Source organism: Pristis pectinata, chromosome 22 (assembly GCF_009764475.1).
Source record: "Pristis pectinata isolate sPriPec2 chromosome 22, sPriPec2.1.pri, whole genome shotgun sequence".
NCBI classification, from domain to species: Eukaryota; Metazoa; Chordata; class Chondrichthyes; order Rhinopristiformes; family Pristidae; genus Pristis; species Pristis pectinata.
Window position 1 is genome coordinate 6,457,865 of NC_067426.1, and position 72,089 is coordinate 6,529,953.

Consider the following 72,089-nt stretch of genomic DNA (forward strand, 5'->3'; position numbering starts at 1 on the left):
TAAAGTTATGTTTTAGTGTTACATAAACAAAAATATAAACAAAACTAGCAGGTTAGGCAGCATCTGTGGAGAGAGAAATGAAATTATCAGGTCACTGGCCTGAAGCATTAGCGCTGCGTCTCTCTCCACAGATGCTGCCTGACCTGCTGAGTATTTCCAGCATTTTCTATTTTTATCTCAGATTTCCAGCATCTGCAGTATTTTATTGCCTGGGTAATAAACATTCCCAGGAAATGGTGCCATCGGATCTTTTCCTCTCAGCTGAGAGGGGAAAGGTTGTCTTGCCTCAACGCTTCATCTGAAAGGTATCACTGCCAACTGTTCAGCATGCCCTTAGCTCTGCACTAGAAGATAAGCCCAGGTCTTGTGCTCAAGTGTCTGAAATGGGGCTTGATCTCACAGCCCATTGACTATTGTGAATGTGCCGCTGATAGCTACATCTCAATAAAGCAACTCCACCGTGTGTATGAACAATGCAAACTTACACTTCCAGTGTAACATCTTTGTCCCTTGACACAAGCATCAAGAGACTTCACATCCATACCCAAAACTGCAAGACAGCAGCCTGGAACAAAGGAAGTCTTATCAAGGAAGGAGCAGCCATCTCTGAGGAAAACCATCTTGCCCTGGTCACAGTTAAACTCCAGAAAGCAAAGGACAAACAACTATTCATAACAACCATCGTCAATCCTGCTTTCCAACACCATTTGTAACATCTGCCTGCATCCCTGCAGTACAATCACCGCCTCAGTCAACAAAGAACATTAAAAGATAAAAAAACATCCTCGATCCCAAGGGATCACCAACGACAAATGCAACACTGAATATTCCCATGTATGACTGGAGCTAAGTGAATGCCCAAACTGAGAACCTTGCAGTTTAGATAAGATAAGATTTCTTTATTAGTCACATGTACATCGAAACACACAGTGAAATGCATCTTTTGCGTAGTGATTTTGGGGGGCAGCCCGCAAGTGTCGCCACGCTTCCGGCGCCAACATAGCATGCCCACAACTTCCTAACTCGTACGTCTTTGGAATGTGGGAGGAAACCGGAGCACCCGAAGGAAACCCACGCAGACACACGGGGAGAACGTACAAACTCCTTACAGACAGTGGCCGGATTTGAACCCGGGTCTCTGGCGCTATAAAGCATTATGCTAACCACTATGCTACCGTGCCTGCCAGAGCCACATAGATTGACCAGCTCCTGCTCCTGAACTCAATCTAAAACCAGGCATAATCACTCAGTTGCTGTAGTATTCAAAAGATTAGCTTGGGTAATCAGCAACCTCCAAGATGATTGCCATGACACTGCAGACAAGATAACATAGCGGTATTGGAGATCAGCCCATAGGAGCTTAGAATTGGCTGGATTAGAATGGAACTACAAGACTGAACAGGACAAGATTAAATACCAGTTTGTTATTTAGGTCCGTGTCAGATGAGGCTTGACTGGAACAGATCAGGTCAAACTGTGAGAAGCAGAACTAAGTTTGGACAGACATGGTTGTGGTTTTTCAACGTGTAATGGAAAATGTGACCTTGAAGCTTTGCTGAGAATCACATATCTCCCTGCACTTAAAGGCAAGTACACGCTGGCATCACTGGGCTTGAAGCAGCGCCGCTCTTGTACTGCAGCACTGGATCTGATTTTTGAATGCATTAAATTTGGACTGGAATTAATTTTGTCCCTTCATACACAGAAGCAGCTGTCGAGCTGTATTCCTGCTCCGCTTCACATTCAGTTCTTAGTTTGTAGGAGCATGGTAGCAGAAATTTGCCTGTGGTAATGAGCACTAAACTGGAACTGTAATGTTGTCCGCCAATTGTAATCACGTCCCAATATTCACCGCTAATTATTGAGAGAGAAATTCAACAGGTGGCCAGTACTCTTAAAAGCTATCAACCCAATTTCCCACAGCAGACTGAGGCCATTTGTCTCATTGTGTTGGTTCTTTGAAGGAGCTTTCCAGTTCGTCCCCTCCTTTGCTCTTTCCACAGAGCTCTGCAACGTGTCCCCCAACCTCCAACCTCCAACCTCCAACCACTTCAACTTTTACTTGAATTGCGAGAAAATGGTAAAGTGGACACAGCCCAGCACATCAAGGAGACCAGCCTCCCCTCCATGAACTCTGTCTACACTGGTGAGAAGGCACACCTGCAGAAGTGGAGGCTGCTGCCCTCACTGAAACAATATCCTCCCCCAAAATCCTCAGGAACGCAGCCAACGTAAACAAGGACTTCTCCCACCCTGGACATTCTCTCTTCTCCCCCCTCCCATCAGGCAGAAGATACAAAAGCATGAAAGCACGTACCACCAGACTCAAAGACAGCTTCTATCCCCCTGTTATAAGACTATTGAATGATCCCTTACTACAGTAAGATGGACTCTTGACCTCACAATCTACCTTGTTGTGAACTTGCACCTTATTGTCTGCCTGCACTGCACTTTCTCTGTAACTGTAACACTTTATTCTGCATTCTGTTATTGTTTTCCCTTGTACTACCTCAATGTACTGATGTAATGAAATGATCTGTATGGACGGCATGCAAAACAAAGTTTTTCACTGGACCTCAGTACATGTGACAATGATAAACCAATTCACCAATCAAACTTATTGTTGAACCTGTTCCCACCACCCTTTTGGGCAATGCATTGGGTCATCATATCTTAGAGTCATAAAGTCATACAGCCCGGAAACAGGCCATTCGGCCCAACTCATCCATGCTAACCAATGATCGGCCATCCGTATTAATCCCATTTTCCAGCACTTGGCCCACAGCCTTCTCGGTGATTCAAGTCCAGACACTTCCTAAATACTGTCAACGACTCTGCCTCCACCACTCTCTCATGCAGTGCGTTCCAGTTACTCACTGCTCTCTGGGTGAAGAAGGTCCCCCTCAAATCCCCTCTAAATCTCTTACTTTAAATCTATGACCTCTAGTTTTATTCACCTTTGATAAGATAAGATATCTTTATTAGTCACATGTACATCGAAACACACAGTGAAATGCATCTTTTGCGTAGTGTTCTGGGGGCAGCCCGCAAGTGATAAGGGGAAGTTTCCTGCAGCCTACTCCATCTACACCCCTCATAACTTTATATACCTCAATCATGTCCGGTGTTAACCTCCTCTGGTCCAGGGAAGACAGACCCAGCCTCTCCATTCTCTCCTCATAACTGAAACCCTCCATCTCAGGCAACATCCCGGTGAATCTCCTCTGCACCCTCTCCAGCACTGTCACATCTCGCTGCATTGAGAAAAATCTCATCTACCTCTGACTTGTTTAGTCACTTAATTTGTGTCCTCTAGTCACCACCACCACCCCCCCCCCAAATCAGTAGAACAATCTGTCCTGATCCACTGTACAACCCATCATGATTGAGAACATCTCCATCAAATCTGCTCTAAGGAGAACAGCCCCAGTGTTAAACCATAAAACCGGAAACTTTTAACTTTATCCCCATTCTAGTGAGTTTCTTCATGTTTCCCCAAGGTGCAGGTAACCTTCCTAAAGTTTGAAAACAACATTAGGTTGGATAGCTGTCAGAATTTCTCATGACTACCTCAACGGAATAGGAAATGGAAACAAGGAGTTGCAAGGTTGCAAGCTTGAAGATCGTGAGTTTTACTCCCAGATCTAAACTGGTAGATCATCCAATAGTGACACAACTGGTAGACCTGCTGCTTCACAACTCCAGTGACCTCAGTTCGATCCCGACCTCGGGCACCATCTGCATGGAGTTTGCACATTCTCCCTGTTACCCCGCTCGAGATTCCCACTGGTGCTCCACTTTCGTCCCACAGCTCAAAAGCTGTGTGGGATGGTAGGTTAATGAACACTGTAAATTGCTCCTAGTGTGTTGATAAGTGGTAGAATCTGGTGGGGAGGTTTTATGGGAACATGGGGAGAATAGGCTACAGAGAAAATTAGCTCTGTGAACCAAATTAGACTCCATGGGCCTATGTGGACTCCTCCTAAGCTGTGAGGAAATGTGACTATTGAGTCACAATATTGCAGAGCATATGGAAACTAGCTGAGGTTCCTGCATTTCATGGTGACCTGGTCACTCATAGAGTCATAGAGTAATACAGCTCCAAAGCAGGCCCTTTGGCCCAACTCGTGCCCACCTATGCTATCCCATTTACCTGCATTTGGCCCAGATCCCTCAAATCCCTCCTATCCATGTACTTATCCAAATGCCATTTAAAAGTTGTTGTTGTACCTGCCTCAACCACTTCCTCTGGCAGCTCGTTCCATTTACACACCACCCTCTGCATGAAGAAGTTGCCCCTCGGGTCCCTTTTAAATCTTTCACCATTCACATTAAACCTATGCCCTCTAGTTTTTAGTTCCCTTTCCCAGGGAAAAAGACTGTGTGCATTCACTCTATCTACACTCTGCTGGATTGATTTCTCACACACCTAAAATAACTATTGAGTCTGTTCCTACACGTGTCAGCTGATACACTCCAGGTTGTCATCACAATCTACAAAAAAAAACTCTCATCTCATCCCTATCTTTTTTACCTTCCTCAACCACCTTAAATCTCAATCCTCTGATTACTAACCCTACAACTACTGGTAAATCTTTCTCCTTACTTAATCAATCAAAGCCCGTCCTGGTTTAGAAAATTCTTTTGATTTTCCTCTCTGCTCTGAGGAGAAACATCCCAATTTGAACCATCTCTCCACCAAGAAGCAGACAGGAGAGTCACCAGGGCACGCCACCATAGGTAGGCCTTCCTATGAATCTTTAACAAACTGTCTGCACATCATACATAGCATGTCACTCACTGATCAATTAAATTGTGTTTAGGTTTAACCTCTGAGCTCTGCATTTGGAATGTCTTCTGCTTGTCGGTGAGAACATCGTATTCGAGTGCGCAGTTGGAATATTTTCATGGCTGTTGACATTTTCAAATCAGCCTCACGAAACAGTGAGCCTGCTCGGTGGGTCGAGATTGTTATCTATGGACTCTACCGCTAAGCTGCAAACCCTCCAGGAGACTGACTATCTTCATTTTCACTAAAGGTCAGGGAGTGCTGGCTGCTCATATTTTCACCCCTAACGAGCACTTACTGTTGCTTCTACCACCAGGCAGGATGGCAGAATCTCTCTCTAGCTCAAAATTATAGCTCTGGTCGCTGGCGTGAGACAGTTTGTAACATACCACTACAAAAATAGCAAATGGATTTGCATGGATCAGACAAGAAGATGGAGGTCATATGTTTGCAAAAGCATTTTAGCGCAAAAAGCATTGAGACGTACAAAGGAATTTTGCAGATTCAGAAAGATATTCCTTTTAATCATTTGTTTAAAACAGCAAGACCTAACCCATCTTTCAAATGAGGCTCAATATGTTTCTACGTTGTATTTGGTTTCTCACTTCAAGAACAGCTATTTTCTGCCTTCAGACTTACCGTTTGGAAAATAATTCTATCCTTCCAACACCACCACATCCTGACTTGAAACTGCTTTTCTCTCCCTCAATTTTAACTGAGGTTGCAACCACAACTTGTATTTCTAAAGCATTAAATACTGCAAAATAGCCTGCAGAACTTCACGGGAATATTATTAAACAAAGATAGCCAATGACTAAATACTTGGTTAAAGAAGTAGCTTCAGAGGTACCTTAAAGTGGAGAGGTTTAGGGAGGGAATTCCAGAGCTCTCAGAGCCCTGGCAGCTGGATGCATGATCTTCAGTGGTGTAGAGATTCTCAGGCTTGGTCCAGACACCAGAATTGGAGGATACAGATCTCCTGGTGTTGTAGGACTAGAGGAGATTACAGAGATAGAGAGGGACCAGACCATGAAGGGACATGGAAACAAGGATGATAATTTTATCGTTATAGTGCTGGTTAATTAGAAGCTAATGCAGACAGGCTGATTGGTGTCTGGTGCAAGTTAGGGCATGGACGACAGGTTTGGATGAGTTCATATAGAGTGGTACATGGGAGCAAAATCACACGCAAGCACACAAACTCTCACACTCCTGTTCACACACCCATTGACTATTACACACATACACACACGTGTATACACCTACACTCACATAGAGATGGTTGCACCATCCCCCTCTCTCTCACACACACACACACCCACACACACACATCCACCCACACATACACACACCCCCACTCACACACACACATTCACACACACACACACACACACATCCACCCACACCCCCACCCCCATCCACACACCCCCACCCACACACATACATCCACCCACACACACACACACCTACACACACACACCCCCACTCACACACACACATTCACACACACACACACACTCATACACACACATTCACACACACACCTACACACACACACACACTCACACACACTCATACACACACATTCACACACACACACCTACACACACACACCCCCACTCACACACACACACTCATACACACACACTCATACACAAATAAACACAGAGCTGCCTTCATATAACAATCAAGATATAAGGAGAAAGAGAAGAAATGCTTCCAATTTTTCAAAGCAAAGAAAATTAGTAACAAAAAGATGAGACAAAATAAGAGTCACTTCCCAAGCAGCAGCTTTTTGGGGGATATGTAGAGTTTTCGACATCACAGACGACAGTGGGGCAATAAAGGCTGTGGGTGATCAAAAAACTTTCATTACCTACGCTTCCCGTGGTCAGGATCCATGCGATGGCCACACTAAAGTGAGAAACTTATACAATCAAGAACCAGGTTTAAGTTGTGGTCCAGCGACTGCTAGGGACCATTTAGCAGGCTTCTTGTGTTGCACATTTGTATCATCTCATCACAAAGAAAACCCACGGGGCAGCTCCTACTGTATTCCTCTCAGACATAACATTTCAAAGTTTGTGAGTTTCACATAGTTTGAGTGTTCTGGTTAAAAGCAGCCTGAAGACTGTGTCTGATTCTGGGTCAGCACATAACAGGAAAGGAATAATTGTTCTTGGAGAGATGTTGCCGTGACTGGAAAACTGGAGCTGCGATAAAGGATTGGTTGAGCTAGGGTTGTTTTCTTTAGAACAGAGGAAACTAAGTGATTTAATTAAGTTATCTAGAATTCTGAGGACCCACAGAGAGGAATTTCTTCCCTCAACCGACAGATCAATAACCAGGGGTCATAAATTCAAAGCAGTTGGTAAAACTGTCAGAGGGGAGATGACGAAAACTTTATTTCATCCATGTGGTGGTGGGGATCTGAAGTGGTGGAGGCAGAAGCCCTCATCGCGCATAAACTGTACTTGGAGGTGTACCTGAAGAGCTACAGACCCAGCGTTGGAAAGACTAGACTGAGTTGCTCTTTCTCGACCAGCACAGCCACAATGGGCCAAATGGCCCCCACCTTTACGGTAAATTTTCTGTGATTCTAAGATTCAATGAAAAGCGTGTGAGCAGAGGTGAAGGTAGGCCAGAGCACCAACACAAAAAAATCTGATGCAATCAATATAAATGGGTATTGGTATTGGTATTGGTTTATTATTGTCACTTGTACCAAGGCACAGTGAAACACTTGTCTTGCATACCAATCATACAGGTCAATTCATTACACAGTGCAGTTACATTGGGTTAGTACAGAGTGCATTGATGTAGTACAAGTTTAAAAGAACATTATTAGTAATAGTTAGTGACATAGACTTTAAATTTAAAAGTGTAGAACGATTATAGTAAGGGTAATGAGTAGATCTGTAGAGAGCAGCTTGCAGCGAGTCACCACGCTCCGGCACCACCTTGGACTAAATTGTTAATGTGACTATATACCAGTGGGACATCTATGTTAGTTTCACTCCTGCAAGGAAGTGAATCCCTGCTGGACTCAACACTGGCACACACAACATATTTACCTGGAAATTTTGGGATACTTGATGGTTGGCATTTCTACTTTTGGTGTAAGTGCCAGTGTCTACTTTGAATGTCCTTACTTGTACACACCTTCACAATGTGTGAAATACAGAGTCATACAGCACAGAAACAGGCCCTTCAGCCCATCGAGTCTGCACCAACCATCAAGCACCCACTTATACTCACCCTATTTTACTCTCCCCACACTCCCATCAACTCCACACAGATTCCACCTCTCACCAACGTGAGGGGCAATTCACAGTGGCCAATTAACCCACCAACCCACAAGTCTGTGGGATTTGGGAAGAAACAGGAGCACCCGGGGGTAACCTACACAGTCACAAGGAGAGTGTACAACCTCCACACAGACAGCACTGGAGGTTAACGTTGAACCATACTACCTGCTACTACTAGTAGTAGTAGTGGTAACTTTGAACCCTACTACTAGCTGTGCCCTTGTGCTGTCCTAGACGGGAGATAGAGTGTATAGTCAAAGGATAAATTTCAAAGTTACACACATCTTGAATTTAGAAGTTTAAGGGGTGATTCGAGTGAAGATTTAATGACGGTAGGGGGAACTTATAAGGTGGAGAGAACAAAACTATTCTCACTGGTTCCTTCCTGTGCTGATATCCCTGGAAACCAGGGAAGTCTTCAAATTGGAGCCAGGCTTTTCAAGAGCAACGCCAGGAAACAGTGGGCAGGAGAGATTTGGAACTCTCTTCTGCAAATTGATGCTGGGCTTTTTGTTCCTTTTAAATCCGAGAGTGGTAGGTGTTTGCTAACCAAAGGAAATTAGTGTTATGGGGGAAAGGGAGGAGGGGTTTGAGCACACATCTATCATGAACTCGTTGACTGGCGGAACGGTCACAAAGAATTGGCTGGCCTCCTCCTGTTCCAATAATTCTACTTTCTGCCAATCTCACTGTTTCTAATCTATTCCACAAGTTTCTGTAATTCCATGTCTACATTGCAGCAGACATAACAAGGGAACAGAAACAGAATCCCAAATGTCCATTGCGGTTGAAAATTAAAATACTACAAACGCTGGAAATCTAAAAGAGAAAGAGAAAATGCTGCAAACATTCAGCAGGTCAAGCAACATCTGTGGAGGAAGGAACAAAGTTAACATCTCAGGTCATTAGAGCTGGGAAGTTGGAGGAAACAAGTTAGTTTTAAGTTGCAGAGAAGATGGGGGAGGGAGGGATAGGACAAAGAGAATATCTCTGATGTGAGGCCAGGGTTGCCAAGGTGATTCAGATTTTACACATATTCACCCCAATGCCTGGAGAGAGCCTATTCAGCCCATCTAGGCTATGCTGGCTCTCAGATCAATCCCATTCACAATTTCCCATTACCTATCCTTTCTCAAATATCCACCTATGCTGGGGGTAATTTTCAGTAACTAGTTAACCGACCAGCAGGCACACAGAGTCATTGAGTAACACAGCATGGAAACAGGCCCTTTGGCCCAACTCGTCCATGCCGACCATGGTGCCCACCAAGCCAGTCCCATTTGCCCACGTTTGGCCCATATCCCTCTGAACCCCTCCTATCCATGTACTTATCCAAATGTCTTTTAAATGATGTTATTGTACTGGCCTCAACCACTTCCTCTGGCTGCTCATTCCACATACGGACCACCCTCTGGGTGAAGAAGTTGCCCCTCAGGTCCCTTTTAAATCTTTCACCTCTCACCTTAAACCTATGTCGCTTGTTTTTAGTTCTCCTTCCCTGGGAAAAGACTGTATGTGTTCACCCTATCTGTATCCCTCATGATTTTATACACCTCTGTAAGGTTACACCTCAATCTCCAAGGAGTAAGATAAGATAAGATATCTTTATTAGTCACATGTATATCAAAACACACAGTGAAATGCATCTTTTGAGTAGAGCGTCCTGGGGGCAGCCCTCAAGTGTCGCCACGCTTCCGGCGCCAACATAGCACGCCCACAACTTCCTAACCTGTACATCTTTGGAATGTGGGAGGAAACCAGAGCACCCGGAGGAAACCCACACAGACACAGGGAGAACATACAAACTCCTTACAGACAGCGGCCGGAATTGAACCCGGGTCGCTGGCACTGTCATAGCGTTACACTAACCGCTACACTACCGTGCCTGCCCAACGTCTCCCTATAAATCGGACCCTCAAGTTCTGGCAGCATCCTTGAAAATCTTCTTGCACTCTTTCCAGTTTAATGATGTCTTTCCTATAACAGGGTGACCAAAACTGTACACAGTACTCCAAGTGTGGTCGAACCAATGTCTCGTAGAACTGCAACATAACATCCCAACTCCTATACTCAGTGCCATGACTGATGAAGGCCAGCGTGCCACGACTGATGAAGGCCAGCGTACCACCCAGTCTAACTGTGATGCCACTTTCAGCAAACTATGTACTTGTACTCCTCAGTCCCTCTGTTCCACAACACTCCCCAGGGTCTGACCATTCACTGTATAAGCCCTACCCTAGTTTGACTTACAAAAATGCAACACTTCGCACTTATCTGGATTGAAAGCCATTTGCCAATTCTTGGCCCACTTACCAGCTGTTAAGATCCCCCTGTAATTTTTGATAACCTTCTCCATGCCCCCCATTTTAGTATCATCCACAAACTTAATAACCACGCATTGTACATTCACATCCAAATCGTTCATACAAAAAACAAACAACAAAGGCCCCAACACCGACCCCAGTGGCACACCACTAGGCACAGTCCTCCAGTACGAGAAACAACCTTCCACCATTGCTCTCTGCTTCCTGCATCTGTTGAATTCCAAAGCTTATTATCCAAGTTTGATATTAAGTGTTGTTAGAGAGAGAGAAAAACAAAGGGACACTTAAAGCTGTGAAATGCACGTCAGGGTTGTTTTCAAACCTGTAAACAAAAGGAGGAAGCTGGAAATATCCAGCACATTGTGTCCATTTTTGACTGCATGATTAATTCCAGAACTGTCAAAGCTTGATTCTGCATGCTACGTACTTGATGAAGCACAGTTTTTATGGGTTTTCTTCCAATGTTTATTTATTCTTGACCACCCTTTTAATCAGGAAGGACCAACGTTCATACAATACCTTCCACAGCCCTCTCGCCACGTCCTGAACCACTTCTGAAGCGTGATGTAAATTTTCACAAAATAAACACATGGGAAATAACAGTTTAGCAACTATAAATGTTCAAAAGAGAAAATATGTTGAAAAAGATAATTAACAGATCCTACAATTGGCACAAAACACAATGGTTTTGAACTCACCTTTCAACCACTCCCAAAATTAACATGTCATTTCGGGGAAGCTACTTGAAGTCACTCTTAACACTTCCATAGTGAGTGGCCACTGTATAAAAACCAGCTGAATGCAGGAACATCACAATTAGACACAACTATTATTATTTCCTTTGAACTATTTTCAGAGAAGGGGAACTCTAGAAGGAAGCTAAAAAAGGGACATGCAGTTATTAATGACTTAATTCACACATAATCTTCCTGTTCCTTTCACAATGTTTATGAGCAGTTACACTGATGTGATTATGCATCACCAGAGTAAATCTGGACCATCTACAGGTGTATGGTTTTGACCAAGCACATAGCATGCCACCACTGAAATATAGGAACAGGGGCAGTCTATTCACCCCCTCTGTTCTCTGAACCTGAAGACTGCTTTCCCAACAGAGATATATCAATTTCAGTGTTCAAAGTTTTAATTGAATCTCAGTCTCCATCGCAACTTAGGGGAAGGTTCCAGGTGTCCATGACCCTTGACATGGTCCTTCCTGACATCTGCAAAGAACAACTGGGTTCTGCTCTAATTCCAATGCCCGTCTTCCTCCACCTGGATTCCCACACCAGTGAAAACACTTCCTGTCCACATCAAATCCTTTCATTGTCTTAAACCCCTTGATTAGCTCGTCCCCTAATCTTCTCTTGGTGCATGAGGAGCCCAGTCCACCTGCTCATAATTTAGCCCCTTTTGCAATGATGTGCTGGATCTACATTAAAGATCTTCTAAAATTCCTCAAACCTGCTAATGAGCTACCAGAAAGGAAAGGTTGACGATCTCAGATATGGAGAATGAGCAGAGAAAAAAATAACTTAGAGCCTGCAGAGAAAAAGGTCCTTTTATACGTAATTGGCTTCTGTAAGTTGTGATAAATTCCATCTTGTTATCTCATGAAAGATTCTGTGGTGCCAGAAGATAGTCCAGTAGATGCAAAGGAGGAAGAGACAAGAAAGGAAGCATGTGACATGCATAAAGGAAACAGATGTGTTATTCATCACACAAATGTATAACTATTATCCCACATGACCAAGCACTGAGCTATCCACACTCGTAAGCTTGAGGGCCCCCACAAAGGTTCCTTCAACAGTCTTATAGCCACTTGGCTGGGCCACCACAGAGATCCGTTTATTTGAGTCCTTTTTAAATGACATCTCCCAAAGAAATAATACATTATATTCTCATTACCCTTGCTGAAAATAATTTCTTTAAATGCAAAATTATTCCAGCGTGTGCAAAATAACAATCTGAGTTGTTGGGAAGTGCGGTGATGCGAGGATCATGAATAGAGAATGATCACAATCTGATGTATGAGGCTGTGAGTTATGCTTGGTTAACTATTTCAGCCATTCTACCACTCTAATAGGGAAGGCTGCGTAAAGGTTAACTGGTTTATTGGATGAAACTGAGTGGTTGGTCCTGACTTTCATCTTCAGTTTCTCACGTAAGACACAACACAAGTTCTCCTTTTTGAATGCTTAATTCTAAAGTACATGCTTCTCTGAGGACTAAAGAGGCACAGAACATTGGAACTGTTCCAGGTTCCAGACAGCTCACAGGGAAGCAATTTTCTTAAGTGCAAGACTTGAATCCCAGTCCTTCAAAAGGGTTACCTCATGTAACTATGAGCAATTTCAGGAATCAATCAAGCAATTTGAACTTACATGCACAATCTACTGCTATTATTGGAAATTGTTGTAATGTGAATGGTTGCTTTAAGTAATGGGCCTGAATTGGAATGCCCAAACCAGGAGTGACGGGTCAGAGATGGGAGGGGACTCTTCTATTGGCACCGTGGTAGCAGAGTGAACAACCTGAGGAACGCAAACAGCACAGCACAGGAACAGGCCCTTCAGCCCACAATGTCTGTGCCAAACACGATGCCAAATTAAACTAAATCTCTTCTGCCTGCCCATAATCCATATCCCTCCATTCCCTGCATATTCATGAGACTCTCTAAAAGCCTCTTAAACACCTCTATCATATCTGCTTCCAGCACCACCCCGGCAGCCTGTTCCATGCACCCACCACTCTCTGTGTTAAAAAAAAACTTGCCCTGCACATCTCCTTTGAACTTTCCCCCTCTCATCTTAAATGCAGGTCCTCCAGCATTTGACATTTCTACCCTGGGATAAAGAGTCTGACTATATACCCTCTCTATCCTTCTCATAATTTTATAAACTTCTATCAGGTCTCCCCTCAGCCTCTGATGTTCCAGAGAAAACAACCCAAGTTTGTCCAACCTCTCCTTATAGCTCATACCCTGTAATCCAGGCAGCATCCTGGTGAACTTCTTCTGTACCCTCTCCAAAGCCTCCACATCCTTCCTGTAATGGGGCGACCAGAACTCCAGACAACACTCCAAGTACAGTCTAACAAAACTTTTATATGGCTGCAACATGAGTACTGCTCTGGAGAGTTCTTCCTCAACTCACCCCTACACCATTATCAAGGGGGGGAATGAGGCTGTACCTTAAAGTGACACCCAGCCCACTGGTGAAGAATTCATGTTTGGCTTCAATGACAGGCCGCACGGGAGCAACTCAAATGAGGATGGACCCCTTAAGTTACATTCAAGTAGGACCTTCACCCTCCCCTTAAGATGCACTTTTGGATTCAAGACCCACATGGTCCTTCCACTGCATTTGGATGCACCAGCTTCACACCAGAGATGACACCCATGCATCACACACTGAGTGATCTCACTGTTGTGCTCTGTGCATCCCCAGAGACCAAGTTCACAACTAAAGTGCCAATCACATTTCACAATCAATTTGACATCTTCACGTTCTTGCACTGTGGAATTTCATTTCGGGGCTATTCAGCGTGTAAATGTAAGCTAGTGGTGTGAATCCTATTGGGTACATATTAAGGCAAGAGAAATGTATATATTTTATTAATCCATCGATGATCTTCCCTGGACCAACGCAGCAGCTGCTAATGTCACTTGAAATGGAGCCTCATCCATGCCTCCAATGGCTTCTGTGTACAGCAGCCCTGTAGACTGCCTCCTCATACAGACCCCGTCTCTACTTTCTTGCCAACTACCTTTGAATATTTATTTAATGGAGCTACTGAAACTTTTGCGCGGCATACTGTTTGCTTGAAGGTTCTTTAAGAATATCCCCAAAATCTGTGGTAGAAGAGCTTACAGGCATATCAAAGATGCTCCAGTCTTGAAGCTCAGACTTGTTCAATATATATTTTGTTCAGCCTTTGGCCAAGAACCACGGTTGCATTGTTGCTGTTCTCTCTTCATCTTCCACTCTATTATACTTCAATGCATCCTACAGCCTGTCCTTTGATCATTACATTTTGATGCAGTAACTTTACAGTAAATCTGGGACCTGATCCATATGATTACTTGCAAAAGCAAGAAAATTAGAGTCATCCAGGGGACCCAAACAGTCCTTTTAGGTGAGACAGAGTTTCACCTGCACCTCCCTTAATATCATCTACTGCATTCAGTGCTCCATGTGTGGCCTCCTCTACAGTGGTGAGACCAAACACAGACGAGGTGACCGTTTCGCAGAGCACCTGCGCTCTGTCCGTAACCGCGATCTGCATCTCCCCGTTGCCAGTCACTTCAACTCCCCCTCCCACTCTATCACTGATATGTCAGTCCTCGGCCTCCTCCACTGCCAGGAGAATTCCAAGCGCAAACTGGAGGAACAGCACCTCATTTTCCGTCTTGGAACCTTGCAGCCTGACAGCATGAACATTGCATTCTCCCACTTTAGGTAATCCCCACACCTTCCCCCCCCCCCCCCCCACACCATGCATCGTCTCTTCTTCCTTTTCCTAGCCCTTTTTTCCCTCTCTCTCCTTACCTTTGACCCGTTCCCCAGTGGATCTGCTCTCCCCTCCTCCCCCGCACCTGCCCATCACTATCTCTTACCTGCATCTACCTATCACCACCCTGTGCCCACCCCACCTCCCCTCTCTTGTCCACCTATCACTGCTCTGCTTTTCCCTCCTATATATCGGGCTTCCCCTTTTCCTCTCTTCAGTCCTGAGGACGGGTCCTGACCCGAAACGTTGACCGCCTGCTTTTCTCCACGGATGCTGCCTGGCCCGCTGAGTTCCTCCAGCAGTGTTTTTCAATTAGGTTTTGTATTTATTGCAATGTGACAGCATTATCACCCTTCACATGGCTCTCTTAAGCCTCCAAATGTCCACCTCACACAAGTAAAACAGAAAATACTAGAAATACTCAGCAGATCAAGCAGCATTAGTGCGGAGAGAAGTAGCTAATGTTTTGAGTTGATAATCTCTCATCAGAACTGGGAAAATTTAGAAATGAAACGGGTGTTGAGGAAAAGGCAGAAGGGGCAGGGAGGGCGGAAGGAAAGGTTTCTGATTGGGCTAAGAGAAGTTGAGGGAGCCAGGTGAAGAGGGTAGTAGAGACATTGGTGGAGGGTGTGTTCTGAGAAAGCATAAGATCTCTCATGGAACTTTTTAAGAAACATGTGAACAATCTTAGTTTGCACTGCTCAACACATTAATCCTCTCAGCTGTCAAAGTTTATAACATTGATTTTCATCTATCTGGTTTTTTGTTTTCTTCCTCAATGAGTCCTTGCCTGCTATTCTAATACTTCATTTCTTTAAGCAAAGCATTGGTGGCTAATCTAGACTTCGTCTTTACCTTACCACTCGTGGGATGATCTCGTCATGATTTACTTTTTGATTTTTATATCATAGAACGATGTCAAGTGTCACAGGAAAAAAAAATCATTGATGGATCACTCTGCACACCCAGGGACTCCACAGTCTTATAAATAAGAACATTATGATTTGAGAGTATTAGGCTATTTGTAAAACTGAAAGGCAGTGTTTTTTGATGTAAACTAACAGAATAATAACTTAAAAAGAATAGACATTTTTATTGTGCAAATTGACTTCACAATTGAAATTTCACAGATCATAGAATGTTTTGTTTTCCTTTGGATGTGACAATGATACTCAAGAAAATGTTTAAGCCACACAGGATAACATCTTTGGTGACTTGGGGATTATTACTCTGGAGACTCTCATTGTGTCTTTCCCTTAGTTGGCTGCATAGTTATATGAAACCACTGCAAATTATGTCATCAGCATGCAGAGGGATTAGTAATTTTGTCTTCAGTTTGCATCAACAATGTCTCGTACAGACACATCACACATGTTATCTGCTAAACTCCATCAGAAGTTTGGTAAGAGCTGTGAAGGATGAAGGAACATTGTACATCATCACCGTAAGTATCCAGATAGCAGTGGGTCAGGTGATGCATCTCAATAAAATTTCATTAGCTCATCACAGAACCTAACTGAGGTCCAGAGGGATCTTGGGGTCCAAGTCCATAGTTCACTGAAAGTGGCTAAGCAAGTGGATAAGGTGGTAAAGAAGGTGTATAGAATGCTTGCCTTCATTGGTAGGAGTGTTGAGTATAAGAGTAAGGAAGGCATGCTGCAGCTGTATAAAACTTTAGTCAGACCGCACTTGGAGTATTGTGTGCAGTTCTGATCACCCCACCATAGGAAGGATGTGGATACTGTGGTAAGGGTGCAGAAGAGGTTCACCAAGATGGATTAGAGGGTATGAACTATAAGGAAAGGTTGGACAAACTTGGGTTGTTCTCCTGAGAGCGTTGGAGGCTGAGGGGAGACCTGATAGAAGTTTATAAAATTATTAGAGGCATAGATAGGGTAGACAGTCTTTTCCCCAGAGTAGAAATGTCAAACACCAGAGGACATGCTTTTAAGGTTAGAGGAGGGAAGTTTAAAGGCTACGTAAGAGGCAAGTTTTTTATACAGAGATTGGTAGGTGCCTGGTATGGCTTACCAGGGGTAGTAGTGGAAGCAGGCAGTTTGGTGGAGTTTAAGAGGCTTTTAGGTAGACACATGAATATGAAAGGAATGGAGCGATGTGGATAATACAGGACATTTAATATAAATTGGCATCAAGATCAGCACAACATCATGGGCTGAATGGCCTGTCCAGTGCTGTACTGTTCCATGTTATGTGTTCTAACTGCAATTAAACAATGGCCCTCAAAAATATAACAAATTATTGGGGAACTATTGACAACTTTAGCAAAATGATTCTCAAGTTTTTAACCAGCCTTTGCATGTTTACCATGAGCTGTTAAGCCACTAACTGGTGAGCAAGTGAAAGAGTGTAGGTTGTTTACTCTGGTATATTTACTGTACCAGTGGATGTGGATTTCCAACTGTGTTTACTCTGGCCTCAGTTTGGCAGTAAACAGTGAATGAGAGTTCTCACTGACGGAGCAGGCTGCTGTAAACTGAACAGCATTTACACTGTTGTCCTCAGTCGGTTAATTTGTCGGTGTTCACAACCGCATCAGTTCTATGTGCATGCTGCTGAAAATAACAAGTGATTTATGGTGGACCTGGCTATATCAGAAACTACAAACTGATTCATTCATCACTGGCCTTAAAAAAATTATTTCACAAGGTGAGCCCAGTCTAATTTCACAGCAGATCAACTGCCACCATTTACAGTGGTTGATTCTTTGGAGATACCACCTGAAAATTCTATCCACTGCAAATTAGCGGCCTGGGTCTGTGTAACTAATGCTGGATTCTTCTGAGAAATGTTACAAAGAATATAGCTGTGCATGTGTGTGGGTGTGTGTGTGTGGGGGGGTGTGGTGGGCTGCTGGGGGGGTCTAAGTTTCTCAATGCTTTGCTCCATAGCTCAGGAGTTTCTGACTGGAGGTCAGTGACCAGCGGTGTGCTGCAGGGATCAGTGCTGGGACCTCTGGTGTTTGTCATATATATCAATAATTTGGATGAAAATATCTTTATTAGTCACATGTACATTGAAACACACAGTGAAATGCATCTTTTGCGTCAAATGTCCTGGGGGGCAGCCCGCAAGTGTCGCCACGCTTCCGGAGCCAACATTGCATGCCCACAACTTCCTAACCCGTACGTCTTTGGAATGTGGGAGGAAACCGGAGCACCTGGAGGAAACCCACGCAGACGCGGGGAGAACGTACAAACTCCTTACAGACAGCAGCCGGAATTGAACCCTGGTCGCTGGCACCATAATAGCGTTGTGCTAAACACCATGGTCTGTTTAGTAAGTTTGTAGATGACATGAAAATTGGTGGAATTGTGGATAGTGAGGAATGTTGTCAAAGGATACGGCAGCATATAAATCAGTTGGAAATTTGGGTGAAGTAATGGCAGATGGTGTTTAATCCAGATAGGTGTGAGGTGTTGCACTTTGGCAGGTCAAATGCAAAAGGAAAGTATAGAGTAAATGGCAGGACCCTGAGGAGCACTGATATACAGAGGGATCTTGAGGTGCAAGTCCATAGCTCCCTGAAAATGCCGACATGAGTGGATAGGGTGATAAAGAAAACATATGGCATGTTTGCCTTCATTGGTTTGGGCATTGAGTATAAAAGTTGGCAAATCATGTTGCAGTTGTATAAAACTTTGGTTCAAACATATCTGGAGTACTGTGTGCAGTTCTGGTCGTCACATTATAGGAAGGATGTGGAGGCTTTGGAGAGGAGGCAGAAGAGATTCACCAGGATACTGCCTGGATTAGAGAGTATGAGCTATAAGGAGAGTTTGGACCAACTTGGGTTGTTTTCTCTGGAGCGTCAGAGGCTGAGGGGAGACCTAATAGAAGCTTATAAAATGATGAGAGACATCGAGAGAGTAGACAGTCAGGTTCTTTTTCCCAGGTTGGAAATGTCAAGTACTAGAGGACATAGTTTAAAGGGAATGTGCAAGGCAGGTTTTTTTTACATAACGAGCGGTAGCTGCCTGGGTCGCCCTGCCAGGGGAAATGGTACAATAGTGACATTTAAGGGACCTTTAGACAGACACATGAACAGGCTGGGAATGGAGGGAAACAGACCATGCGCGGAGATGGAAGTAGTTAGATTGGCATCATGGTCAGCACAGACTTGGAGGCTAAAGGGTCTGTTCCTTTGTACTGTTCTATGATCTATATTCCAACCCTCCCAGCCACCTCCTTCCAGGCTTTGTCAGCTCTCCTGCCCACTCCCCCACCCTCCTCCCAGTACACAGGACATCCCTCCTGTCCTCATTTCCTACTTCAGGAATTCTGTGTCCCATTGAATCTGGCAGCTGTCTCCCTTGCAGCCTCTCTCTCCTCCATGAGCATCACTAGTGTACAGCACAGTGTTTCCAGCTGCATTAAACTAAGCTTGGTCCCATTGCAAACCACACTGTTCCCATTCCAGTACATCCTTTTGGCCAACATCATGACTAAGCATTATCACTACACACGGTACATAATCAATGTGCGACAAGAGAGTGAAATCCGATTTCCAATGTCAGTTTTCTCACTTGGGCAATGTCTCCACAGGGTGTATCTGGGTGCAGACAGCATTTACTTTCCAGGGCACAGTTGAAAACTGTGAAATACATTTGGAATGTTGTTTAACTTTCAGCATGGGTTCCTGTCCAGTATAGTCAAGTTGTGACAAAGAGAAGTATTTCAAAATATTCACAAGCAGTCCCAGCCAGATTTTGTGGATCAAGTCTTTGATCTTTCCCTTAAAAGCTTTTGAGATTACAGTTTTTGAAAGTTTAAAAGTTGCCTTTTTTCTTAATACCCTCTTTTTATATGCATAGTACTAATTAAAGAGGGGTAAAAGATAAACAAAACATTGGAGAGCACAGCATAAGTGCAATCAACTATCAGAATTCTCTTTTGATGTATGTTATTGAGAGGTCGTTTCATAAGATTTTTTTTGTTGATCCTCAAAAATGTTATCGTTATTTATTCCAATATATGAAGTATACTTCCCACCAATCAAGGGAGTTAGATTAATGAGGGAGCAAATACAAATTTATTGCTTCAGAGATCAGGTCACAATGTACAAGGTTAAAGGGAGAGTAGTGTGTTTTTGCAATACTTTAGGAATACTTTATATCATGAGCCAGACAGCGGTTAGTGTAACGCTATTACAGCGCCAGCGACCTGGGTTCAACTCTGGCTGCTGTCTGTAAGGAGTTTGTACGTTCTCCCCGTGTCTGTGTGGGTTTCCTCTGGGTGTTCCGGTTTCCTCCCACATTGCAAGGACGTAAGGGGTAGGGAGTTGTGGGCAGGCTATGTTGGTGCCGGGAGCATGGCGATGCTTGTGGGCTGCCCTCCAGAACACTCTATGCAAAAGATGTATTTCACTGTGTGTTTCGATGTTCATGTGACTAATAAAGTTATCTTACCTTAATTACATAAAAATAAAACTTATTTAAAAAGACATCTTGTATATACAATAGAGGAAAATATTATACCTTAGGACCATAGACCATAAGACATAGAAGCAGAATTAGGCCATTCAGCCCATCAGGCCTGCTCCGCCATTCGATCATGGCTGATTTACTTTTCCCTCTCAACCCCATTCTCCTCCCTTCTCCCTGTAACCTTTGACACCCTTACTAATCAAGAACCTATCAACCTCCGCTTTAAATATACCCAATGACTTGGCCTCCACAGCCGTCTGTTGCAATGAATTCCATAGTTTCACCACCCTCTGGCTGAAGAAATTCCTCCTCATCTCTGTTCTAAAGAGACATCCTTCTATTACACTGTAATAATACAAAGTACCATTAACTGAGCTTATGTATTGAACCATCATCTTCAGCCAGCGATCTAGGAATTCTCCTCGGTCTGATTGGACTCAGCAGCAATGGTCCCAAATGCAACACTTATCTCAGTGTGTCACAGCGTTACTTTCTGAAGTTATATTGCTGAATCTCCAAAACCTTAGTGATCAGAAGGGTAGACCAGCCAAAGTCTAAGTTCACCAGTGTAATATTGAGGGAATGTTATGCTGCTGGATGTCCTGTCCTTCAGATTAAAAGTTAAACCAATGTCTCCCACCACAGGTGGATGTATATGATCTTATGGCCCTACTTTAAAAAGGAGCAGGCTAGTCACTCCCAATGTTCTGGCCAATCTGTCAGTCAACATCACCACCTAATCGTCAAGTCAAGTTGAGCTGATCGTCTTTGCACAAGTACAGTGAGGCACGAAGGTTCAGATAACATACAGAACATAAATTGTACATTAACACATAGTTGTCTGTGAGATCTTGCTGCACTCAAACTGGCTGCCTTTCCTGCATTTGCATTAACTTTGCTTCATTCCACCAATGGCACTCCATAAACGCGGTGTGCACTGAAGTTAAAGTCAAGTTCATTGTCATGTGTGCAAGCACATGTATGCAATGCACAGTGCAATGAAAAACTTACTTGTAGCAGCATGACGGGCACATGGCATCAGATACACAACATTCACAAGCAAAACACAAAAAAATTATACAAGAAAGAACACAATCAGAACAAAAAAAAGTCCATTGTCGTGCAAAGTGGTCACAGTGATGATAATATTGCCAACTACAGAAGACACTACAGGTAGCCACTTAGACTACCGCTGACTGGCCCTTCCAAACCCATGACCTGCACCACCTGGAACTGAAGATCAGAACACCACCACCTTCAGGTTCCCCCTCCATTCACACACCATCCTGACTTGGAAGTAGATCGGCGTTCACTCACGCTGGCTGGGTCCGTCTCCTGGAGTTCCCTGCTCAACAGCACAACGGGAGCACCTTCACCAGAGGAATTGCCGTGGTTCACCTCCATCTTCTCGAGGCCAGTCAGGGGAGGGCAATGAAGGCTGGTTTTGCCAGCGACGGCCACACCCAGTAAATGGATAGTTTTTAAAAATATCTATTGAATCAATGAAACATTGGATTACACAAAGCTTTTCATTTTGGTTGCAGATTGCATTACTATACTTTGCACCATTCTATTGTTTTGTGCTTGTGGCTGTATTTATTGTATTTATTATTACCGTGTATACTGTTCACTCTGTGAGCTTCACGCAAGCAAGGAATTTCATTGCACCCTGGTGTATTTGACAATAAACTAATCTGAATCTCAATCTGAATCTCTGTCTGTAAAAAAAAGAAAGCAATATCCAAGACACTGATGTGTAACCCATTAAAGTTCCAAGCTGTTGGGTGGTTATTTTTCGGACTGTATTACAAGACCAAGTATTTATTCAGAAACCGCAATACTTATACTTACAGACGTTTCTAGGGGCTGTGTGCACTGACTGTTCACCTTCACAGTGCATCAGGCTACAATTGTGACTGAAAACAGCATGTAACCCACAACAGCACAATAATAACTAGAGGCATAGATCGAGTGGACAGTCAGAGACTTTTTCCCAGGGTGACAATGGCTAACACGAGGGCGCATAATTTTAAGGTGACTGGAAGAATGTATAAAGGGGATGTCAGGGGTAAGTTTTTTTACACAGAGAGTGGTGGGTGTGTGGAACGCACTGCCTGCAGAGGTTGTGGGGGCAGATACATTAGGGGCATTTAAGAGACTCTTAGATAGACACATGAATGATAGAAAAATAGGGGGCTATGTGGGAGGGAACGGTTAGATAGATCTTAGGGCAGGATAAAATGTCAGCCTGTACTCTGCTGTAGTGTTCTATGTTCTAATAAAACCCAGCTGTGTAGTTTTATGACACATGAATCCATTACTGATAGAAGTTCCCAGAGATTAAATGGCCAGAATGAATTTTTATCATAAACAAAAAAGACTTAAAGATCGAAGTTAGTTCCTGTCCCTTTCTGCCAGATTTATTTTGGTATCTGAATAAATTTGACTATAAATTTCTGCTTTAACCATCCCCACATTTACAGCCAATTCCACTTACTACTGTAAGCTGTACATCAGCACTAAACACCCTCAACCTTTTAAAATGTGGCTTTCTGAGATGCCAGAACATTCACTTAAACATCTCTATTGCTGATTACACCAGGAAAAAGCTACTTTCAAGCACAAGCTTTACTTAACTGTGTGTAAAGATATGGTTTCTATTACACTGGGTTAGAAACATTAGAAAAATAATTGATTAGCTATTGACAGTTGCTAAGGGACGGGTTGAAGTCCATCCTTAACTGTTCCAGTATGTTAACAGTGAAAAATTAGATGAAGCATGTATTTTTCAACATGACATTAACCTTCAAGCTGCTAACACTCTTGTTTTCTCCAGAGGATGAGGCTTAGATTATCTTGATGGCTTGTGCATTTTAACTCCCCTTGTTGGAAGAGTAAAAGACATCACGCCATTTGCTTTATGCATCCAGAAGTAGGAGCTTCTCTCTGATAAACACTGCCACATATATCTTCTCGTTGTTTGTTTCTTTGCTCTGTCCCCTTACGGTAAAGATGGAAGCAGCTTGATCTCACCTACATTGGTCTCATAGTCACTTTTATTACTCAATTCAGATGCTTTACAAATCTAATTGAAACTGAACCAGTTCAAAATGAAGCCTATTGTAAAGTAAGTCGCAACTTTTAAGCTACCTATTTTTAATTTTATTCAACACATTAGTCAATAGTTAGCATGCCTACTGTGTGAAATTAAGATTATTTATGTCTATCTTCCTGTTCCCAAAAGACAGACAAACATAAGGTTCAAGGAAGGTTCATTGGCTGAAGTCTTAGCATTTTTGGTGATTTGTTTTTAGATCTTTTAAAAATGGCCCCAGTGAAAATTTAAGGCAGAGGATAAAAATGAAAGGACCTTTTTTAATTACCATATTTAAGAGGCATTTAGATAGACACAGAAGGGCACAGTCCTAATGCAGGCAAATGGGATTAGTGTAGATGCTCAAAAAGGACAGCGTTGACATTATGGGCTGTAGGCCCCATTTCTGTGCTGTACAACTCCATGACTTTGGTCTGTTAACGAAAGGGGAAAGGCAATGTTATACAAACTGCTTGCACTTTTAGAGCTTCCAGTGAATTATTTCAAAAGTAGTGTTGTTCCAAATGATCCCAATTCCTTCTAAGTCGCCTTCTCTCTTTGTTATTGCTTTTATTCATTGTCTGTGCATGAATGCAGATGTTCTGAACTCCAGCACAGCTGATCTCCACTTGATGACGGTGCAAATTCTCCAGTTACACAAAGCGACCTGCCTCCTGAACATCCATTCATTTCAATGGAGAGGAACAGCTGCAAGGGAGAGAGGGTAATTAACATTTTTTTAAAAAATTGATTTAAAAATATTAACTTCAAAGCATTTAATCTTTGGTTATTTGCACATGGGATGCAGATGTTACCGCTAAGGCTGGACTTAATTGTCCATCACTGACTGCCCCTGAACTGAAGAGACAATTAAGGTTCAACCATGTTGGTGAGTCACATTGAGGCCATAAATGGGTAAGGATGGCAGATTTCCTTCCCTGAAGAATATTGGTTAATTGGTTGATTTTTATGACAATTGGTAATCATATGGTTACTCTTACTGAAACCAGCTTTTTTTAAAATTACAGATTTATTTATTTAAGCAAATTTTAAATTCCATAGTTGTTACAATGGGATTTGAACTCCTCCCTCTGGATCAATGGTCTGGAATACTGACTTGGTCCAGGAATACAACTACAAAGCTACCATGGAGACACAAGAGAATGCAGATGCTGAAATCTGGACCAACACACAAGATGCTGGAGGAAATCAATGGTTCCAGCAGCAGTTGTGAAGGAAAAGGATGGTTCACATTTCCATTCAGTCCAGAGGAAGGACTTGACCTGAAACGTCAACTGTCCACTTCCCTCCATGGATGCTACCTGACCCATTGAGCTCCTCCATTATCTTACTTGTTGCTACTAAACTACCATAATTGGTTTAAAATATTTTCTAGCGGTATAAGAATTTTGTTTATGTAAAATCAGCAACAAATTATGTTTAAAATAACACCATTAGTAAGAAATTGAGCATCATTAAACCGATAAAACAACACGAACAGCACGGGGCATTTTGTGGAGTGTTTGACACCAGTCACTGGATTGGTGAAGAAACACAGTTAACGTGGAACAGACCACAACATCAATCAACGTGCAACACAGATTTGGTGCCAGAACTGCTATTTCAAAGCTCAATGCTCTGGCTAATCGCCTCTCTTAGTGCACACCAAGCTTCAGGAAGAACACCCACCCCCACCCAATTCTTCTTCACACAGTCCCACCATCACTATTTAAAGGCACCATCCACTACTTACAGGCCAGTTGGTGATTGATTTCCTCTGGCCGTTACTACACCTACAAGTGTTCAGTGCTTCCTTTAGATGATTCAGGTTCCAAAATTCTCCAGGGACCTGAATAAAGAAGATTTTTTTGCTGACTTTGAGGCTTATGCTCAATCCAAGTACTGTGTTAGAGGGCAGATTAGTGGACTTCATGGCCTCTGCCCAGTCTAATCCTGGGCTTTGATGGCAGCAGTCTGAACTTGCTGGTTTTGTATGAGAGCAGCTCGCAGGGTTCCTGCATCACAACCTGCCTCTTCAGTTATAAGGTGGTGCAGGGGAGGGGGAGGAAGCAGTTGAATGGAAGAGGGTCATGCTTACACCATCTGAAGATTATAAGTCAGCAGGGTGCAGGTTGAGGGGAAGGCAAAATGAAGGTTTGTATGTTTGTCTAATAAAATCAGGGTTAATAAGATTGACCTTTTATTTTTTGTGCTTGCTTATATAAGTTGAAACTCTCCATGGGACCTGACTGGTGCCAGACCACATAAAATCCAGACCAACGATGTCCCCGATCATCTTCCGCTGATCGGGAGAAATGTTCTTTTTAAGTATAAACACTCCCTGGGTCATGTAAGGGCTCAGTGAACTGTCCATAACCCAAAGTTTCCGAAAGTCGGAAACACTATTGGCTGAGATCTCAAAAGTTGCACTGGTAATCAGAATCAGAATCAGGTTTATTATCACTGTCTTATATGACGTGAAGTTGGTTGTTTTGCAGCAGCAGTACAGAGCAAAGACATAAAATTAAAACAAAATGATAGGCTAATTAACGACAGGTTAGTACAGACATCAGTTAATTTTAGATCTTAGTTAGATCTAGTTAACTATTACAGATCTGTACTACAGATTCAAAACATACAGGAGTTACCATGTCACAGAATGTCAGACCAGAGAGTTTCAATATGTAATTTACTGAACTTGAAATGAAGAAATTGAGAAATGTATGACAGCAGACTAAAAATAGATCACACAGCACTGGTTTTTGGGGTCTAAAGTTGACTTAACTCAAAGTAAATGGTGTTCGTGATTATTTATGGTCACATTATTCCAGTCAGGAAATTTGACTGGAAGAAGCCAACCTTGCAACCCCAACATGATGTTGGTGTTGGAGACACACATAATAACTTCTCATGCAACAGGGAAATGGCCCATCTTGTTCTGAGGGTGCCAATTATTGGAAACTTCAAGGACTGGGGGCCAGCAGATAAACAATATATTCACCTATTTCCTCGACCAACACAAAAACAACATCCCAGCACCCCAGCTAACTTCAGCCCTGTCCCTGAACCCCTGATGGGTGTCACAATCTCCCCCAACCCCCCCATGTCTGTATCCTGGCCCTGCTCCTGTTAGATCATGCCTGCCTAATCACTACCTCCACCCAAATTTGGCCCCAGTTGCCCCCCCAAACCCCTCCCAAACATGGACCTGATTCCCTCCCCTCACCCATGCCTGAACTTGGGCCAAATCTTCCCTAACTCCCTCCCAAATATGGACCTGATTTCCCACCCCCTTAACTTCACCCAAATCTGGCGCAATCCCTCCTTCACTCCCTCCCAAGTGTAGGCCTGATCCCCTCCTCACATCATCCCAAATCTAGGCCCTAACCTCCCCCCCTCACCCATCCCAAAGGTGGACCTGGTTCCCCAGCCTCCAAAGTCTTGAGTGCACTAAGTTTCTCCACTCCTTGAGGGTCAAATGACCCAGCCTGCTCCACCTGTAACTTTGTACCACACTGGATTACACGTTCATCTGGACAGTTGAGGATGGACGAGTTGGAGACAAGAAGCCGGCCCCAGGATGAAACTGGCAGCAGAGCAAGGTTATATTTGTCCTTTAAATGAGGATGGTTGCACTTCAAACATTCTTTTATTCGTGATAAGACCTCTATTTACATTCCGAACCAAGATCAGGAAACCACAGATGACTTGTCTCAAGCTCTCACAAGACGCGCAATAATTGTCCAAGCCTAGCTGTCTGTGAGGAGGTGGGGGTAAGTTTTCTTTGAGAACCCTGTATTCTGTGCAGTGAAGTTGCTCCCATTGTGTTGTAGGAAGGAATACCAGGATTTAGGCCAAGCAATGACAAAGGGCCAAGAATTGATTTCCAAGTCAGGATGGCGTGTCATTTGGAGGGTGGTGGATATCCCATGTTGGACGTCCCATTCAGGATGGTGGAAGGACTGGATTTGAGAGATACTGTCAAAAAATCTCTGGCAAGTTGTATTTTGTAGACTCAGCCAGCTCCAGCAGAACTCTCCCCACCATCGAGGACATCTTCAAGAGGTAGTGCCTCAGGAAGGCGGCATCCATCACTAAGGACCCTCACCACCTGGGACATTCCCTCTTCACGTTGCTACTGTTGAGGAAGAGGTACAGAAGCCTAAAGACCCACACTCAACAATTCAGGAACAGCTTCTTCCCCTCCGCCATCAGATTTCTGAACGGTCCACGAACCCATAAACATTACCTCATTATTCCTTTTTTGGCACTATTTATTTATTTTTGTAACTTATAGTAATTTTATGTCTTTGCACTGTACTGCTGCCGCAAAACAGTAAATTTCATGTCATTTTAGTCAGTGATAATAAATCTGATTCTGTACACTGGTGATGGTTGGAACGAATGTACATTGAGTTTCAATGTACATTGTACAATGTACAATGAAATTAACTGCTTTATCCCATATGTAGCAGCCTCCTTGAGTGTTGTTGGATCGGAGATCATCTAAGCAAGTGCAGAATATTGCATCGTGCTCCTGACTTGCCCTTTATATGGTACATAGTGCATTTAAGGTGAGAGGGGGAAAGTTTAAAGGAGATGTGCGAGGAAGTTTTTTTTACACGGAGAGTGGTGGGTGCCTGGAACGGGCTGCCAGGGGTGGTGGTGGAGGCAGATACGATAGTGGCATTTAAGGGGCTGTTAGACACAGGATCATGTGCGGTCAGATGGGATTTAGTTTAATTTGGCGTCATGATTGGTACAGACTGTGGGCCAAGGGGCCTGTTCCTGTGCTGTACTGTTCTATGTTCTAATAAAAATGCTGGAATTGCTCATTATTTGAAAAAATTTTAGTCCCTCATCATCATTCCCCTCCATTGAAATGAATGGCAAAGTCCTCGCACAGCAGGCTACACCTGGTGCAGGGTGTCAAAGTCAAGGTCAAAGTCGAGTTTATTGTCATATGCACAAGTGCATGTGTGTACAGGTACAACGAAAAACTTATTGCAGCAGCATCACAGGCACATAGCATCAGATAAACAATATTCATAAGAAAAACATAAATTCTACGCAGTTTTTACAAGAAAGAACACAATTAGAACGAAAAAAACCACAAAGTCCATTTTAGTGCAAAGTGATCAAAGTGGTCTTGGTGTTTTTGAAATTCCCCGTTCAAAGGATCTTGCAAAAAGCAGCTGACTGTAACTTTGGCATTTCTGGTTCCTTGTGTATATGAATGGAAATCCTCTGTTCTGAAGTCTTTAGGGAAGCTGAATACACAGCCTCTGGTCCAGATGAGTTTCTGGGCCGAGGGACGGCAAATGGCGTTTATATTTTGGGAAGACGAATGAGGGTAGGACTTTCACAATGAACGGTAGGGTCCTGCGAGTGTTGTAGAACAGAGGGACATGGGAGTGCAAATATATGGTTCCTTGAAAGTGGCGTCGCAGGTAGGCAGGGTGGTGAAGAAGGCCTTCATCAGTCAGGGCAACGAGTATAGAAGCTGGGATTTCATGTTGCAGTGTACAAGACGCTGGAGAGGCCGCATTAGGAATATTGTCTTCAGTTTTGGTCCCCTGCTGTAGGAAAGGCGCCATAAGATTGCAGAGAGTGCAGAGGAGATTTACAAAGATGTTGCCAGGACTCGAGGGACCAAGTTATAGAAAATAAGGGGTGATCTTATGGAGGTTTATAAAATTATGAGAGGCGCATGGTCTTTTTCCCAGGGCTGGAGAATCCAGAACTTGAGGACATAGGTTGAGGGTGAGAGCCGTGAGATTTAACAGGAACCTTAGGGGTAACTTTTTCACCCAGAGGGTGTTCAGTATATAAAATGGGCTGCTGGAGGAAGTGGTTGAGGCAGGTACATTAACAACATTTAAAAGTGACCTATGTCTCGATAACTCTAATTGTGAACCCAAGAATGTTGATGGCAGGGGACTCAACAATGGTTAATTTATTGAATGTCAAGAGATGGAAACTGGCCTCCTCTGGTTGGCAATAGTTACTGCGCTAGAATCAGCAATTAAAGATGAAAGCATCACAACTTGCGCTGTATGTCCTTCCAGCTGTCTCTAACGCACAGAACTGTAATTGCCTCTCGCTTTGTTACACCACTTCACTTGCAATGATGGAATTGTTGAAGCAGCTTTGAATTCAAGGTCAGGATATTCTTCAGTGCCTTCCTCTACAATGGAGTTTTGATCGTGCTTATTTAGTAAATGCACATGAAGCTTTGCAATCTGGGGGACACATGACGGAAATTTTAAGCTTGATTCTAAAGCAGCAGCTGAGTTTGGTGTTAATCACAGACCATGTGGCTAATGTCTTGTTAAATGTTGGTAATAACAGGAAATACAGGGGAACCCTGCAAACAGAAACTGACTGACTGGTTGACTGACATGCGGAGTGGGTATTGGCTTGGCCCCTCTCCCCTCCTCAGTTCCACTCCGCTTTCTCATCCAATTACCGGCGATAGTGGCGGGAGGCCCAATTAATTTTCATGGGTCGATCTCATTTATAATGAACAGCTTTATTTGGGCCACCTTGGGTTTGTTGTACTGGGAGTTTGTTGCTTTATTTCACACTGCTTTTAGTTTAATTGGGCTCCCTGTTAGATCATTACTCGAGTGGACCCTCAAACAAGGGCACCTCCCAGCTGTCAGGGAAGACCAAGGTTACTCCGGTGTCATCCCTGTTGGTCCAATTAAAAAAAGCTTCACCCTGACCCATTCCACTACTGCAGAGAGGTCAAAAGATCCCTTGCAAGTGATATGGAAACCTCTGCTGTCCAGCTAAAAAGACAAAGTTGCATTTCTTTTGGAAGCAATTGTATCTCTTTCAGAACATTCCAAAGTCTTTACACTCAATGATGTATCTTTTGCAGTTTAAAAGTAGGAAATGTGGATTTGCACACAGCAAGATTCCAGAAATTGCAATCTGATTCAGAAATGTTGATTGAGGAATGAATACTGCCCGGAACTGGGGTAAATCCCCTTCTCCTCTGCAATAGCCTCATGTGATCATTAACATATTCCTGAATGCCAGCTCTAAGGACATATTCGAAAGAGGGAACATCTGACAGTGCAGCACTCCCTCAGAACCCCTCTGGTCTTTGTACTTACATCTCAGGAGTGAGAACGTGTCCAAATGGGGAAAACCAAAATACATTAAACCAAAGTAGGTACATATCACAAGTGAGCAGACCACATTACAATCCTTTCTTCAGATATAATGGTGCAGTAACTCAGTGACTGTGTTCCTTGGCTAGCAAGCTAAAGGCCAGACAAAAGTTCATTGCAGCAGATGGGGAATTTAAATTCAATTAATCAGATAAATTAATATCAGTAATAGTGGCCATAAAATGACCAGATTGTTGCAAAAATACCAGCTAAATTTCTGCAGGGGAAGAAATCTGCTATCTTTGCCTGGTCAGACCTATACGTGACTCCAGACCATAGCAATCTAGTTGACTCTTCACTGCCTTCTGAGAGAGCCCAGCAAACTCCTGTGATCTGGGCCATAAAGGCCGGTGCTATCCAAATGCAGTGAATAAATAATGAAACATGTCATCAGAAACTTAGTAATGAACATTTATTTAGCTCTGACTTAAAACGCTATGGACATTAAATCTGTTTACAAGATTAATTTTAAATTATTTTCCCATTAATCTATTAGAGGGTGTTGTAACTGATAGTGGGAAGTATTAAATGTGAGCTGCAAATGAATGTACTGCTCATTGAATTTAGTGTGTCTCACATTTAATCTTGTATTTATCTTGGATAACTGGGACAAGCAGAGCAGATGTTGACAATTGGTGAATTGAAAACTCTGTGGGCTGCCCTTTACTTCACCAAACCAACTAGCTTCGTCCTCCTACTCTCTCTAGAAGTGGAGGATGTGCCCAGCCTAAGCTTGGCAGATGAGAGAGATGCCTGGCAGTTTTTGTTTACAGCCCTTTTGAGGGCAGGGCTTGGTTTAGCCTCTCCAGTCTCCAGCCCCTCCCAACCCAACATAATTCATCTGCCTCACAGAAGGGATTATCTCTACACAGGGTCTGAACTGAAAGATAAGGAGCAAATTATCAACAAACAACAACCTCTCGCTCAACGTCAGTAAATCTAAACAGCTGATTGTTGACTTCAGGAAGGGGAAGGAGGGTGAACATGCGCCAGCCTACATTGGTGGAATCGACAGTGGAGAGAGTCAGCAGTTTTAAATTCCTGGCGTTAACGTATAGGATGATCTGTCCTGGGCCCAGCACATAGAGGCAATCACAGCATCTTTACTTTCTTAGAAGGGTAAGGAGATTCGCCACATCACCAGACACGCTTACAAACTTCTACAGATGTACTGTTGAAAATATCCTGACTGGTCGCACCATGGTCTGGTACGGCAATTCAAATGCGCAGGAACAGAAGAAGCTGCAGAGAGTAGTGGATTCAGCCCAATACATCACAGGCACATCCATCCCCACCATCGGTGGGATCTACAGGAGACGCTGCCTCAAGAAGGCAACATCCATCATCAAAGATCCCCACCATCCGGGCCATTCCATCTTCTCTCAGCTACCATTGGGCAGGAGGTACAGAAGCCTGAAGTCCCACACCACCAGGTTCAGGAACAGCTACTTCCCTTCAACCATTCGGTTCTTGAACCAACCGGCACAACCCTAATCACTACCTCAGTACAGCAACACTATGACCACTTTACACTACAGTGGATTTTTTTTGTTCTAATTGTGTTCTTTCTTGTATTATTTATGTTTAATTTATGGTTTTCTTGTGAATGTTGTGTAGCTGAAGCTATGTGCCTGTGATGCTGCTGCAAGTAAGTTTTTCATTGCACCTGTGCAAACATGGACTTGTGCATATGACACAAGCTCAGTTTTGAATTTGTCCATGAAAAATTACCACAGAGTGCACACATACTTAATGTGTTAAGACATTGCAGGTGGTCCACAAGTTCTGGCTATTGCCTTTTAAAAAAAACTTCAGTCTGGTGAACATCTCCGATGTATCTGAAATGATAAAGTCTTGCATTTATTTAGCATCCTTCACAGACTCAGGATGCCCCAACGTATTTTATCACTGATACTTTTGAGACATAGGCACTGCTTGCAGGATTGTAAAGCAGAAAGGATGCAATCAAATAAGTTAGATAGAAAAGTGCAGAATTTTTTCTGAAAACGTCGTGAGTAAAGGTTTGGAAACACAGTTTGGTTTCCATTAAATTGTTTATTTGCTCTGGAGATGTTTTATGTCCTATTCCCAAATGCTTAGGGGGTTGACTTGGAACATCTACTAATGTATTGAAGACAGATCAGAGTGTGCACCTTTCACTGATTTTCTTTTATATTCAGCACAATTGGATCCTCTAGGATCGAATCCATGTTGATATTACATTGTCAACATTGTGTAATGTGACAATGAAGCCCGTCTGCTGTTTGAACTGCATGCCCCTGATAGGAAACAAGAGTGTGGCAATGCAGAGCAAGTGTCTTGGCATTTTCAATGGAGCCACCTATGTGCACTGTAAGTAAATCCTACAAACGGCATACAAAGAACTGCCCATTACAGTAATGTTCCTAGAAGTCATGCCATCAAGAGTCAGGGTTGAGAAAGCTGTACTGTTATTGGTATTATGTTACTTGTGCAAGAAACTGCAGAGAGTTGCGGACACAGCTCAGCACATCACGGAAACCAGCCTCCCCTCCATGGACTCTGTCTACACTCCTCACTGCCTTGGTGAAGCAGCCAATATAATCAAACGCCCCACCCACCCCGAGTATTCTCTCTTCTCTCCCCTCCCATCGGCCGGAAAGCACGTTCCACCAGGCTTAAGGACAGCTTCTATCCCGCTGTTATAAGACTTTTGAACAGTCCCTTTGTACGATAAGATGGACTCCTGACCTCACAAGCTACCTCATCATGGCCTTGCACCTCATTGTCTGCCTGCACTGCACTTTATCTGTAACTATAACACTATATTCTGCATTCTGTTATTACTTTTCCCTTGTACTACCTCAATGTACTGATGTGATGCAATGGTCTGTATGGATGGCATGCAAAACAAAGTTTTTCACTGTATCTCAGTATATGAGACAATAATAAAACAATTTACCAGTGTTAGACCAAAAGTTAAGTATTTTGCCAGCAAGTCTAAGCTTGGAACAAGATTTCTCTAAACCGCATTATAAACCAAGGCAATTTGTAAATCTTACCAGCTTCTACTCCACTTTAATGATCTTCAGCAACTAATCATACCAGAAAACACTTAGAAGAACTACATCTTATACAAGTGGTTGACTTATAAACTCCACTGCAGACACTGGCTGGAATTTGATTGAAGGTTGGCTAGACTCAGTACAGCAAGCATAAGAAAAAATATATTACAGGACTGTTTATGTGCAAATCAGGAATGTTATCTTTGGATCCTACGCAATGGGAACATGTGGGAAGTAACTCGGTATGTTGGAATTCTTAGCTCTGGTATGCTTGCATCTGGAATTGATTGAAAAATCTTGGAACAACTTAAACCAATTATCCAATCTGTCCAATGAAACGACAGGAATGGAAGCACATTCAGGTTATGTGTGAACTCTGACACTCAATAAGCCTTGGATTTTGATTGAATATTAGGTGTCCTTGTTAATTATAATTATTTTAGAATTTAATTCTAACCAAGCTGTATTAGTCATAGGTCATCCAACATAAAAACAAACCTTTTGACCCATCAACTTCGCATTGACCATCAAGCACCCATTAAAATATTTTATTCTCCCTATATTTTCGTCAACTCCCCCCCAGACTCTACCACTCACCTACACACTAGGGGCAATTTACAGTGGCCAATTAAATTACCAACTCGTCTGCCTTTGGGATGTTGGAGGAAACCAGAGCACCTGGGGAAACCTAAATAGAGAAACTGAAAGCTCCACACAGACAGCACCCCAGGTCAGGATGGGTATTGGTATTGGTATTGGTTTATTATTGTCACTTGTACTGAGGTACAGTGAAAAACTTGTCTTGCATACCAATTGTACAGGTCAATTCATTACACAGTGCAGTTACATTGAGTTAGTACACAGTGCATTGAGGTAGTACAGGTGAAAACAATAACAGTACAGAGTAAAGTGTCACAGCTACAGACAAAGTGCAGTGCAGGTAGACAATAAGGTGCAAGGTCACGATAAGGTAGATTGTGAGGTCAGAGTCCATCTCATCGTATAAGGGAACCGTTCAATAGTCTTATCACAGTGGGATAGAAGCTGTCCTTAATCCTGGTGGTACGTGCCCTCAGGCTCCTGTATCTTCTACCTGATGGAAGAGGAGAGAAGAGAGAATGACCCGGGTGGGTGGGGTCTTTGATTATGCCGGCTGCTTCACCAAGGTAGCGAGAGGTAAAGACAGAGTCCAAGGAAGGGAGGCTGGTTTCCATGACGCGCTGGGCTGTGTCCACAACTCTCTGCAGTTTCTTGCGGTCCTGGGCAGAGCAGATGCCGTGCCAAGCCGTGATGCATCTGGATAGGATGCTTTCTATAGATTGAACCTGGGTTGCTGGAGCTGGGAGACAGCAGCTTAAATACCTGCACCACTGTGCTCTCCAAACGTCCATGGCTTCCCTAGTCATATAATGGAGTTGAATGCTGCTGGGATGTAACACCATTTGGTGCTGACTCACCATTCTATCAGGGAAAGATTTTAGCCCTTCACAGTCAATTGGTGTCCTATTAATTGATGCAAATTGGCATGGTACATCATACCCTGACAATTTTAACCCTTTCCTGGCTGGGCAACCACTACCGACACACCAACAGATTAAGCTGTCGAGGAGCCGGCAAGGTCCTCCAAGGTAGGTTTTCTTCCATGGGCTGAGAGACGATGCAGAGAATGAAGGGATATGCACCATGCGCAGGCAGAAGGGATTAGGTGTCATTAGCTTAGTTAGTTTGGCACAACATCGTGGGCCGAAGGGCCTCTTCCTGTGCTGTACTGTTCTACCTTCTATGTACTATGAGAAGATAGGTGAAGGGAAGGGATGGGATGTCTAGAACCAGGGGCAACAGTCTCAAAATAAGCGCCAGCCTTTCAGAATTGAGGTGAGAAAAATATCCTTCACCCAGGGTGTAGTGAATCTCTGGGATTCACTCCTTAAGAGGACAATGGGTGCTGTCACTGGGTGCGTTCATGACAGAAAGCTATATAAGGGAATCAAGGGATAAGGGGTTAGGGCACGAACCTGATGCTGAGATAAATGATCAGCCTTAATGGTGGAACAGACACAAGGAGCTGAATGGCCTGTTCCTGCTTCTTTTTCTTGTATAAAGTTCTTATATTTCCTCAGTTGGAGTGTGGGATAGGAACGTTTCTCAGACGTCACAAGGGAAGCCTAAACTCCTGCCATCGCAAATTGAGATATCTTTATAAGTCGCATGTACATTGAAACACATCTTTTTGCGTAGAGTGTTCTGGGGACAGTCTGCTGGTGTCGCTACGCTTCCAGCGCCAACAATAGTATGCCCACAACTTCCTAACCCGTACGTCTTTGGAATGTGGGAGGAAACCGGAGCACCTGGAGGAAACCCACACAGTAATGGGGAGAACGTACTAACTCCTTGCAGGCAGTGGCCGGAATTGAACACGGGTCGCCCACAGGAAGGAAAACCCTTGCAATCAACACCACTCCTTCTGAATGCTCCCCACTGCTGCTCTGGAGCAGGTGACCCACCAACAGGTGGCATTCTGATGAGGCCAGGCAGTTCTGTGGTGTCTTTGGTCACTAGGAGGCTTCAAAATGTTTAAAATGTAGGAAACATGGCAAGCAACCTATGCACAGCAAAGAGTGATGAGATGATGGCCTGATCATCTGCTTTAATGTTGTTGCTGGAGTGTTAAACATTGTCCAAAGCAGCAGGAAGAGCTGCCCATTTGAAGGAGTGGACATGGATTAACATCTCATTAGAAAGGTGGCATCTCTGATGGTGTAGCAGTCCCTCAGTATCGCACTGAACATAGAACAGGCCCTTTAGCCCACGATGTTGTGCCGAACTAATTAAACTAAATGAATCCCTTTTGCCTACACAACGCCCATATCCCTCCATGCACACATTCATGTTCCTACTTAAGAGCATCTTTTAAATGCCTCTATTGTATCTGCCTACACCACCGCCCCTGGCAGCGCATTCCACGCACCCACCACTCTCTATGTAAAAAAAACTTGTCCCACACATCTCCTTTGAATTTACCCCCTCTTATCTTAAAAGCCTGCCCTCTAGTAATTTGGGCCTGCCTAATTCAGTAACACCCCAGGGGGTGCACTTGCCAGGAAGCAGTGTGAAAGCTTGTTAGTTTTTTATTAGTTCAATCGTATTTTAGACAAGCAAAAGAATTTTTACAATTGTTAGTACAAATAATGGAAATTTACCTCATTCTAAATGATAAAAGATGTCACTCAGATTCATTAATTCATTGATTTCCAACTTTAAGATGCTCCTCAACTCGAACCATGCATCTGGACATCTTCCCTAATGAGAGCTGTTTATTGTTAAATACAGTTCCTGTGAAACACCTTGGACCCTTTTGCCATGTTAAGAGCGCTATATAAATGGAAGCTGTTTCCCTTTTTCCAACCCTGTTAAATACTACAGCAATATCGTTGAGATAAAATATTCCATGATACACTCAAATAATTAATACAGAGGCACAAGAAGTTGCATGTGCTGGAATCTAGAGCAAAAAACAAACTGCTGGAGGAACTCAGCAGATCGAACAGCATCTGTGGAGACAAAGGGATGGTAACTATTTCAGGTCAAGACCCTGCTTCGCTTCTGAGTGGGACTGATGCAGGGTCTCGACCGGAAACATCAACCATGTCGACCAACCCTTTGCCTCCACAGATGCTGTTTGACCTCAAGTCAAATCGAGGTTATTATCATGTGCACAAGTATGTTGAGGTACAGGTACAATAAAAAACTGCTTGCAGCAGCATCACAAGCACAGACGTAATAAGTTCCTCCAGCAGTTTGTATTTTACTTAAGTAATTAATATTATAAACCAGTTTTCAATACAACCTCTAGTAATAGAACATGGACCTGCAAGAAACTGCAGAGAATTGTGGACACAGCCCAGCATGTCATGGACACCAGCTTCCCTTCCTTGGACTCTGTCTTTACCTCTCACTGTCTTGGTGAAGCAGCCAGCATAATCAAAGACCCCACCCACCCGGGTCATTCTCTCTTCTCTCCTCTTCCATCAGGTAGAAGATACAGGAGCCTGAGGGCACGTACCACCAGACTTAAGGACAGCTTCTATCCCACAGTGATAAGACTATTGAACGGTTCCCTTATACGATGAGATAGACTCTGACCTCACAATCTACCTTATCGTGACCTTGTACCTTATTATTTACCTGCACTGCACTTTGTCTGTAGCTGTGACACTTTACTCTGTACTGTTATTGTTTTCACCTGTACTACCTCAATGCACTGTGTACTAACTTAATGTAACTGCACTATGCAATGAATTGACCTGTACGATCGGTTTGCAAGACAAGTTTTTCACTGTACCTCAGTACAAGTGACAATAATAAACCAATACCAATACTTCCAAAATTAAATTTAGAATTAATTTCTTCATGTAGTAGTTAGATAAGATAAGGTATCTTTATCAGTCACATGTACGTCGAAACACACAGTGAAGTGCGTCTTTTGTGTAGAGCATCGTTGTAACAGAGGAAAAATAGTTGGCAAACCAACATTTCCAATCTGTTACAATTTAATGAAATTATGACAGATTTGTGACGAACTTTATGCATGCCTTTTCACCACGTCTTCTCCTGTTTCTGATCAACAAAGAGCCATCAATTACAGATTTAAAATTAACAATTATTAGTGCTGCTACTTCACAGCTCCAGTGACCCCAGTTCAATCCTGACCTCCGGTGCTGTCTGTGTGGAGTTTGCACGTGCTGCCTGTGACCACGTGGGTTCCCCCTCACCCCCACCCCCCACCACGTGCCAAAGACATTCGGGTTCTTAGGTTAATTGGGCGCTAGATATTGCCCCTAGTGTGGGTGAATGGTAGAATCTGCAGGGGAATTAATGAGAATGTGAGGAGAATAAAAATATGAGATTCGTGTAAGTGGGTGCTTGCTACTGAGCTCAGATTAGATAGGCCAAAGGATTTGTTTCCATGCTGTATGACTCTATGACAATCACCTTTCAGTCTGCACAAGAACTTGCTCTGATATATAAAAGCAAATTGGCAGCAACAAGGCAGACTTTGTCAGGCTTATTGAGGCAAAATTAATGTGACCCTGTACTATACTGAGTCCCAGTCATCTGACTCTGGGGTGAATTTTAGATGTTGCTGTAAATAACATCACCACAGTCCCTGTGAACCATACTGAATGTATCTCTAAGGAGAGATACATGATGTCACGGCAGTGGCATCCCTGATATGCAGATGCGGAACACTCAAGACTGCATTCCAGCTGACCTACAGTGAGGTGACACCCGGCCACAGACTGACTTCATGTGAGGGCTCTTTGTTGGGAAACTGGACTGAGGGGGTGGGGAGGAGGGAGGGAGGGAGGGGGAGAGAGAGAGAGAGAGAGAGAATGAGAATGAACGATGGAGAGCGAGGGAGATAGAGGGAGGATGAGAGGGAGAGGTGGAGAGAGGGGGATAGAGAGATGGGGAGAAGAGAGAGAATGAAGGGAGAGGAGTGAGTGAGATAGGAGAGAGAGGGAGGGGAGAGAGAGAGGGAGGGGGAGAGGGGGAGAAGAAGATGAAGGGACGGGGGGAAGAGGAAGCGAAAGAGTCAGGGAGAGAGGTGGAGGGCGAAAAGCGAGAGGAGGAGAGAGAGAGAGAGACATTGAACTCACCCTGCCAACCACGTAGAGACTGTTGGCAGCTGAGAAACAAGGAAGCTATAGGTGCTGGAAATCTGAAATAAAACCAGAATTAGCTGGAAACACTCAACAGGTCAGGCAGCATCAATGGAGAGAGAAACAGAGTTAATGTTTGACCAATTTCCCTTCATTAGAATTTCAAAAGTGAGAAAACAAGTGTGAGTTACGTTGCAGAGAGGGTGACTGGACGTCTGTGTTAGGGTGGAGACCAAGGTTGCCCAGGTAACGTGCTTTCTGTAGTGTCCGTGAGAGGGAACTGATTGTCTGGGGGACTGGATGAGGGAAGTAGAGTGGGAAGACAAACCATGCTGGAACTATGAGATGCAGAATGCAGCAGTCACCGGAACTCTGAAGTTAAAGAGAATGCTGGAAATAGTCAGCGATCAGGCAGTATCTGTGGAGAGAGAAAACTAAGTTACTGTTACTGGTGTGTCAGAATCAGGTTTATTATCACTGACATATGTTGTGAAATGTGTTGTTTTGGCAGCTGCAGTACAATGCAGAGACATAAACTTACCGAAGTTACGAAAGTAAGTAAATAGTTCAAAAGAGGAATAACAAGGTGGTGTTCATGGGTTCAAGGACTGTTCAGAAATCTGATGGCGGAGGGCAAGAAGCTGTTCCTGAATCGTTGAGTGTGGGTCTTCAGGGTCCTGTACTTCCTCCCCGATGGTAGTAATGCAAAGAGGGCATGTCCCGGATGGTGAGGGTCCTTAGTGATGGATGCCACCTTCTTAAGGCACCACCTCTTGAAGATGTCCTCGATGGTGGGGAGGGTTGTGCCCGTGATGGAGCTGGCTGCTCGTGATGACCTTATGTTTGAACTGGTCTGTTCTGACACACACTGAAAAGGCGATGGCAGTGAACATTTACTAGAAAGTTCCTAAATTGCTTGGGTTCGTGTGTTAAAGTGCAACAGAATTTTTCTCACAGCACAGAAACAGGACCTTCAGATGGCAGGCACGGTAGTGTAGCGGTTAGTGTAATACTTTACAGCGCCAGCGACCCCAGGTTCAATTCCGGCCGCTGTCTGTAAGGAGTTTGTACGTTCTCCCTGTGTCTGTGTGGGTTCCCTCCAGGCGCTCCAGTTTCCTCCCGCATTCCAAAGACGTACGGGTTAGGAAGTTGTGGGCACACTATGTTGGCGCCAGAAGCGTGGCGACACTTGCGGGCTGCCCCCAGAACACACTACGCAAAAGATGCATTTCACTGTGTGTTTCGATGTACATGTGACTAACAAAGATATCTTATCTTACCTTCAGCCCATCGAGTTCTCACTGACCATCAAGCACCCATTAATCCTACACTAAACCCATTTTTTTCTCTGCAATTCCCATCACCTCCCCAAGATTCTACCACTCACCTACACACTAGGGGCAATCTACAGCAGCCAATTAACCTACCAACTTGAGATTTGGGAGGAAGCCCATATGATCATGGAGAACATGCAAACTCCACACAGACAGCACCTGAGGTCAGGATTGAACCCGGGTCTCTGGAGCTGTGAGGCAGTGGCTCTGCACAGCCCCGGATTGTTGTAATGCTTCATTGGCTGGACAAGTAGCTTCAAAAACAACATTGTATTGGCACTTGGCAGATGTTTGCCTTGCAGTTGTTGGTTCTCACAGCTCTTTCAGCATTTAAAATCTTGTAATTAAAGGAAAATCTTGCATTTCTATAGAACCTTTCATTAAGCCAGAATGTCCCAGAGCTTTGCAGCCAACACAGTCATTGTCACAGTAGAAAACACAGCAGCCAATTTGCATTCAGCAAGCTCCCATAAACAGCACAGTGACCAGATAATCAGATTGAACGATAACTACTGAAGGATAACTATAGAAATATCTCCCCTGCTTTTCTTCAAAATAGTACTGATGGATTATTTTTCTCTCCCTGAGAGGGTAAACTAGGCCTAATTTTAAAATTTCACCTGTGCTACTTCAGTGTCAGACTGATTAGTTGTGCCACATTATCTTGGGCGAGACAAGCCCACAATCTTCTGGCCCAGAGCTAACAGAGCTCAACTTCCTCATGATAGAGATCCCTGGTCTCCTAATGCTTCTGAGACCTGGACTACCTACAGCTGTACCTCAAAGCATTTGAAAGATTCCATCAACGCCATCTCCGCAAAATCCTCCAAATTTACTGGGAGGACAAGCAAATCATCATCAGCGTCCTCTCTCCCAGACTAACATCCCCAGCACCGAGACTCTGGTTACACTGAGGAGACCAATGTAACCATTGTTCCACTGAGGAGACCACATCACTGCCCGAAACAGATCTGCTATCCCGAGCACCACCACAGTAAGGGATTACCAGGCGGATAACAAAAGTTTGGAGAATGAGTACAAAGTCTCCTTGCAACATTCCCCATTGACTCCTGGGAATCTCCAGACTAAAACCATTCAAAGTGGATAGGAGCACTCGGGATGGTATTGATAACCTCGAGTCCATTCTTCAGGGGCAGATAGATGCCCCATGTGAGCAGTGGAAGGAGAACACCACCCCAGAAACTACCCACCTGTGAGCCCCATCTCACATTGGGCATATTGGTCAGCTCAGATCCCACACAACTGAAGCGGAAGCAAGTCATCTTCAATCCCAAGGGACCGACAAAGAAGAAGGATTACCTTCAACACTGCCTGGGACAGGGGAAAGAGGATATTATAATATGGGATATTAGCTTCCTATCTTTTATACCCAGCTAAAACTGCTGGAGATTGTTCATGTGTGGACCTTGGGTGTAACCTCAATGGTGTTCTACTTGAATGGGCACCACAGTTGGATAGGCTGCTCAATGTCATGGCTTACGCACAAAGATTAACTACCCACTTAGACATAGTTTGTGTTGAGTTATTGCAGAGCAAGGTCACTGCCTTTTTTAGAGAGGTTGGGTGTGGGGAGAAAAACGTGAAGTGATTAGAAAGCCACATCAGCTAGTCTGGAGCTTGTGGGCAACTAGCCATTGTGAAACCATTGACCTCCACCTTAGCAGAAAAGAATAAATCAAAGCTCTTCTGTACAGGGAGTGCTGACTTTCTGCTTTTCCTTTGCCTGCGTGGGGACTGGTTCTGCTTAAGTACAGACTCCAGGAGTTCGTCCTGCCTCCAACTGCTGACTTTGATTTCATTTCACCTCGTGCAAATTCAGAGACCAATTCCCCCACGCATCCACAGTTTCCTCACCAGGTTTAAGGTTTCTCAACTCTCACTTATCAAAGTTTGTTTTGCAGCAGAACAATTCAGTGTATCTCACTGAGCACTGGTGTTTGACAGCAACTTATCCTGATCTGTCAACTCAATTAATACTAATCATGATGATCAATGTATGGGAAGATCATCATTTTCTTTGGCTGCTCTACAACTGACTGTAATGTATCAGTAACTTGGCTGAGTAGAATACGCTCCACGTATACAGGTTGGCTTGTTTCCCTGATATCTAGCAGAAAGAGGTATGTTTTAGCATTTAGCATGTTGACAGACAATTATTATTGCAGCTCCCTACCCCAGTAGCAGCAGGTTTCTCTGCTGGGGCTGGGGTGATAGAAGGTGAGAGAGCCCATGAATTTCTCCCAGGGCATTAATTAAGATATTTATTTATTAGTCACATGTACATCGAAACACACAGTGAAATACGTCTTTTTGCATTACTGAGAATGTGCTGGGGCAGCCTGCAAGTGTCGCCACGCTTCCGGCGCCAACATAGCATGCCCACAACTTCCTAACCTGTACGTCTTTGGAATGTGGGAGGAAACCGGAGCACCCGGAGGAAACCCACGCAGATACAGGGAGAACGTACAAATTCCTTACACAGCGGCGGGAATTGAACCCGGGTCGCTGGCGCTGTAATAGCGTTGTGCTAACCGCTACGCTACCAGAGGAAGTGGTAATGACTTGCTTCATCACACTTGGTCACTCCCCTCTCAACTCTTCTTCCATCCTTTTTGCCCATGCAGTTACATAAAGTCCAGTTTATTATCATGTGCACAAGTACGATGAGTACAGGTACAATGAAAACCTTACTTGCAGCAACATCACAGGCATGTAGGTTCAGACAATGCACAGAAAATAAATTATGCATAAATTATACAGGACAGTGAAGAAAAAGACTACAGAAACAAGACTTCAGTGCAAAACAAAATACAGACAAGTCCATGGTAGCACAAGAGGTGTTCCTTAGTGTTCCGTTGTTGAGGTAGTGATTAGGGTCGTGCAGGTCAGTTCAAAAACTGATGACTGTAGGAAAGTAGCTGTTCCTGAACCTGGTGGTATGGGACTTCAGGCTTCTGCACCTCCTGCCTGACAGTAGCAGCTAGTCTGTATATAGTGACAACTAACTAGAGTTGAAAGGATTGGGTACCATCAATCAAGTGGGGTGACCATACTGTTGACAGAGAGTGAGATTGGTTTTATGCATGTAATTCATTTCCAACTATCTTCCTCACGGTGATTTTATCTGAAGGACTTTCTCCTGCTTTTAGAAACATAGAAAAACCTACAGCACAATTCAGGCCCTTCGGCCCACAAAGCTGTGCCGAACATGTCCCTACCCTAGAAATTACTAGGCTTACCCATAGCCCTCTATTTTTTTCAGCTCCATGTACCTATTCAACAGTCTCTTAAAAGACCCTATCGTATCCGCCTCCACCACCATTGCCGGCAGCCCATTCCACGCACTCACCACTCTCTGAGTAAAGAACTTACCCCTGTCATCTCCTCTATACCTACTCCACAGCACCTTAAACCTATGTCCTCTTGTGGCCACCATTTCAGCCCTGGGGAAAAGCCTCTGACTATCCACCTGATCAATGCCTCTTATCATCTTATATACCTCTGTCAGGTCCCCCCTCTCCTCCGTCGCTCCAAGGAGAAAAGGCCAAGTTCCCTCAAGCTGCTTTCATAAGGCATGCTCCGCATTCCAGGCAGCATCCTTGTAAATCTCCTCTGCACCTTTTCTATGGCTTCCACATCCTTCCTGTAGTGAGGCGACCAGAACTGAGTACAGTACTCCAAGTAGGGTCTGACCAGGGTCCTATATAGCTGCAACAATACCTCTCGGCTCCTAAATTCAATTCCGTGATTGATGAAGGACAATACACCATATGCCTTCTTAACCACAGATTCAACCTGCGCAGCCACTTTGAGCGTCCTATGGACTCGAACCCTAAGATCCCTCTGATCCTCCACACTGCCAAGAGTCCTACCATTAATTTTACTGGGAGAAGTAGCTGCAGTTGTTTCCCTTAATCTTTAAGCAGGCTGGGTAAATTGACTTTGCTGTCGAATTAATTAGCACCTCCAACTCATGAGCAGCTCTTTCCTCAAACAGGATGGCAGCTCATGGGTCAGGACAGGCAGGGTGAATATTGCAGGAGAAACAATGGCCTCAGTTCATTAAGTTGCAATAATTGAAACTTATCAGAACGGAGTGTTGCTTTATCCTCAAGTTGTTGGCAAAGTCTGTCCCTTGAGGTAGATCATACCTCCTACAGGAGTGATGGGGCAGGTAGACTAGGTGGTAAGGAAGCCAAATGGGATACTTGCCTTTATTAGCCAAAGCATGGAATATAAGCACTGTATGATTCACTAACTAGACTGCACTGGAGCAATGTGTACAGTTCTGTTCACCAGACTACAGGAACAAAACACAAGCAAATAAGATAGGCTTATGACAAGTTTGAAATGTTTTTGTTAGAAGAAGAAACTGGATAGGCTATGGTTGTTTTCTTTGGAGAATGAAGACTGAACAGAGCTACCAGGGGCATGCACTTAAGGGCATGGGTAAAAACAATGAAGGGAATGTCCTCTGTGGGTCTGGAACTCACAGCCTGAAATGATGGAAGAGAAGGGAATTCTTGCAGCATTAAAATGTGCCTGGATTAAGCACATGCCCCACAAAGCTACACACAGAGGGCTAGGAAATACTCTGAATGGCTCAGTTTTGCCCAGCATGGACATGATGGACCAAATGGTCTTCTTCTGTGCTGTAATTTTTGCTGGTCCTATGCTGCTCGATGGTTCATGGTGCATTTGCTGTACCAGCCTGCTGAAAGGGTGGCCATTATACCTTCACTTTCATTAAGGTGGTAGCTAGAAAAGGACATCAAAGTCAAAGTTGAGTTCATTGTCAGATGCACAAGTACATGTATCACAGGTGCGATGGAAAACTTGCAGCAGCATCACAGGCACATAGCATCAGATAAGTAGCATTCACAAGAAAAACATAAATTAAACAAAATTATACAAGAAAGAACACAATTAGAACAACATAGTAGTGCAAAGTGTTGCTATACTGAGGTAGTGATTAGTTTTTTTTTATTTATTTACATCATGGTAACAGGCCCGTGCCGCCCATTTTTTAAACCCCAAATTAACCTACCCGTACGTCTTTAGAATGTGGGAGGATACCGGAGCACCCGGCAGAAACCCACGCAGACACGGGAGAACGTACAAACTCCTTACAGACAGCGATGGGAATCGAACCCCGATCGCTGGCGCTGTAATAGCGTCACGCTGTTCAAGAAGCGAATGGTTGAAGGGAAGAAGCTTTCTTGAATATGAGCAAATCAGTCATTCAGCCAATCATGGAGTGTGGTAGCATAGTGGTTAAGTTATTGGACTACAGCCAAAGTTCTGGATAGCTGACGCAAGTTCAAATCCCACCATGGCAGCTGGGGAATTTAAATTACTTAATTAAATAAATCAGGAATTAGTGAGCAGCTAGTAATAGTAACCATGAGAATACTGGATTACCATATCTGGTTCACTAATGTCTATCAGGGAAGCAATCCTTATTGCCCCCAGGCCTACTCGTAACTACCTCCTCAGCTTAGGGGTATTACCGGTGATTTGCATGTTCTGTAAATGAATTGAAAGGGAATGTTTGGGTTAACTGAGGATTTCGTTGCCCCATGACAGGTATTATCAGTGTGTGCCAGCTGTGGAGAACTTTGGTTCTTGCCCACAAAAATGTTGATTTCAAATTTGCTAAAACCTGAGATTTCTGTTGTATCTGCTAAACCCACAAATGTTAAGATCAAGCAAACCAGATTTCAGGAATGGAGTTCAACAATAGACAACAGAGGGTGAATTTCTACCCCAATATCCATTTATGTATTCAATAGAATATAAAAGTTCATCAAATAATCTATTGCAGTCACATTTCAACAGGAAATGTTCTGAAGTCATTGGGATGGAAACCCCAATGCACAGGAACACAAGAGGCTACAGAGAGCAGTGGGACTCAGCCAGTTCCATCACGGGTACAGCTCTCCCCACCATCGAGGACATCTACAAGAGGCGATGTCTCAGGAAGGCGACGTCCATCATCAGGGACCCCCACCATCCAGGCCATGCCCGCTTCTCAGTGTTGCCATCAGGCAGGAGGTACAGGACCCTGAAGACCCACACCTCAAGGTTCAACAACAGCTTCTTCCCCACTGCTGTCAGATTATTGAACTGACCTGAAAAACCCTAACACCTCCTCGGACTATATTTCTTTTTTCTCTCAACTTGCACTCATGTCATTATTTTATTTTGTCATGTAAGTTATATATAATTTATGTTAATATGTTTATGTTAATTTATGTCTGCAATGTTTGTAACGTACTGTGCTGCTGCTGCAAAAAGCTAATTTTCATGGCATTTATACCCTGGGTATGTGTGCCCATGACAATAAACTTGCTTGAACTTGAAAGGTAGAGCTGACTGGTAATTTTTTTACAAGCCTTGACTCAGACACAATGAGCTAAGTGGTCTCACCAAAGCTGTAATATATTATCATTCCATAGTTAGTCAACATTTGAGCAGATCCTTCACTCTGATGCTCATATTTACAGTTTTATTTTGAAGATCTGACAACCAGGAAGCACCATACAGTATAAACTTAGATGCACAAAATGCTGAATCTATGCCTTTTTAATGTTGCTATGTTCCCACCTCTATTACGAATCATTTCAAGCGATGATACTGTCAATCGCCCATCGCCACTGAGATTGATGACACCGTCAGTTTGAAAAGTCTCTTTAAGAGAGGAAGTATATTAAAATTTAACAGTGAGCAGCTTGGTGGAGATGAGTCTGTACCGACAATGCCAGTTTTGGCCAAGGAAGAGCAAGCTGTTTCTTCAACAGTAGGGAAAGAACATTCAGAATTTGTCACCCACTCCCGACTCAAGAACCAGAAAGCTGTGCAGAGGCCTAACTCAAGGTCAAAAGCCTGCCTTGCTTAGTGAGATAAATTTACAGGGAGGACTAAAAATAATCTCAAAAGCACACACTTTGCAAAACTTGAAATTTCATGGCTTCAAGTGCAAGAAGGTTTCTGCAAACACATTCCTTTCTGTCCTAATTCACAACAGACTGCATCAGGGTTGGGAGAAGTTGAATGTAAACATTGGTGAACGAGTTGACGTGTCTGCTAGAAACGGCCATGATGTACCTAAGCAACAGGAATGTCAAAATGGTGATGTGGCACAAACATCATCTGTCCTTTCAGAGGTCACCCTCGTGCAGGGGAATGTCAGTATCCCGGAGGCTGTGGGACAGACAGCAACAGGCAAGTGTCACTGACAGCTGCTGGGTATAAAAGAGTAGGCCAACTTACGGGATCTGCCTCTGGCACAGACGTGCGCAACGGCTGAACGCTCAGAAGGGGAGGAGATCACTCACTGCAACGACAAAGGAAATAGTACTGGGGGCATCCAAGTAATGGAAGAACTCTTGGCAATCTGGATAAGGCTGACAGTCAATAAAGACTGTCTCACTGCCAGAGCCTCTGCGAATTTTACAAAGGTTTATGATGGGTTTGGTTCTTTCCCTTCCCCCATTATCTTTCAGTCCGTTTTCCCTTGTTCTTGCTGATTGAGCTGACGACTTTCTCCCAAGGACTGCTGCAGAAAAATTATTGAACCAGACCCTGTGAAGCAGATGAATTCAAATACTCTCCTGAAGAGACACGATCGCTGAGGCACCCAGGACTATCACTGCTTATATTAAGCAGACTGCCTGACTCACACTGTATTTATGCAAAGGACACATGAGAGGGCTTAGTGATTTACTGAAATGTAAACCACTGCTTGACATTGGGTGCAAACACACCAACCTGAAGGGCAAGTGCATCATGTAAACCAGACGAACAGGTTGTTTTCTTAATAAGCGTACCATGTGTAGACTGATTTCTATCAAAATGGTTTCATGTATTGAGAAAATGTAAATATATTTGATTTGAGGGATTTATTGATGGAAATGTCTGCTATATAGTGAAAAACAGCTTGGACTATGAATTCAGTGTGAGAGCAAAGTGGCATAAAATGAAGGATAGGAAATTCATCTGTTCATTCCATGTCATTTAACACACTTTGATGAATCTATGGTCCATGAATCAATATAACTATTAATGAATCAGCTTTGTTGGGTATTACCACAGCAACTAGAGGCAGAGAGTCTAAACATCTCTAGTTTAATTCCTAGAGGTGACAAAGAGCATGTGGTTAACCTGACATAGGTCAATGAGGCCAGATCCTTGCTCCTGAACACCATTTGGTATTGGTATTGGTTTATTATTGTCACATGCACCGAGATACAGTCAAAAGCTTTTGTTCTGCGTGCCATCCAGACAAATCATTCCGTATATAAGTACATCGAGGTAGTAAAAAGAAAACAGAATGCAGAATATAGTGTTCCAGTTACAGGGAAAGTGCAGCGCAGGTAGACAAATAGAGTGCAAGGGCCACAATGAGGTAGATTGGGAGTTCAAAAGTTCATCTTTTAGCGTATGGGAGGTCAGTTCAAGAGTCTGATAACGGCAGGGTAGAAGCTGTCCTTGAGTGGATGGTTCTGGATTTTTTTGTACTGTGGAAGTTGATCTCATCAGAAATAAAATTCGGGAGAGGCGTGAGATGAGCTGACCCCTCTCACTCGGTCTTGTTGGTCACTAAGTACAAATGGACGGCAGGCTGGGCAGTGAGTGGGTCCCCCACAGTAAACTCCCTGACTCACACATCACTTCAAAGTAATGAGCGAAGAATGGAGACTGGATGAAGTGTTGTGAGCACCAAGTGTGTATGTGTATGTCTTGTGGACCATTTTCAGGAGTCAGAAAATATGCCCGTTTCAGATCTGATTCACCACAAGTAAATCACTGGCAAACCATCAACGTAGTCGGTGTCTGCAGTAGATAACAAATCATGCGAGAAAGTATTCTCTGGCCTCACTGTTGATGCCATTATGCTATTTGAGATCTGTAATTGGAGGACAATGGAGATGGAAGTATTGAATTACACTGATGGCTCCACCACGTCTTCAAGACAAAACCTTTCTTCACCGGCATCTAATCTTTAGCTACATTATAATCCCGGGGCAGAATCAATAAATTGAGGCAACAGCCCTGCTACTGAAGATATTCCCACAGTGCTGTCGGTATTGGTATTGGGGAGAGAGTTGCAGGAATTAGAACTGGGGCAATGAAGGAACAATGACATATTTCCACGTCAGGATGTAGTAGGACTTGGAGGTGAACCCAAAGTGGTGGGGTCCCCATGCACCTGCTGCCCTTGTCCTTTTGTCCAGAGGTGTAAATGTGACGGGATTTCATTCAGAATAAGCAAACATGCAGGAGAGATCAAGTGGAAGAATCTCCCTGAAAATGAACACAAGAACTCAAGAAAATAGGAGCACTAGGTCCCTCAAGCCTGCCCCACCATTCATTATGATCATGGCTGATCTATGTTGGCCTCAACTCCTCCTCTTTGCCAGTTCCCCATAACCATCAATTCCTTGATCTTTCAAATATTTACTTACCTCATGTAATGATCTGGCCTCGACCACCCTCGAGGGCAGAGAATTCCAGAGATTTACCACCCTCTGAGAGATGAAACTTGGACACACCTCAGTTTTAAATGAGAAGCCCTTATTTTGTCCTCTTGTTCGTGACTCTCCCACTAGTGGAAGCATCTCAACGTCTACCCTACCAAGCCCCCTTAGGACCTTATATGTTTGAATAAGGTCACCCTTCATTCTTCTGAACTCCAAGGAATATAGACCCAATACATGTGAAATGCATCAAGTTTAGATGCAATGAAATTTAGATTTATACATTTAGGTAGAACATTTTGATATACATTTAGATACAATGACAATACAGGTGATTGACAGCCCATCAAAAGTGACCATGGACCAGCTCTGATGTGCCAAAGTAGCAAAGTAGCCAGTTTGGAACCTCAGGTGGTCACATGCATAAGTTGGAGCCATAGGGCCCATTCACCTATTGTTTCCCTCTATGTGTTTCAATGGTGCAAAGTATCTGAACTCTATGATCTATAAGAACTATAAGGAGAGGTTGGACAAACTTGGGTTGTTTCCTCTGCAGCGCCGGGGCCTGAGGGGAGACCTGATAGAAGTTTATAAAATTACGAGAGGCATCGAAAGGGTAGACAGTCAGTATCTTTGTCCCAGGGTAGAAATGTCAAATACTAGAGGGCATGCATTTAAGGGGAGAAGGGGAAAGTTTAAAGGAGATGTGCAGGGCAAATCTTTTACATAGAGAGTGGTAGGTACCTGGAACAGGCTGCCAGGGGTAGTGCTGAAAGCAGAAACGATAGTGGCATTTAAGGGGCTTTTAGATAGACACATGAATATGCAGGGAATGGAGGGATACAGATCATGTGCAGGCAGAAGAGATTTAGTTTAATTTGACATTGTGTTTGGCACAACATTGTGCTGCAATGTTCTATGATGTCTACTTCTAATGCCTAGTTTAATGGTGTCAAGTACCATTACTCTAAAATCTCTAGTGGTTCTAATACCTAGACCATTGATCTACTGTGTCCCTGTAATGATAGTTGTTCTCAGCCACCTGATACATTTCACATCTCTCTATAGCAAACTGATCACCTTATTCCAATCCTCGTGGCTTGGTGATTCAACATGTCTCTCAAGGAGTTGGGTGGAATCCAATTAACATAACCCTTTGTTTCAGCTACCTTGAGGTGGCCTCCTTATATTATCAATATATTTGGAAGTAGTTTGAAGGCTATTTACTTATATCAATGGTTCTATATTAACTATATACCATCTGACTATGGCTCACTCCTCACAGTCTTTCCCGGGTTTGAGCGAAGTTGCCAGAGTATCCCAGACAACCTCTGACCTCTTGTAACCATAGTATTTATATGGATGGCCCAGATGAGTTTCTGGTTAATGGTAACCCTTGAGGATCTTGAAAGTGGGGGAATCAACAATAGTAATACTGGGCTGTTCCCGGGGTCACACACGGAGACAGACATCAAATGCTGCTGTTAAATCATTAATGCTCTTTGGTCTGCCTGAAACTTGTTGGTCTCCCAGCACAGCAAGATGTCAGTCAGGGAATGCTGCCGAATGGCGCATTCCAGGCTGCAGGAGTACGCGCTGAGGGACACATTGAAGCTCGGTGCAGCCAATGCTAAGGCTCTGTGTGGCAGGACCACAGTCTGGGCTCCTTCCTCAACCGCACATGGAGGGGCTGACTCAGGTGGGGACATTGAAAGGGTGTAACACACTCAAGGTGCTGAAGGAACTCAGCAGGTCAGGCAGCATCTATGGAGGGAAATAAACAGTTGACATTTTGGGTATATCACCCCAAGGGGCCACGTGAATGGCAATGGTGCTGTGGTTTTAAAAAAAGTGTTAACACTACTGAGTGTATTGACCAAATGACACTAAGAATGTAAAAGGTTTTTGCACTGAGTGTTTCCTTCTGTACACAATATATATATTTTACAATGAATAAAGTTAATCTTGAAATTAAAAAAATGGTAATACCATTGAACATCAGGGGTAAGTGCTAGACTCTTTCATTGGAAGGCTTTAAAAACAGATTCACATGCTTATCCCATAATTAACTGAGCTAGGCAGGCTTCGGTAGTCCTGGGCTGATTCCCATCCATGTGCTGAATCACCAAACCTCAGGCAGTGTGACATGGGAGGAACACCATTAGAATCAGAATCAGATTTATTATCACTGACTTAAATGACGTGAAACTTCTTGTTCTGCGGCAGCAGTACAGTGCAAAGATATAAAGATTACTATAAATGACAAAATAAAAGGTGCAAAAAAGGAATAACAAGGTAGTGTTCATGGGTTCACAGACTGTTCAGAAACCTGATGGTGGAGGGGAAGAAGCTGTTCCTGAATCGTTGAGTACCCCAATACTCCTAGAGCACTGGAAGTCATTCTCCTGCTTTACCAAGCGATCAATAAATTAATTTCCGGTCAACAATGTTAAACACATGCTCAAGTAACACTGGCCATTTGTACTCACTTGCATATTCTGTCCCAATTTGATCCAAATCCTCTATGATGAGAGTACCCACACAGACATACACCAGTTCTGTGCTGACAATGCAAGATGGAACTCTACTCCACTGTCTGCCTTCAGCAGAGGGATAAATGAAGACTCAGGAAAAGTCACTGAAGTTTTTAAAAGTCAGGCTATGGAGGTTTTCTTTAAAATAAGAATTTGGCTCTAATTTTACTGCAATCACTGCAAATCTTTTACAGGCCACTGCCTTGAGGTATTTGGCCTAATTTAATCCTTTTGTGTTACAGAGCTTGCAAAACTGGTTTGCACTGATACAAGCTGTGTTGTACATCTTGGCCGAAACTCTGAGTATGCCTGTGCTGCAGGTGTGTGACGTTACATACTATTATGGTATTGACAGCTGGTTGCACTAAGATTTACCTGCCTTCAGCAGCAGAAGTTTGAAAGGCAGCCATTAACATACATATCCTTCATGCAATGCACAGTGAACCTGTGGTGGTCTGTGCAAACAAACCACACAAATCTGGTGTAAACTTTACTCGGTCAACTAATGCGCATGTGGTTTATTTGATGTACTCCCTGTCTTGATAAAAAAAGTTTATCATTGGAAGCCCTAGTTACTTGATGATGACAAGGTTAAAGAACCAATAGGGATGTCTTCACCCAAATTCTCACTGCATCCTGACTCATGGGGTTAAGATATCTTTATTAGTCACATGTACATCAAAACACACAGTGAAATGCATCTTTGTGTAGAGTGTTCTGGGGGGCAGCCCGCAAGTGTCGCCACGCTTCCAGGGCCAACATAGCATGCCCACAACTTCCTAACCCATACATCTTTGGAATGTGGGAGGAAACCGGAGCACCCGGAGGAAACCCACGCAGACAAAGGGAGAACGTACAAACTCCTTACAGACAGTGGCCGGAATTGAACCCAGGTCGTTGGCGCTGTAATAGTGTTATGCGAACCGCTACACTACCGTGACCTCACACCTTATTGCACTGCACTTTCTCTGTAGCTGTGACACTTTACTCTGTACTGTTATTGTTTTTACCTGTACTACCTCAATGCACTCTGTACTGACTCAATGTAACTGCGCTGTGTAATGAATTGACCTGTCCGATCAGTTTGTAAGACAAGTTTTTCACCGTACCTCGGTACAAGTGACAATAATAAACCAATACCAATACCAAACACTTCCAAGCCTGCCCATTTTGTTTCATTGGTTGATGGTCCCTGTGATGTTTGCTCATTGCTGCATTTCCCCAACACCCTTCACTAACCTGCAGACATTTTAATTAAATTCCTTCCTTCCTTTGCAATTAAAAAATAAAAAAGTTGGAAATGTTCAGCCAGACAGGTAGTAAGTGTGGGGTTAAGATTTCAACTTGTTACCTATAATAAGAACTTAATATACTTGAATAGAGAAACAAAGTTAATAAATTTAAATCCATTCATTTATATGTGAGGAAATAAATGTGGATTTAGCTACATGCATAATTAATTCACAGAAACGTACATGCCTGGATCATTGCTTAATCAGTTCGTCTAATTAATTTGCAGATATTAATTCCATATTAATGAAGAGAATGTGTTCTCCATTAACAGGCACAAGTCGTTTAGCATGGACTTCAGACCTTTGTTCGCCCACATGCCAACTGATCCATTCAACTGTGCAGCTAGTTTTTAAATTAGCCTAAGATTCTGGTGTTCTGACCATATCCAGCGCTATGAATATTATTGAACTGTGACCCATGGGTTTTATAGTTCTCTTACCCTGAGGTAAGAGTACACCAGTTTAGACTGGTACAGCAAACCGGTAAGAAAATGGACACTGTGATCAACACAAATGAGTTAACCAGTAATGTTGGTGATATGAATGTATCAATAAGAAATTGCAACTGCTTTCACACCTAGCTTTATCCAAACAAATGTCGCTTCTGCCAGTTCTGACAAAAAAAACAGCAATCAGAGGCATTGTTTTACTATCCACAAATGCTGAGGAGTTACCTCTATATTCAGGTCTTTTCACAGATGTCTTGCCTTCTGAATCCTGGTCCCACCTCGTGGTCAGACACCATTTCCATTTCTCTCCATTGCCACGGTGAGGTCAAACGCAGGTCTAGAAGAACAACACCTTGTATTCCAGTCGAGTAGCCTACAGCCCAATGGTGTGGACATTGGATTTTCCAACTACAGGTAACCCACATCCCCTGTGTTACTTTCCCATCCCTACTAGTCCACTGGGTTCTCTCTCCCTTTGTTCACCATTTCCGTTTCCACCTGCCCATCACCCACATACCTACCCACCTGGGCTTCTTGTTCTACTCTTCCTATCTCCTTCCCCATCTAGTTCCATCTGTTTACCTTCCCTCCCTTATCTGGTTTCACTCATCACCTCCCCTCCCCTTCCCTCCAAGTGGCCCCATCTGCCCATTTTATTGTCTTTTCTTTACCTGTTTCCACCTATCACCCACAATTCCCACCCCTCACCTGGCTCCATCTGTCCATCATCCTCCCACCTCATCTGGTTTCACCTGTCGACTACCAGCCCCTCCCTCTCACTTCTATATACCATCTATCTCCCCTCTACACTCTCAGTCCTGTTGCAGGGCCTCGACCCAAAATGTCTACCATCCCTTAGCCTCCACAGGTGCTGCTTGACCCGCTGAGTCCCTCCAGCAGTTTGTTCCTCCAGATTCTAACATCTGCAGTCCCCTTGTGCCATTGTTCCCCGTCTCTGGATCAGGAAACTACATCTTCCCAACCATCTGCTGGTGGTGGATTTAAGGCATTCACTGCGTGGTATCTGACAACGGGAATGAATTCCTGTTGTTCCTTTCTTGACCACAGGACTTCCCAAAGAAGATCTTTTACAGAGTAGTTACTGTTGTAAAGCAGGAATCAGGCAGCTAATTTACACTCAGCAGACTCCCCAAGATTCCAGGATCTGCAGTCTCTTGTGTCTCCCAAACAGCATTGTGATTATGATTTGGTTACTGTGCTTTAGAAACATTGACCGGGTGATAAATATTATCCAGACCCTGGGTAATAGCCACACCTTAGTTCTTTCTCAAATTCGTGCAGTGCGATGTGCAGTGAGAGTGTCACTGACAAAGCCAATAGTTATTGTTCATGTCCAGTTGCCCAGGGTCAAATGCCTTGCTGGGTTGTTTCTGAGGGCAGCCATGAGTCATCCACATTGTTGTGGATCTGGACTCATTTAGAGCTTCAACTGAACTTCTCAACCAAAGGGCAACATTGGTCCCAGAAGTGCAGTGATCCCTCTGCACTGCACTGGAGTCTCACAGATTCATAGAGTCATACAGCAGGGAAACAGGCCCTTCAGCCCATCTGGTCCATGCCGACCAAAGTGCTCATCCAAGCTAGTCCCATTTGCTTGCGTTTGGCCTATAACCTTCTACACCTTTCCAATCCATGTACTTGTCCAACTGTCTGTCATTGTGCCTGCCTCAACCACTTCCTCTGGCAGCTCACTCCACATACATACCATCCCCTGTATAAAAAAAGTTGCCCTCCCCCCTCAAGTTCCTATTAAATCTTTCCCCTCTCACCTTAAACCTATGCCCTCTACTTCTTGATTCCCCAACTCTGGGAAAAAGACTGAGTGCATTCACCCTATCTATGCCCCTCATGATTTTATACACCTTTATAAGATCACCTTTCAGTCTCCTATTCTCCAATACGACCCATTCATAGCCCCCTCTGTGACCAGTTTCATAACCTATAATCAAAGGGATAGAATTCAGCAAATGGAAGTGACAAGTCCCAGCCGCTGGCACTAAGAACAAGTAATGGAATGTCAAGGGAGAACCATCAGCTACAAGGTTCCCTCCAAGCCACACAGTCTATCACTGGATCTTTAGCAATATTTAGCCACAGTTCAAATGGTTGAATACCCCATCTGATGCCAATGCGAGACCACCACATGACAGTAAATGCAGTGGTTCCAAGGGAAGGTGCACCACCACGTTCTCAGGACTGTTGGGAATGGATGATATAGGTGGCCTCGCAAATGCCATCCACGTTGAAAAAGCAGCGAACGTCTGACACAGCCGAGCCATTAGCTTTCTGTCTGTGTGACAGCGACCTGTATGCAATGTGCACGTGTGTTCAAACAGGACAGGGCAAAGAATGAAAAGTTCTGATGGATTCAGCTGGATTTGGGTGTGGTTGTCATTGTCAAGGCTAATAATTATTGGCTGTGTCTAACTGCCTAGAATTGACGGCCTTGCTGGGCAGTTAACAGCCAACCACAATGCTGTGGATCTGGTGTCACAGACCAAGTAAGAACAGGAGATTTCCTTCCCTGTCAACCATGTGGCCATTTATGGCAATCCAGGAGTTTCCTGATCATCATTGCTGAAACCAGCCTTATATTTCAGATTTTAGTAGTAAACTGAATTTAAATTCCACATCTGCTGCAAAAGATTTCAACTCCAGCTTCAACATCATGTGCAGGCCTTTGGACTGCCAGTGTAGTAAGAAAACCACAATGCTACTGTGCTGCACTATTTTGATTCAAGTACTGAAGATTAGTCAGGCTTAATCAAGGGCATTACGCAGCCAATTCTTCCTAAACCACAACATAAATGGTCCAAGTATGAGCGGCTTTAACACTAATGATACTCAGAAGTATAAAGGGCATCATAGATCCAGATTACCATGGAACTCAGGAGTTGGTCTCAAGTTATCCAGCATTTGTAAGGGCCTGCTAAGTGTGGGTCTTGTGTCTGCATCACGATGCTATTTATGTCACAGTGATACTACACAGACACATTACAGACTCCACTTTGATTTCCAAACATAGTTTTCCTTCAAGGATGAAATTTTTAAAATATGTGAATTTGAACAACAGCATGAATAACAGCTTTTTAAAAAAAGCTACTAAATGCAATAATTAAATATTCCTACAATCACAGCTTTTCAGGTTACTATTTAAGCTCTCTCTTACTAAACAGACTCCAATTCAGTAAATACAGAAAGTGTATACTTGCTGTTTCCATAGCGGCTGGTGCCTCTGGAGAGAGAAGTGTGTGAGGTAAGTTACAAAGTTGAAATGGTGCAGTGTGGAATTTGGAACAGTGTAGGGTAACAGGGTTCTTTTCCTGCATTGCTGTCTGAGGAAGCCAGCGTAAAGGGAGCACTTACATGTTGCATCGTCAATTAGGAACACAACCTGACTTCAAAGCAAAAGGGGGTTCCTCATCCACATTTACAACCGCAGTAACTTTGGTTTGTACAGCATCAATAACAAAGCAAAACATTCAAGATGGAGCTATTCCAAATAAAACGGAACACAAAGAACATAAAGAGAAAGAAGATTTTTCTTTTAATTTGTTCATTTGTCACGATCTGTGTTTTGAAACACTTTAAAAGCCAACCACATTAGTGAAGCTGGAGTCATAATGATGGCAGATTGAAAAAAAATCCTGCATAAAATCAGACAGTGCTGGAAATGCTCAGCAGGTCGGGCAGCATCTATGGAAAGAAGAGAGAGAGTTAACTTTTCAGGTGGGATACCCTTCGTCAGATCTGGTAGGAGATAAGAGAAGCTCATTAAGCTGCAGGGAGTGTGGGAGAGGGGAGGTGACTCTGATGGCGTAAGACCAGTGTGAACATGGGGTAAACTGTAAAACCAGATGGAGAGTGAGGATGAGGGGATTAGTTGGTAAATTGGTTTATTATTGTCACATGTTCTGAGGTACAGTGAAAAACTTGTCTTGCATATCATTCATACAGATGAATTCATCACAACAGTGCATTGGGGTTGTCCAAGGTAAAACAATAACAGAATGCAGAATAAAGTGTTACAGTTACAGAGAAAGTGCAGTGCAGGTAGACAATAAGGTGCAAGGCCATAATGAGATAGATTGTGAGGTCAAGAGTCCATCTTATTGGATAAACTATTTGTTTTACCCTGCCAAATCTACAGCTTATCCCCAAGGTCTCCCCAGTTTTACCCAATCAGAGACCAACCGCTTCTTGTATGTTAAAGATGACTCTTGACATCACAATCTACCTCGTTGTGGCCCTTGCACCTTATTGTCTACCTGCACTGCACCTTCTCTGTAACTGTAACGGTGTAGCAGTTAGTGTAACGCTATTACAGCACCAGCGACCCAGGTTCAATTCCTGCCATTGTCTGTAAGGAGTTTGTACGTTTTCCCCATGTCTGTGTGGGTTTCCTCCGGGTGCTCCAGTTTCCTCCCACATTCCAAAGACATACAGGTTAGGAAGTTGTGGGCATGCTATGTTGGCGCCGGAAGCGTGGTGACACTTGCGGGCTGCCTACAGAACACTGGATGTAAAAAGATGCATTTCACTGTGTGTTTCAATGTACATGTGACCAATAAAGATATCTCATCTTATCTCATTCTGCAGCCACACACAAAGGAGCTAGAGAAACTCAGTGGGTCAGGCAGCATCTATGGAGGGAAGTGAACCGTTGACATTTCAGGTGGAGACCCTTCATCAGGACTGCTAAATTGGACTGAAACATCATTAACTCTGTTTCTCTTACCACCGATGCAGCCTGACCTGCTGAGTATTTCCATCATTTTCTGTTTTTATATTAATTAAGGATGGAACTTTTCCTTCCAGTAGTACATTCACAAAGCAGACAGGTTTTTCTAACAGGTTTTTGTGGGCATCATTACTAATCATTAGTTTATTTAGAAAAACAAATTGCTGCCAGCAACACACATGAAATGCTGGAGGAACTCAGCAGGTCAGGCAGCATCTATGGAGGTAAAACAGTCGACGTTTCGGGCTGAGACCCTTCAGCAGGACTGGAAAGGAAAAGGGCAGAAGCTGGAATAAAAGGGTGGGTGGAGGTGCACAGGCTGGTAGGTGATACCAGGCTGGGATTTGAATTCGAGTTCTCTGGATTGTTACTCCATTGGAAGCATTTCAGAAAACCCCACATTCCTGCAGCATTGGTAGTCTGATGATTTTCTTAATGCAAGGTGAGATGAGGGTGATCATCCTGCTATTCATCATGTCGTAGTCCCACAACAAAAGTTGCTTATGCAATGGAAAGAGTGACTGTGCTCTCTGGAACGTGTCTGCAGGCACCTCCAGCTGTCAGCATGGCAACTGGCTGCCCAGGCTGCTTGCAAACCTACAGTCATTTCTTTTACAATTATACATCTGACCACCTACATTCACAAAGTTCCAGGAGATTAATTCAGCGAAGAGACCGGTGAGATCTGGCTAAGGGTAAAGGGCACGTTAAAAATCAGTTGGAATTGGGCTCCTCACAATACCAAATGGAGAGACAAACTTTGCCTTCGATATTAATCAGCAGAAGGTATTTTGTTACTGCAAACCAGGGAAAACAACTTAAGTTCCATGATGGAGGTTGAACTTCAACACATAGAAATAATAAAATTGAACCCTTTGAAAATTTTTAAGCTCAAAAAACATTAATCAGTATCTATTTTTAATTTTAAAACAGACGGTGCTGGAAGTACTCAGCAGGTCAGGCCGCATCTGTGGGAAGAGAAACAGAGCTGACGTTTCAGATCGAAGACCCTTCGTCAGAACTGGGAAGACACAAGAGGCTGCAGATGCTGGAATGTGGAACAAAGAAAACGAACTGCGAGGATCCACTGAGTTCTTCCAGCTCGTTGTTTTTTGCAGGAAACAAAAGAAGCTCATGAAGCTTCGGGGAGGGTAAGAGGACAAGGAGGGGTGTCTCTGATAGGCTGAAATTAGGGTGACCCACAGAGAAATAAGGTTATCTAGTCAATGAGTGAATGGGGGCAGATAAAGAGGAAGAACATAGACAAAAGTTGTAAAATTCAGAGCAGCTGCTTAACGAGCTTCTTTTGTTTCCTTGCCAATATTAACGAAGAGTGTTAACTTGAAATGTTAACACGGCTTCTCTTCCCACAGATGCGATCTTACCTGCACAGTCTTTCCAATATTTTCTGTTTTAATTTTAGATTTCCAGCGTTTTTGGATTTTCACCAATTTTTATTTCTTCTCGTCCTCGCCTCCTCAGTTTGTGATTACACTTCACTTCCACTTGTTTTCCAGAGAAGAAGCAACTTGTACCAAGCTTCTTTCACAACCTCAGGATTTCCTCAGCGCTTCAGAGCTACTGATGCACCATCAAAATGGAGTCACACTAATGCAATAGAGGGAACGTGACAGCCAATCGGCACAAAGAAAGATCCCACAAAGAACAACATGATAGGGGGCCAGATGATCAATTTTTATTGGCGTTGTTTGGAGGAGAGCATTGGTCAGCACACCATGAAGGAACTGACCTGTGCTTCCAAACAATGTCACATAATAGTTTCAAGCTCTCCCACCATCCCCCCCCCCCCCCCCCCCCCCCACCACCACTCCAACCACCACCAGCACCCTCGATCTCACAACATTAGGTCGAGAATCAAGCGGTTGTTTACCTGCCAGGCGATTATTTGACGCCTCCTGGTCACTATCTGCTAGAAGTTACAGAACAGCCAGCATTCCAGGAATGCCAGAAGTGCTCCTTGTGGTCAATGGAAGTGACAAAGGTTGCAAATTTATGGAAGAATGTAGAGCGGGCTTCGCTGAAGATCCAAACGCAGGACTTGGAGACAAACAGTACTGTGGATGTCCTGCATTGTTGTTGATGTTGTCTTTAAATTGAGGCCCGGTGTCCCCTATCAGCTGCATGTAGAAAACAAATCCATGGTACCACCTTTAAAGAGGGCAGGGGAGTTATCTTGGCCAATACCTTTTCCTCATTCAACACCACAATGTCACTACTGTTTCATGGGAGCCTGCTGTTTGCAAAATGGCCACTGTAATTACCATATTTCATGTTTTCTTACATCATAGGAGGCAGCCATTCAGCCCATCGAGTCTATGCCAGCTCACCGAGCAATCCTATTCTCCCTATATTCCTATTATTCTTCCCCACCCCACTCCCCCCTGACCCCCAGATTCTACTATTACCTGCAGGGAGGAGGTGGTGAAATCAGATACAGTACATTTAAGAGGCATTTAGACACTTGAATAGGCAAGGCACAGAAAGATACGGTCCTAATATGGGCAAATGGGATTATTGTAGATGGGCAAAACAGTCAGCATGAATGTAGTGGGCTGAAGGGCCTGTTTCTGTGCTGTACAATTCTTTGACTCTATACACTAGGGGCACGGTAGTGTAGCGGGGCGGGCACGGTAGTGTAGTGGGGCAGGCACTGTAGTGTAGCAGTTAGCGTAACACTATTACAATGCCAGTGACTCGGGTTCAATTCCCGCTGCTGTCTTAAGGGGTTTGTACGTTCTCCCCGTGTCTGCGTGGGTTTCCTCCGGGTGCTCCAGTTTCCTCCCACATTCCAAAGACGTACAGGTTAGGAAGTTGTGGGCATGCTATGTTGGCGCCGGAAGCGTGTCGACACTTGCCGGCTGCCCCCAGAACACTCTACACAAAGATGCATTTCACTGTGTGTTTCAATGTGCATGTGACTAATAAATAAATATCTACAATATCTATACCTAACTTACAAAGGCCAATTAACCTACCAACCCGCACATGTTTGAGATGTGGGGGGGAATCCAGAGCACCTGGGGGAGGTGCATGGGGTCACAGGGAGAACGTGCAAACTCCACACAGACAGCAACAGATTGAACCCGGGTCACTGGCGCTGAGTCAGCTGCTCCTGTGCCATCGTCAACAGCACTTCAGTGATGACAAAGAGCTCTGAGACCTCCTGAAGTCGCAAACAGCACTGTATCTGTGCAAACCTTTCTACCACTCTCTAATACGTCAAGTGGTCAGAGGGCAGTGATATACTGGGAACAGCACCTGCTCCATACCCATTATCATTTTCACTTGGATGTACATTGGAATCCCATCATTGGACTGGGTCATTATCCGGAAACTGGGACCATTATCATCACAAGAGCTGAAGTGATCACAAGGGAAAGGCCAACTACTGACTCCTCAGGCCAATGCAAGTTGGAAAATAGCAGCTATAATGACCAGGTACCATCTTCTGTCCAGCTGAAGGGTCTTGACCCGAAACATCGACTGTCCATTCCCCTCCACAGATGCTGCCTGACTCGCAAGTTCCTCCAGCATCTTATTTCTGGCTCCAGGTTGCGGCATCTTGGGTCTCCATAACCAGCTAACTTTTGCTTTAGTGTTACAAACAGAGAAAAAGCTGGAAATACTCAGCAGGTCAGCTCACATATGGGGAGAGAGAAGCAGTTTCTTGATTATTTTAACCCCTCAGATCAACAAAACTGACTTAGTGTTACACATAAAGTGCTGGAGGAGAGGGGAGAGGAGATGGGCAGGTGGGGGAAGGGAGCCACAGGAATAAAGGAAGACAAAGGAGTTGATCTGAGGGGTTAAGAAAAACTGGCAGGATGCAGAGAGGTTCCCCTGCATGTCTTCAACATAATACCTTGGAAGTTTCATACTCATCCAAGAGATGGCACATTCAACAGTGCAGCACTCTGTCAATGTAACACTGGAGCACCAGCCGAGATTTTACCGGAACGGGATTTGAACCTGCATCACGTTCAGAGCCCTCAACTGAACCACAGCCCATGCAGTGAGGAAAGAGCTGATGTAAGTCATATGGTAAAAGAAAGTGTCACCAGGCACTTCGCAGGAGAGTCAGGCAGACAAAACTGACACCACGCCAGAGAAGCTGGTTAAAAATGGCTGGTGAAATCAGGGCCACTAATGACAGTAGAGTCATGGGGTAAGTGAGCTAAAACTGGCTGGTCCCATTTCACTGAGGGCCATAGCAGTTGTTGGAAAGCATGTACCACCATCCCATCTGTTTGGATCCAAGCCTAAATATGAGAGATGAAAGGGCATTGTTCTAACCCGCTGCGACACTCTGTCCCTTCTCACAAACATGCAAGTAGAAACATGACATACTATGCATTTCAGCAGAAGCAAAGGTTATTTTGGAGAGTTATGAATCTAGTGCAAAACTAGAAACTATTACAAAGGTTCAATGGTTAATAAAGTGGCTCTGCACAATTTAATCAAGGACTATATTAATATTAAACAGTTAAATTAGCTGGGAATAATTTTGCAAGCTTGGTCATCAACCTTTATTCCTGTGCCTATAATTGCACCATCCTGATCTAGCTTTGTGGTGAACATGAATTAAAACATATTTACTTTACTTGATTAAGTCTATTGTTTTATTCAGCTGAAGACTCTTATCCTGATACTTCAGATACTGTCTGCAGTTATTAAACATCTGACAGCTTCTTCACAGCAGAGCTAATTAAATAAATTAGATCCAATCAACCACAAATATAAACCCTAATAAGCTTTCCTGTATAAAGTATGGGGGAAGGGCTGATTTTGACTTTGACTCAAACTCAAATGACACAGCATCAGTATATACAGGAGAAGGCAGGCTATAGCTGCATCTCATTAGATTCTCCATATGGTATGACTTAAGAACGGTGCTTGTCTTTATATCAAGATTTTTTCTCACTCAAACCTCTCAAGGGTGCTTAATGTAATTATTTTTTGGAATGCAGTGACTTGTATATAAGCAAATTCGACAGCCTTTCTACACCAGCAAAGACCCAGGAGCCATAAGATAAGCAGCCATCCGACACAAGCCCTTTTCTCATTTCTACCATCGGGGAGGAGGTACAGGAGCCTGAAGACCCACACTCAACGATTCAGGAACAGCTTCTTCCCCTCCGCCATCAGATTTCTGAATGTTCCATGAACACTACCTTGTTATTCCTTCTTTTTGCACTATTTATTTATTTTTGTAATTTATAGTAATTTTATGTCTATACTGTACTGCTGCCGCAAAACAGCAAGTTCCATGTCATTTAAGTCAGTGATAATAAATCTGATTCTGATTCTAACTAGTTAATCCATTTTGTTTTACATTAGTTGAGAAATAATATCAAATATACCTAAAAAGCTTCCTTCAACTGTGGAGTATTTTAAGCAAATTCAGAAATCCTATTTATTGGTAACATGGCATCAACTAGTGAATGAGCCGTGTGGGGTTGCACACACCTCAAAGCATCCAGTCTACTATGCACTAAGCAAAGTCAAGTTACTTGGAAAATAGGGCAAAGGAAACAGAAGTCACAGCAACTTCTCTGAATGAAATCGGTGACTGGAGGATAGTTCCACGCAAATTACTTGCACAGAACCAATTTCACAGCAGTGAATTCACCAAGCATGATTGACAGAAGAATTATCCAATCACCTCCAATCTGCTGGCTGTGACATCGTCATTTTGGAACAGGAAATAGGCTATTTAGAGGCACTGTTGCAAAGTGGTTAAATTATTGCCTAGCAACCAGAGATCCAGAAACGGGAGTTCAAATCTGACCACATCAGCTTGGGAATTTTAGTTTAAATAAGGAAATTTGGTCTGAGTTACCATTGAATGTTGTTTAAAAACCCATCTGGATCATTCGTGTCCTTCTGGGCAGAATATCTGCCATCCTTACCTTGGCTGGCTCATATGTAACTCCAGATCCACCAGTGCAGTTGACTCATATTTACTTTGGGGCAACTATCCTAAGGAGGTGAAAGAAATTCGGCATGTCCCCATTGACCCTCACCAATTTTTATAGATGCACCATAGAAAGCATCCTAACCAGATGCGTCACAGCTTGGGATGGCAACTGCTCTGCCCCTGACTGCAAGAAACTGCAGAGAGTTGTGGACACAGCTCAGCACATCACGGAAACCAGCCTCCCCTCCATGGACTCTGTCTACACTTGTCACTGCCTCGGTAAAGCAGCCAGCATAATCAGACACCCCTCCCACCCTGGACATTCTCTCTTGTCCCCCCTCCCATTTGGCAGAAGATACAAAAGACTGCAAGCATGTACCTCCAGGCTCAAGGACAGCTTCTATCCCGCTGTTATAAAACGACTGAATGCACCTCTTGTACAGTAAGATAGGCACTTGACCTCACAATCTACCTTGCTATGGCCCTTGCAACTTGTTGTCTGCCTGCACTGCACTTTCTCTGTAACTGCAACACTTTATTCCGCATTCTGTTATTGCTTTTCCCACCCTCCCCACCATCGGGAGTATCTACAGGAGGCGCTGCCTCAAGAAGGCAACATCCAACATCAAAGATCCCCACCATCCGGGCCGTGCCATCTTTTCACAGCTACCATCGGGCAGGAGGTACAGAAGCCTGAAGTCCCACACCACCAGGTTCAGGAACACCTACTTCCCTTCAACCATTCAGTTCTTGAACCAACCGGCACAATCCTAATCTCTAGTTTAGCAACACTATGACCACTTTGATCACTTTGCACTAAAATGGACTTTGTTTTATTTTGGGTTCTAATTGTGTTCTTTCTTGTAAAAATTGTGTATGGTTTAGGCACGGTAGTGTAGCAGCTAGCATAACACTATTATAGTGCCAGTGACCAGGGTTCAAGTCCGGCCGCAGTCTGTAAGGAGTTTGTACGTTCTCCCCGTGTCTGCGTGGGTTTCCTCCGGGTGCTCTGGTTTCCTTCCACATTCCAGAGGCATACGGGTTAGGAAGTTGTGGGCGTGCTATGTTGGCGCCAGAAGCATGGCGACACTTGCGGGCTGCCCCCAGAACACTCCTCGCAAAAGTTGTATTTCACTGTGTGTTTCGATGTACATGTGACTAATAAAGATCTTAATCTTAATTTATGATTTTCTTGTGAATGCTGCTTATTTGATGTTATGTGCCTGTGATGCTGCTGCAAGTAAGTTTTTCATTGCACCTGTGCATACATGTACTTGTGCATCCGGCAATAAACTCGACTTTGTACTACCTCGGTGCACTGATGTGAAGAAATGATCTGTATGGATAGCATGCAAAAAAAAGGTTTTCACTGTACCTCGGTACCTGTGACAATGATAAACCAATTTACCAATTTGCTTGCACCATCAGTGTTGTCCAGTCCTGTGAAGAAATTCAGAAATAAAATTAGCCACTCAAGTTTGCTCTGCCATTCACTGAGATCATAGCAGATCTGAATTTGACTAGACAGAAGCAACTTTGTTCAGCGTTTGAACCAAGGTGCAATACCTTTTATAATTCAGGACTTTCAGGAAGATTAGACTGGAGTATCATCCAAAGCAATACATCAGAGAGAACTGCAATGTGCATGGGTTCACTGACATTGAACGTGAAAGCAATCAAAAACTAAATTTTCAAAGGATTTACATCCCAAAGTTTAAATTGTCATTTTTTTCTCTCAGTATTGATATGCTGCGGTGTCTATCTGGCCTTTACATTTTTTTCCTTTAGTATGCGGTATATGGCCAGGGGCTGAATGCGTCACTAGTCGCTCCTTGGAAATAACACATCCTCACACCAAACTATCTTCTAATTACAACGTTATAAATAAAACTAAATGGACAACAAGGACAGGGGACTGCATTGGCTTAGAATCAAAGAGTTGTACAGCATAGAAACAGGTCCTTTGGCCCACTGTGTCTCTACTGACCATCATGCCTACCTGTACCAACCCTCCCTATCTGCATTAATTCTATTTCCTTCCATGCCCTGCTCATTCAAGTTGTTACTGCTCCTGCCTCTAACATCTCCTCTGGCAGCTCATTCCAGATACTCTTTGTGTGAAACACCTATCCCTCAGATCCCCATTAAAACTCCTCCTTCTCACCTTATGCCCTCTAGTTTTAGACACCCTTACCACGGGAAACAGACTCTTGCTATGACAGAGTAGACAGCCAGTGCCTCTTTCCCAGGGCACCAATGCTCAATACAAGAGGGCATAGCTTTAAAGTAATGGGTGGGAAGTTCAAGGGAGATATCAGAGGAAGATTTTTTATCCAGGGAGTGGTTGGGGCATGGAATGCGCTGCCTGGGGCGGTGGTGGAGGCAGGTACTTTGGCGAAATTCAAGAGGTTACTACATAAGCATATGGAGGAATTTAAAATAGGGGGATATGTGGGAGGAAGGAGTTAGATAGTCTTAGATGAGGTTTAAAGGTTGGCACAACATTGTGGGCCGAAGGGCCTGTATTGTGCTGTACTGTTCTATGTTCTATGATCCTATCTATGCTTCTCATAGTTTTATAAACCTCTATCACATCACCTCTCAACCTCTAGGGAAAGCAGACCCAGCCTATCCAATCTCTCCGGATAACATGGACTTTAGCGATAATGTACTTTCTGCAATAGAAGCCACTTGGTACTTCATATGGTGCCTTTACCAGGTTTCCTCGAAACACAGTTAGCTTGGAATTGAACTCAAAGATTTTGCTTAAAGCAGGAAGTCTGTGATTGCTTGACTTGGAACTGCAATACCCACGCAGGCTCCAAGAGCTTACAGCACACAGCAGCCTGGAGTAAGCAGCAGAAAGAGCACACCACCTCACAAACTACCCACCTGCCCACCCCATCAGCCACCTCCCGCCCATCTGTTGAACAGCCTGATGCACTCCACATTGGCCACCTCAAAACCCACAAAACCAGTAGAAGCAAGTCAGTTGTGATCCCAGAGGGCTGAATAAGTACGACATGGCCTCACCTTGAGTATCGTGTCCAGTTCCATGTTGTTATTCAATGGAAAGGCATCAGTCATGTCGCATGTGTTAACTTCAAACATGACAGGACAGCTTCTCCCCAAAACTGTTGACTATCTTCAGGAAGTATCTTCTCTATATTCAATGCCGTAGAGAGGGTTGGAATAAGGACATCTGGGTTGAAATCATAATTTCTGTTCCGAAGTTTACCTGGTGGCTGGTGAGACTGATGGGAGAGTCAGTTGTGCCTCAGATGGTAGGTCTTCTGGCCCTGGATTGTAAGGTTGCAGGTTCAAGTCCCACCGTAGAGGCTTGAGCACAAAGTCTAGGCTGACAGTCCAGTGCAGCACTGTTGGAGGAGCCATCTTTTAGCTTTTTTGGACATTAACATAGTCACTTAGATTTCATGGTACCATCTCAAGGAGGAGCAGGCAAGTTACTCCCTTGGCAAGATTAACCCCTCAATCAGCATTGGTAACTGAAATTACCCAGTCATGTTGCATTGCTGGTTGTGGGAACTTGCTGCTTAAGTAATGAACAAGCTAGATGGGTAAAATACTGCAATGGATCAGCTAGGAACTGAAGACACAAAATTCTGCAGATGCTGGAATCTGGAGCAATACACAGAAAGTGCTGGAGGAACTCTGCAGGCCAGGCAACATCTATGGAGGGAAATAAACAGTCAATGTTTCAGGCCGAGACCCTTCATCAGGACTGGAAAGGAAGAGGGCTTCTGCCTGAAAGCTGCCAGAGGAGGTGTTGGAGGCAGGAGAAGTAACAACTTGAATGAACAGGGCATAGAGGGAAATAAAATTAATGCAGGCAGATGAGGTCTCGGGCTGAAACGTCGACTGTTTATTTCCCTCCATGGATGCTGCCTGACCTGCTGGGTTCCTCCCGCATTTTTGGTGTTTATTGTTAGAAACTGAAGATTTTTTTCACATGATACTCAGTTAAATCACTATCCAAACAAGATGTTACAGGTTCAAAGATATTAAGGGGAACTTGATAGGGTAGGTGGAGAGGAAAGTTATCACTGGTTAGTGAATTTCACCCTGGAGGGGAATGGTCTAAAAGTAAGAGCCTTCCAGGAGACAAATTAGCAAACACTGTTGCACACACATATCAGGCTCTTGAACAGACCTCCCAGAGATTGAAAGGTAACTCTTGATTTCCCCCATTCTACCTCGCCGTAGCCCTTGCACTTTGTTTAACGCTATTACAGCGCCAGTGACCCGGGTTCAATTCTGGCCACTGTCTGTAAGGAGTTTGTACATTCTCCCCGTGTCTGCGTGGGTTTCCTCTGGGTGCTCTGATTTTCTCCCACATTCCAAAGACGTACGGGTTAAGAAGTTGTGGGCATGCTATGTTGGCGCCAGAAGCGTGGCGACACTTGCGGGCTGCCCCCAGAACACTCTGCGCAAAAGATGCATTTCACTGTGTGTTTCGTTGTACATGTGACTAATAAAGATATCTCATCTGCACTGCACTTTCTCTGCAAGTGCAACACTATATTCTGCATTCTGTTTTCTTTTTGCTACCTCAGTGTTCTTATACATGACACGATCTGTCTGGATGGCACGCAAAGCAAAAGCTTTTTTCCATTGCATCTCAGTACATGTGACAATAATAAACCAACACAATACAATTCAAATCTTCCACCTGGAATGTTACCTCTATTTCTATGTCCACAGATGCTGCCTGACCCACTGAGTGTTTCCAGTGTTTGCTGTTTTTATTTCAGATTTCCAGCATAGAACATAGAACATTACAGTACAGTACAGGCCCTTCGGCCCACAGTGTTGTGCCAACATTTTATCCTGCTCTAAGATCTACCTAACCCTTCCCTCCCACATAGCCCTCCATTTCTCTATCATATACGGGCGGCACGGTAGTGTAGCGGTTAGCGCAACACTATTACAGTGCCAGCGATCGGGGTTCGATTCCCGTCGCTGTCTGTAAGGAGTTTGTACGTTCTCCCGTGTCTGCATGGGTTTCCTCCAGGTGCTCCGGTTTCCTCCCACATTTCAAAGACGTACGGGTAGGTGAATTTGAGGGTTTAAAATGGGCGGCGCAGACTCGTTGGGCTGGAAGGGCCTGTTACCATGCTGTAAATAAAATTTAAAAATTTAAATTTAAAAAAATTCTTGTGTCTATGTAAGAGTCTCTTAAATGTCCCTAATGTATCTGCCCCCACAACCTCTGCTGGCAGTGCGTTCCACGCACCCACCACTCTCTGTGTAAAAAACTTACACCTGACATCCCCCTTATATTTTCCTCCAATCACCTTAAAATTATGCCACCTTGTGTTAGCCACTTTTGCCCTGGGAAAAAGTCTCTGACTGTCTGCTCGATCTACGCCTCTTATCATCTTGTACACCTCTATCAAGTCACCTCTCATCCTCCTACTCTCCAAAGAGAAAAACCATAGCTCACTCAACCTATCCTCATAAGACATGCTCTCCAATCCAGGCAGCATCCTGGTAAATCTCCTCTGCACTCTCTCTAAAGCTTCCACATCCCTCCTATAATGAGGCGACCAGAACGGAACACAATACTCCAAGTGTGGTCTGACCAGAGTTCTATAGAGCTGCAACATCACCTTGCGACTCTTGAACTCAATACCCGGACTAATGAAGGCCAGCGCACCATATGCCTTCTTAACAACCCACATCTGCATCTGCAACTTTTTTGATTTCTGGATAGTCTCAACCATCTGCTAATTTCTGTTGCCCTGGAGAAGTGATATTCTGCTGGAGAAGCCCCACACCATTAAACTGCAGAACTTTGCTAAAAATATCCATCATGCAACAAGGGATGCCGCTCATTTAATCTCAATAAACCTGCCAGACCTCTCAAGGTCAAGACATACCTGTTTCTTTTTCTCATGCAGCCTGGCACATTTGTTACCTTTATCAAGGACTTGTTAATTTCCTTCCAGCTGCCACTCTGAATAATGTTGCATTATATATGCAGAAAATTAGACTGTTCCTTTTAAAACGTAAAATGGTTATTACTATATCTCCTGACAGCAGCAAAAAAGCCACTTTCATCTGTATAAACCTTGTTCAAACACAGAATCATGAATATTTCATTTCTCCTGGATTTCAGAATCAAAATGAGTTCATAAGCGAGTAAAATCATTCACAAATTATTGAACTCAGAAGACTCATCAAATTTCAGTTTACCGTCAATTATTACAGAAACACCTCACAAGAATGGATATTCTTGGTGTGAAGAAAAATCAAGATGTAGCAAGGAGTTTTATTAAATATCAGGGGTCCATCACCTCAAGCAAAACACCACATAAGAAACAAATCTTGACTGCAGTTAAGAACTGGAGCAGAAAACTAATGATCACTGCGTTGAGGGGCAGCCCACAATTCTAAAGCAAGCTTGGCCAAGCTATCAAAGATGACGTCAGAGGTAGGAGAGAGGAAATTCAATGAACAACTCACCTTGGAGGGTCTTAGATTCATACAGCAAAGAAACAGGCTCATCGAGTTATACAGCACAGAAATAAGCCCAGCTGGTCCATGTTGACCACGTTACCCATCCAAGCTAGTCCATTTGCCAGCATTTGGCTCATAACCTTCTAAACCTTTCCTATCCATGTACCTGTCCAATTGTCTTTTAAATGTTGTTATTGTACCTGCCTCAACCACTTCCACTAGCAGCTCATTCCACATAGACACCACCCTCTGTGTAAAAAAAGTTGCCCCTCGAGTTCCTATCAAATCTTTCCCCTACCTTAAACCTATGCCCTCCAGTTCTTGATTCCCCAATCCTGGGAAAATAGAGTGCATTCACCCTATCTACGCCCCTCATTAATTTACACACCTCTATAAGATCACCTCTCAGTCTCCTACGCTCCAAGGAATAAAGTCCCAGCC

The 72,089-nt window shown here is 43.7% G+C and overlaps 1 long non-coding RNA gene across 1 annotated transcript; it reads left to right on the plus strand.

Moving 5' to 3' along the window:
• The first annotated feature begins 17,455 nt into the window (after nucleotides 1-17,455).
• Nucleotides 17,456-46,679, plus strand: LOC127581738 (uncharacterized). Its single transcript, XR_007958001.1, has 3 exons — nucleotides 17,456-17,600; nucleotides 24,069-24,195; nucleotides 46,553-46,679. It is a non-coding gene; the product is annotated as an uncharacterized LOC127581738 (long non-coding RNA).
• The last annotated feature ends 25,410 nt before the right edge of the window (nucleotides 46,680-72,089 follow it).